At 39.3% G+C, this 72,089-nt stretch overlaps 1 long non-coding RNA gene across 1 annotated transcript; it reads left to right on the top strand.

Annotated features, from left to right (window-relative positions):
- The first annotated feature begins 25,823 nt into the window (after nucleotides 1-25,823).
- On the top strand, nucleotides 25,824-70,969 carry LOC106917004 (uncharacterized). The gene is made up of 5 exons (XR_015765567.1): nucleotides 25,824-26,489; nucleotides 26,616-26,690; nucleotides 27,183-27,352; nucleotides 68,232-69,409; nucleotides 70,176-70,969. It is a non-coding gene; the product is annotated as an uncharacterized LOC106917004 (long non-coding RNA).
- Nucleotides 70,970-72,089: the final 1,120 nt, after the last annotated feature.

Genomic DNA, 72,089 nt, shown 5'->3' with positions numbered 1-72,089 from the left:
AATAGGCAAAGCTAAAAACAAATGCGTTCAAAGGTAAAACGTTTCAACATATGGAAATAAATTTTCCCCGTTGTATGAGACCGTAAAAAATCCATTTCTCCGTGCCTTGATGTTTTATTTGACTCGAGTTGAAGGGAGCAGGAATACCTTAGCAAAACGCCGCAGCAAGAATTTCTGCCAATGTGCTCCTTTCTTTTACTGGATTGCTGTAAACACTTTTAAGCAGCCTTTCTATTGCCTCCTGTCACCGTTTTGTTCAAGCTCGCCTTGGAGTCCTTTCAGAATCATTTGTTGCAGTCTCTTTGTATATTTTCTCTCTTTTTTTGTTCTGCGATATTTGAACCTTGGCACTGTGTTTTTGCTGAAAGCTGCTGATTGTTCTTCGCACGGGGTCACGGAGGTAAATCACACAAGAAGCAGAATTACATTATAGCTTATTTGGAGGCCACAAGGTTTCACGGGAGCCATCCATCAAATGTTTGAGGGGCTTTTGGAGCCCACGAGGAGAGGTGATTCTGCAAACACTGCATAGCGCACCCCAGGTAAATTCCGCTGAGCAAATCAGGAATGGATCACAAACGCTCACCTCTCTGGAAACAGACATGGCCAGAAGGCAGGGAAAAGGTGGATCAAATAATCCAACCTGGTTTTGTTTTGGGGTTTTTTTTTCCGATAAGATGCAACTGCAGCTTTTCGGCATAGATAAACAATACTTAGAAAGCATTTTTATAACTCTGAAAGGTCCAAAATTAAGTATTGAAAGTACTTTTTCGTGGGTTTTTGAGCTTGTGGGCGAAAATGCTGATTTAAAAGGAAAGTTTCACTTTTTTTTTGTTTGTTTAGCTGATTATTATGAAAGCTACAGAAAATCAACCTTGCCTCTCTTTCAAAACCAGAACATTAAAGGAATAGTTTACATTTTTGAAGTTTTCGCAATTAAAAAAAAAAATATATATCTTTGTATAAAAGTAAACAGATCAGAGTTTGTTCACAACACAGCGGTGATAGACTGACAGTAAACTAGCTTAAATATAATTACGTAAAAAGTAGATGATATATTAGTAGACATAAGAACTACAAACTCACAAAAACCAAACAACTTCTTTGTTGCTGTTTTGCAACGATAGGCAATTAATAACTTGTCACATAACTTTGTATTTCTCTGAAAAAAACATTCAAATGTTGGAGTTTGTACAGCAGCTCACCTACATAATAAACTGATGGGATTTGCTTAACAAACTCTTTAAGGCTTTACAGATCCCTTTTCAATTTTTTTTCGTTTTTAAGTTTTTCCTTCCACTTAATTCTCCAATATGCTCATATCCCTCTACGTGCGATTCATGAAGTCAAAATTTAGCTTAAACTATCTAAATGAATGAAATTTTTTGATGACATTTTGATTTATTGAGATGATCTAATCTAAGCTTCAATCATCTTTAGGTGTATATTATTTTTTAACATAAAAATATGGAAAATAGAAGCATAATATTTGTGTTTGTATCATTAATCATTATGTTTTTGGTTATGTTTTACTTTTCTGTTAATGTTGATATCTAAGCACTGCAGTATCGCATTCTCTATTCTCCATCATCAGCACTTTTCACAAGCGCTTAATTGCAATCGCACAAACGTCTTGGCACACGCTGCCTTATAAGATTTGCATGGGCTGGCGACCTGCACGTACATTGCCTTTTAAAAGTTATGAAGACAGGCTTTTAGAGAGCCGTAACCCGAGCGGAAAGAGTGGAGCCTGGTGTTTGGGGGGGCTGCTTGTTAATTACGAGGTTTGTCCTCGACTGCACTCGCCTTTCCAGACGCTGTCTGAGCCATCCGCCCCACCAGGCCCAGTCATGAGTGGCCTAATGGCACCCCGTGATACATGACACAGGAGTCGGCGTGCGTTTCACACTTTGGGCTGCTTTATGCCTCCGGATGGTTCTACATCATGTCCGGGGTGCGAGGAGCCGAGTTTAGCACATTTACAACTATTATCCCGTTCATCTCAATAAAAGTTTCAATTACGAGACGTAGATGGGACCTGATAAATGGGCCGTGCTGGTGAAATACTGTACTCATACACAGGCAACGGGAGGGAAGGAAGATGCAGAGGGCGAAGAGGGGAAAGTGATTCACATGGAATCCGGACACGATGACTGCGAGTTAGAATTGTTCATTAGGCGGCGTGTTGCTGCTAGTCCTGAGACACATGTGGGCTAAAACCACTTGAAAAATTGAAGAAATATTATATATGTAAAGGTAGGATTTTGTGTTATGTGTGTCAGCTCAGGCAGATTCAAAATGAGCCACAAAACTCTCATCACCGATGTTGGAGAAAAAAAAAAGACATATCTATATATTTCTGATGAGTTTTTTTTTTTTAGCTCTATTGGTCTTTGTTTGATAGTTAATTGACAGGAAAGTGGGCAATGAGAGAAGGGGGAAGACATGCAACAAAGGTTGCCAAGGCCGGGAATTGAACCTGCGACAGCTGCGCTGAGTACTAAGGCTTCCATATGTGAGTTGTGCTTAACCCCTGCACCACCACAGCACACCCTCTGATGAGTTACTACTTAAATTTTGCATGAAAAGGTAAGAAAGTGGGGATAATGAACCATGATTTTGACTGTTTCTTTTTGTTTTTTGTTAATGCTATAACAACTGCCCAGGTCATATCATGTGTTTTTGGTGTCTTTTATTGTGATAAATCAGCAGGTGTGTAAATAAAGCCAGTAATGTTTGGCACCCGCTTGCACTCAGTCCATCTAAGCATTCCCACAGCATGACGGTGCCACCACCATGTTTCACAGTGGAGATGTTGCGCTCAGGGCGATGAGGAGTGTTTCGCAAATCCGACTCAAAGTAGATTTTTAATCTTACCTGGCGTTTCCTTCAACAGTGGTTAAATCAATTCAGGTTCTCTGAATAATTCTTTAAGTACAGTTTTCCTATACTTTACAAGAAAAAAACAACACTTTGTATAACTATATCACTTAAAATACAAGTAAAATACACTAAAATGCAAGTACTTGCAGAGGAGGGGTTAAGGGTGTTGAGCACCTGCCCCTTTTGCTCCTTGCCCCCAAGTGCCCTTTTGGTCAATTTTTATTTTATTTTTATTTTATTATTATTTCCTAAACCCTCTGACACATAATAACATGTGCTAAAATTTGTATTATTATTAGTATTATTATTTTGTATTTTTCAAGAAAAACAACATAATAAGCCCTCCAGTCACCTTGTTACCTTTGACCTTTTGTCCATGACGCACAACACAGTTGCTCTCGCGCAGTGAGATAAGGCGGCTAACTGCGGAGCTGAACGTAGCGAACGTTCCAGATTACTGAACAGGTTTAGGTGAATTAAAAATAAAGTTTTTGGTGAATAAAGTGGAGTAGACTTGCCACTTGTCAGATGACGGAAAACGTTGAAGTATCGTTTCTGCTTCAGCGGTTTAAGCAGAGAGGTAATGAAATACAACAGACACTGACAGGCCTCTGCGTCTGGCTTTCTCTGAAGAACTATGGAGCGGGAGGAGACAGCCAGGTGAGGAAAAACTGTTCTTATCTATCGGTTCAGTATTTTTATCATACAGACATTAGGCTGTTGTTGTGCTATTAGCTAGCTGCTAACGACTTTGCTAGCAAAGCAAGATAACTGAAAAGCTTCTTCCCTGTAATGACTGTATTCCCAGTCATTCTTCAGTATCGCTTATTCAATAAGGGCACGTCCAAAACCGATCATCTCCATAATGTATACATGTCCGATCTTCTAATTTCCTTTGCTGCATAATGTACATTGCATTTATTCTAGCATTAGGTAAATGTATCTTGAAGGACAATAGCACTTAAATAAAAGCCCAATAAGGATATTAATTTAGAATTAAAAATAACTCACTCATGATAGATATAACGTATGTAATAATCAATCAAGTTGTTCCTGTCCAGTAAAAGTGTCATTCATGAAGGGGGGGGGGGACTCAATCCAGACTTTAAGTAATATTGTTATGTTGTGCTATGGACTCAAAAACATATTGATTTAAACACAAGGGTAAATTATTGGTAGTGCGGTTTAATACAGTGTTCTGATCAGAATTCATTATGTTTTGCTTTTTTCAGTTCAAAGATGCCACGTAAAGAAAGACGTCAGAAACAAAAAAGAAAGGATCTGCTAGAAGCAGCCAAAAGTAGTGGAATGTTGACCAACTGGGTCAGAACGAGTACCACAGGTAAGAACAAAAAAAATAAAAAATAAAGGTTCTTACCATGATCAACATGCAGTTTTTGGTAGTGAACAATAATATTACAAGGCAGCTGTTATGTTTTTATTATGTTGAGATGTACTAAGTCTGGTTGTATATCTCACAATTTGTAATTTATCATTGTTTATTAGACTCTGAAAGCTGTGGCTTTGTTAATATTCTGCCCTAAAATGCAGTTAGATGTGTCCTTTTTTTTGTTTGAGCACCTGCATCTTTAATGGTCTCTACACGGCCCTGCTAAAATGGTTTAGAAAAAAGTTTTTAAAACCTTGGCAAAGCACATATCGAACATCCGCAGATAGGATTTGGTCCTCTTGCAGATGTCTCTTTTCCCCCAGAGACATGGAGGAGTGATATTTGATCTAAAAGAGGGATGTTAGCCAGGAGTAAACTTTAAAGAGCGTTGGCAAATGAGAATTTTGTGTCAACATGGTTTCCAAAGATAGAGCTTCAGATTCTGGTGTTAAACTTCAACAGCAAAAAAAGGAATCAAACGCAGAAGTTTATTCTGATATTATAATTTCCTCTGTCTCCTGTGATTTACAGACGCACATATTTAAAACTAGAATTTCTTGGACTGAAAAAAAAGAACGGCAATACATCGAGACTCAATTCGGAGGTCGAGACACTAATGCGGCTTTTTACTCAACATTCCTGCAGCATTGTGTCACACTTCCTGTTCGCAAATGAGTAAAATGTCATGAATGCCTTTGCCAAAAGACGGGCCAAAGAAAAGAGCAGGAATCGAGTCCTGACAGGATTATTGGAAGAAGACGTTCTATAAACTCTGTCAACTTTTTAATGGGACCAAACCGCCTTCCTACGAATCCCTCCCTTTCACAGCCTCTCCCTCTTTTGAGCAAGTGGCCGCGCACTTCCAGGTCAGCTTCCTGGCCCATGCAACATGCACCAAACTCTTCCACGAGGGAGACGACAACTCCGGCATTATGAAAAGACGGTGGCCCCTGCTTTCATAGTGATGCTAATGGATTTCTACAGCTCTCCAAGCACAGAGACGTCCCTGTGGTCTTAATTCAAACAGAGAACATCAACAAGTTAGGGCTGGCCTTTAAAGAAAGGGAGAAGATGAGGTAAAAAAAAAAAAAAGTAGCTTAAGGGAGGCTGGAGAGTTGAATCAGACTATATTTTAGGGTAAAACAGTTTTAAAACCTTAGCTTAAGTTTTATAGGCTGAAAAAACAACACTTTGGGGGCCTTTCCGCAAGTCTGTTTGGTTTATTGCAAACAAAACACAATGAAGAATATTCACACAGCTCTGTAAAAGTGATTATACTCCTAAGACGTTTTCAGATCTTGTTGGCCTCAGCTCTAAGTCTACGGAGAGCAACATGTTTTAAAAAGTTTTGCAGTATCTCTCGATTTGACTGGGCCATTCTACCATATGAATACACCTCAATCCAAACAACTCGATTTTTAGGCTCGGCTGTATGTTTGGAGTGGTTGTTGTGGTTGTCCTGGTTCAATGTTTGTGGATTCACCAGTTGATGAAGAATCTCTTTTGAATCTTATTTCCGGGAAATTTGCTTTTTTGTAGCTCTCTTTTCCACAGAACACGTCTAAAACATTCAAAAGAGGATGCAGCTCGGGAAGCTGGAAGACGCAGGATACGTTGATTCATGAGACATTTATAAAAAAATAAAAAAAAATTAAAAAAAATCCCCTTTTGCTTTATTAATTTTTATATTGATAATATGTATATTAGAAGATCAACTCCCTCTCAGTTCTCCTCATGCTTGATCATCAGGTGGTGGTGATTCAGTGGCACACGTGTCGAGTCAAAGTGGATTTTCCCGTCCTCGCTGCCGTCTGGCTTTCTGCGCAACTTTTGCTGCAAACAGCCTTTGATGTATGAAATTTATTTAAGATAAACTCAACCAGACATGCAATTTGCCCTTATATATGAGCAGCAGGGAAAATTCAGAGAAGACGCCTCATTGATGCTCGCGTCAACTGCTCACACACGAGCAGCAGCCGGATGCCTGCATGTTATATTTACACTGACTGCTGAAAATCGGAGCTGATGAGCACATTATCTAAATGTGAAAGATAGAACATGAGGTTTGTGTGTGCGTGCGTGCGTGTGTGTGTGTGCGTTGAGGGGGTTGCTTTCGCAGCCGTGCCCATGCGGTTTGCAGATAAAATTATTCGGCGCGAGTTGTTGATGTCTGCGATAATTGCGCGTTGCCGTGGCGACGGAGCCGCTGAGTATGTGGCCTTCTCTCCGAGTGGACATGGGAGAGATGGGAGACGGCGGAGGTGAGTTTAGAGCACAGGAGGACTCTGGGAATAAAACTTTGCACAGCTGTCTCTGTGATTGCACGTTATCGGGGTCGCTGCCTTCGGACAAACAACCGTGCAATGTGTGACTTTGAGATTGCACATTATTTCTTGCTCGCCTGGATGCGCTGTGCGTCACATGCTGATATGTGGGCTAATCCAGCGAAATACAACACAGAGTACGATTCACCCACATAATGAGGGTACAGTAGCGGGGAGGAGAGAACAGAAACAAGCGGCTGGCAGAGTCCGACTGTCTTCATTTGACATGGAGCTGAGTTGTATCCAGTTGAACTGGATTATATTAAATTTGACAGAATTCTGACGGTAAATTTGATACTAATTCAATTTGTGGCTTCATGGAAAATTCAAAAGAACAACAAGAAATCCATTTGAGACTTCTGGAAGTCTGACTCAACCTTGGGTACAATTTCCTGTAACGACAGTTCTGTGGGACAAAACCCAAGGAGTATATAATGGCTTTTTCAAAGATAGCCTAAATATCTGACCCAATCCATAAAGCTGAATGGGGGAATTATACAAAAGGAATGAATTCAAAGAAAGTTGTATTATTTTTAACATTTTGACATGAAATTGAAAATCCTTGATGAAATAAATTACCGTATTTTCCGCACTATAAGACGCACCTAAAAACCTTCAATTTCCTCAAAAGCCGACAGTGCGCCTTATAATCCGGTGCGCCTTATATATGGACCAATATTGAGCCACAACAGGTCCAGCAACAGACCTTACCACAGGGGCCCCGTTTCATTGGCTAATGCCCATTTTAGGTCACAGTGCAGCTACCACGTGCGTGACCGTCTCACAAACACAAGCTACAGTAGTAAACATATGCTAATGTACATTGTGGACCATCAAAACCATGAATGCCGACTTACCCAGCCTTGCAAGAACAATAGGCATCAGTGATCTTGTCCACAGCTATATTTATGCTGAGGGTGTGAGGATCTGCTGTTTTCCTCATCTATCGGTAGCTTTTAGCTGTGACGCGCACAATGTTGGAGGCATCCAGTGGCTCAAACACCTTGATGTCGTCCAAAAAAGATGACATGAACCTGTTGGTTCCCCTGTCCATTGTCGTGGCTGATATGTTGTGAAAATCCGGCAGAAATGCTACGCTAATTAACTCAGATCGAAATGAAAGACGTCATGTTTACACAGACATGCAGTAGGCTGCTTATGTAGTTGGTCCACTACAGTAAGCAGCCGCCAACTTCTTTTTCCCCCGTAGAAGAAGTAGTGCGCGGTGCATGCTGGGATAGTTGTCAGAACACTGGTTTGTTAATAAAGTTTGATAATACATTTAAAGGGGGGGAGGGGCAGGGGAAGAGAGACAGAGACTGCAGCGGCAGCGTGTCGGTTGGTCTGTGTTACCCAGAAAGCAGTTGGGCATAATATCGCAACACCAACACCGTGAGTGAAACAACGACTGGGCCAGCCTACTATATAAAGTACTCGGGGACCATTTCTTTATTAATGTGGATGTGTAATAATAGAGTATGAAGCGTCTATTCTATGCGCCTTATAATGCGGTGCGCCTAATGTATGAAAAAAGTCCTAAAATAGGCCATTCATTGAAGGTGCGCCTTATAATCCGGTGCGCCTTATAGTGCGGAAAATACGGTAAACTGTTTTCTGGTTTATGAGGTGGTAAAACATCTATTGTGGGTAGTATTTGGTTAGATGACTGGATAATTATGTTGTATGTCTGTTAAATCTCCTCATCACACTGTAATATTGAAAAAAAACCCACACAAATAGAATCAGAGCTCTTTTTTGATTGTAGGAAAAAACAAACTGTTAGGTCTGACATTGGCAGCAGATGTGAGCTCTTTGTACCTTCAAAGTGAAGATTATTTCCAAAGAGCCATTGTGATAGTTTGAATGTGAAACATGGAGAGCACAAAGGATTACCTTGAACACGAGACAACCCAGACACAGAGCGGCCCACGAGAGTATCGAGATCTGACCTGGAAATTAAGAATTATTGCCTGATAAACAAAACCCTTTAAAAAAAAACAACTCTGATATTAATACTTTTGCAAAAGAAAAAAAAAAGCAGGTGGGAAACTGAAGGTTTAAAAATAGCAGTGTAGTCAGAAACTGAATGTGATATTTTTTTCAGAATAGTACATTGTTACTTTCTTTGTATATCCAACATCACTATTTTGTTTTCTACTTACATTCTTATTTCCACCCACTTCCCTGCTGTTACACAGAATTTCCTTATTCTGCATACAAAAATGTTTATGTGCATGTATTACAAGTGAAAGTGTTTCCAATGTTTGTACTTTTATATATTTTCTTTTAATCTTAGATCTGATCTTACACGCGCAAGAAACCATAATAAGAGACAAGTGTAAATCCTTAGACTCCCAATTCCAAAGACAATGACACAGAAGACTCAGAAAGTTTCACAGCATAAAAATGCTATTTGGACAAATTACATTTAAAACCAATGGATACACTTTCATTGTTATAATTGACTGGTGGTGTAAACCTTCGAGTTGTTTCTCCCTTTTTTCGAACGCTTTTCTGAGTGGATAACAAGTAGTTGCCATTGACATCAAAATCCCTGATTCATCTATTTCACCCAAAGAAGTGAAAGACATTGTAGAGCACTGAATGGAACATGAGTTTTAAATAAAAGAAAAATAAAGCGATACAGAATGGGAAGGGCAGAGGAATACGCCTCCGAGAGCAGTTGTTAGTTCAGAAGGCATCAATGGACTCTTCTTTGACTCTGGCAGTAAATTAAGGGGAAAGGCCCATTTTCCTCGGTGGGAGCCTTAACAGGAAAGCTCTCATGCATGGAACTGCGAGTCCTGATGGGGTTTTCAGCCTCAAACTGTCAAAACACTGAACTGTGGCAGACCTGGAGGGGGGTAACCTTTATTGGTGCATTGTAAATTGAACCAGGAAGAAAGGTACAGTACACGTGGAGAACATCTCTTAGGGAAAAACGAGATTTTGTGTTGCTTTTGGATGCTTCCACTTAAACCGTGGCGACATTGTTTCAATAAAAATGTTTTAAGATGTGATATGACCGACTCCAAAAGTGAAATTTCACACAAAATTGTCTGGGTCTCTCACGGCGTCTGGTGGCTGTGGATTTTCCCCGTCAGCCGGAGAACTGGAGACTAAAACCGGCGAGGACTCATTTGGGTGGAATATCAATTCAATGCTCAAATGCATTTCTGAAAGTGGAGGCAATTAACGGGCTAATTATCAGCACCGTGGAGAACATTCTAATCACCAGAAAAAAAAAAAAAAAAAAGCTTAAGTGAAATAATGTCATCAACACAAGGCTGAGTGGTGAGCAGTGGAGGGAAAACGTTACCCTGCTGCAACCAGGACATGACCTTCTGTCTGAAACTTGAGGTGTTTTAGGTGGATTTTTATGTCTCCTTGTGACCCAAATAAAGAGCGACTTATTGATCTGTTCAGTCCTAAAAGTCACAAACAATGTGGACGATGTATAGCACAATTATAGCACAAAAGCTAATAAATAATGGTTTCTACTTTTGATCAAATCTGATCTTGGTGGTGATTACCATTTAGTTCATGGACTCGCAGCAACAGCACCCGGCGTCTCTCATTAACTGCGCCCATCTCTTTTGATCTTCCACCAGATGATACTGAGGCAAGGTGAAAAGTTTACTTGAGGGAGGAGACTGCATCTATTAAGGCTTTAATGAAAACACTTGACCATTTCTGGGGAGAAAACCAGCAGCAAACAGAGTAAAATAATATGTACCTGAAGGGAAAATGGAAAGTTTTACTTCCCTGTAGGATTAGTTCCGGTTCAAGGCTACGGAATATATACAGAGGCCTTATGCAAATTGGTCTCATGAGGACAAACAATGAATTATTGCATGTTTAAAGCCTGAAGCAATGCAGTTATGTATTCGTATATCTCGGCCGTTAAGTAGCTGCATTGGTATGGTCACACAGGGAGACATTTACCAAGCTCTTGGCACTATCCCATCCCATTCTGTTGTAAATTGAGTTAAGTTCGGAAGACTTGATCGTTTTTTTTTTTTTTTTTTTACCATAATAAACCCTGGAGAAGTGGTTAAACATGAGCCCCAGTTTCACTACAGGGTGTCATCCATGTTCATTTCGGTTTGCGATCATGAATAACTAGAAATCAGATGTCAGCATACATCTCCGTATTATCTCATTATAAACCCTGTGTGAGTGACTCACTGCAGTTTCTCCAGATTGCATTAACTGTTCAAACATAATGTAAACCGATTAATGTGTTGGACGATTGAGACTAATGTCAAATGTTGGAGCAGTTCCCCACTACGACAATCTTAAGGTATGTTTAATGAAAATTCTTGCTAAGTGCAGGCATAACTTCTCGTAAGTATTATAGCATGGCATCAGTTGTTGTGACAATGTATACTGTGGGCTGGTGAGATGGTAAAGCATTAAACACAACAGCAAAAAAAGAAAAAAAAAGACTAAAGAGATTCCAAGGTTGTGTAAAATACATGTTAATTGGCATACAGTGCTTTGCAAAAATATCAATCCTCCTTAAATGTTCCCACATTTTGTCATCTACATAGACGAGAGTAATCTGTATTCTTAGCATTTCATGCGGTACACCAGCATCAAGTAGACAGACAGAAATGTATGAAAAAAAGCGAAATCCACCTGAATTTTGCTCTTTTATAGTCTTCAACTGATGGTAGTGGAATATTGTTGAGTGCTGATCCCTAACAATGTCTTTTAGGTACTACAAATCTGGGCGTATGTAGTTGCTGCAATACCTTTAAATATTTTTTGACCCATGTACTATTTTATAATAAGCACACACTTTTATTGACTGCGAGGAACTGTGGTCATGACCACAGTTTGAACACACTTTTGTGCTACTTTAATCGGTGCAGTAGCACAAAAGTGGCTCCAGACTAGAGCCGTGAGGAACTCCTCATGTGATCTGTGTTCACTTAAACTGTAAAGAAGGAATAGCATGTAAACAATGTCCCATGTTAAGAAGGGACTGTGGTCAGATAAAACTTTCTGACCCACTCTTGTGCCTCTAAAAGCTCTCCATCTATCCCTCTGACCAAACATGGTGGAGGCGGAATCGTGCTCTGGGTGTCATTTCATTAGAATGGCCAAGATAGCTTTATAGAACTGATAGGAAAATGAGTGAAGCTCTATACCTGGATGAAAATCAGTTAGTCTACACAAGATCTGTGACAGGAGAGGTTCCTCTTGTGGCAGGATGACCCTAATTGTGCATCCAGGCTACAATGAAATCGTTTACATCAAATCTAATTGGAAATTTTTAGTAACACCTGAAAATTGATGACACTCTTATGACTGTCCTTGGTATAAGAAGAAAAGTCCTATAATCATGATGATCTTGCTACCTGGCTGCATCGGGAGACATACTAATCTTAAATTCTCTGATTAGCAGCATCACTGACACACTGGATTGATTTCTTCTTGCAATTTAATATTTCGAACCTTCCTTATCTATCAGTTTCGTATCACCAACAAACCGCAGCGGTATTGTACAACCCCTCCCATCCCAACCCCTTCATTCCCTCTTCTGACAGATTTAGGCTTCATCTTCTTACAATTCTTGCAGATAATTAAGCACTGGGGACACAATTATGTAGACAGGTACGTGAGTGCCTTTGAGTTAATTGACTGATTCAGAGAGGGGTAAGAGTACAGAATGATGTTATTTGCTTGGCTACCCATACTTGGTAGCGGAGAATGTCCGCGAGGGGAACATCATTTATCTTTTGACAGCACATGCGCTGACCTGTTGTGGTGCGGATAAGTAAACAAAAGTTAGAAACATTGAGGCAAACAGACATTAAACACCAGATTAAGAAAATAATCTTTATTAGGTTAAACCTTGGTCTGTGTTAAGTTGTTTCCATGTGACGAAGTTTTCCGAGACATCTTAAGCTTTTGTTTAAGATTGTTTTATCTACAGAAAAATTAAATCTCAAAAAGGACCCTAAATTTCATTTGACAGTATCTACATTTTTTAAAGTAATTTTTGCTAGAAACTAAGTGTAGGTCTTCATGGAATAACACAAGCTAGTCTTCCTTAGCACGGACAGCCCTCGGATCATTATTTACTGCATGTCACCGATTATTCTGTAATGCCCACGTGGACAGAGTCCTGATTATGTTTGGTTCTGAATATAGAATCGCATTTTAGTGGCATACCCTGTGATAAAGTACTTTCCCTTGTCGGGATCGATAGAATTATGCCAATAAATCTCGCAGATGAAATATGTCTGCTTTTCCTTGTGATTTTATTATAAATAAGCCCAGACTGAAGTCTGATGCTGCACTTTGTACATTTAAAGCATCGGCGAAGCTTGAACAGTGACAGAAATTATCCATCCACAAGAGATGAAAAAAAATACAAAAATAAATAAACAAATCAGATATTTTTGATAGCAGTAGTGTCTACATCTGGAAATAAAGAGACTTTTTTTTTTTCTATTCGTCTTGGTTAAACAGCAGCTGCATGCTAATTTAGCATGACATGCACTCCGTGTTGTCTCCTAATGCTTGATAATATTGATTGTGAATTTTTAATAAGCCCAGATAAGAACAGTGTAAACAAACACAGTTTTCGGCAGTGGAAATACAATTACAAGTCCATCATGGAGCCCTCTTCCTTGTTTGTTTCTATCTACAAATCCCCAAGTCATTAGAAGACTGCAGGGAGGTTGGGTGGATTGTGAGGGGAAGGGGGGGAAGATGCACTTTGTTTGACTAAAGTCGCTATCTGGGCTGCATATGAATAAGTCCCTTTCTATCCCGATCAGCATGCGACTTGGACGCCCCCAATGCTGTCTCATCAGCATTCAGACAAAGTGAGTCAGACACTTCCTCGTGAAGAAAACTGTCTGTACCACTTAATGTCATTAAGAAGCTCACATCTGACTCAGAGTGGATGTTTTGCACGATGAGGATATGGCGCTGTTGGATTTTGTTTATTCCAAAAATCTTATTACGTCTCCGTCTCCGCGCTTATCGATACTGACGTATTGGCCGTCCACTATTTGGGATTGCATGAACAGCTAATTGTCATATTGTTGGCATGTGGACATATTGTTTATCTTTTCAGCTGGAGCGCCAGCCACAGTCGCACACACACACGCAATACACACGTTGTAAGGTTGGCTTCCCACTGTGGCACATTCGGCGTTTATGAGGTAAAACCAGTAGCCTTTGCGCTTGTCTGATAATCGCATAAATTTATGCCTGTTACCACAATTTGGTAGTAATAAATCTGGCTTGCCATGATTTTTACAACCGTCTAGTCCAAAAATGGACAAATTTTTATATAAAATATGTACATTTTCACAATTTCTTGAATATGAAAGCATTTCTTATTTTTTTGTATTATTCGTATTATTATTAGTGGTGGAACCCAATTAAAAGTGTTTTAATCAAGTTAATTGCAGGGTATGTCATTAATTAATTGCAAGTAATCACACTTTAATCAAAACACGAATCCACAAAATAAACAACATTTTGATTTCAAAAATCCTCTTTGCTGCCAAATTGTTGAATAAATGCCCATGTGAGCTCAACAACAGGGATATTTATTGTTTTTAATCTTCCAGGTTATTCAACCATCTGATAGCCAGAATTAATTCAGCTCATGATGAAATTCTGATTGACGGGAAGTACAAATAAGATTCCCTGCTTGCTTTGAACTTAGAAACTTCACAGAGAAAAGGGGCCGGCGTTGGGGACATTTCCAATGTCTTCTTTTTTTTCATACCAGTTGTGTCAAGAACTTTGTCATTTTATTTCTTTACAGAAATCAAGGTCTTGGCTTTTCTTAGTATTTTTTTTGAGGCCAAGTAAACAATAAGAGAACAGCCTCAAAGAATGAATGATGTTTCTAATCGAAAGGAGAAGAATGACTTCTGAATTAAAAAAAAATGCGCTCATGGACATGAAGGGCAGCATGTTCAAGACGGCCCTTATGGATTTTCTGACTCCGGCCTTTTGTTCATGTCTATAAGTTGTGGAAACTTTTGCGACTTCCCTCGGTACTTACCGCCTGAGGCTCTGGAGCAATCTCGCTGAGAATACCTGTGCAGCCTTGACATTTTCAAACAGTGTCTAAAAACCCGACTTATTTTGAACCTTGCTTTCAACTATTAAGCAATAGTAGTGTGTCTAAAATGTCTTTGAATCTCCTTTAAATGCTTTATTTTTTTTGGAGTCTTCATCTTGCCTTCAGCTCCACCTTTCCTTTTTTTTTTTTCTTCTTTCATTCAAAGCTATATGTTCAGGGTGGGACATTGTTTTTAGAGTTGAAGCTCCAACAGAAACTTAACCACAAACTGTGTTTCCCACAAAACACAACATTTGGACAGTAATGATTTTTTTTATTCCACCTAAATAAAACAAAAAAGTTATTTTTATACATTTTGAATTCGTTATAATCATAATCATTATATTAAATATCTAACGCAAATTCCTAATGAATCCATTTTGTCATTTCCATCTGTGTTTCAAACCTTTTGTTGAGATTTATATTCTGCCATTTCAACATCTTTTCTGCTTTACTTCCATCTTAGTTGGTCACAATCTTTACACTCAGCCGACTCTTTTTTCCCACATTCCATGTTGATTTACCTTTTTATACGTTTTGCAAAGCCCTCCGTTGTTGCAACTTGCAGTTTTTTGTCTCACAATTAGAACTCTACGATTTCATATTTTTTTACTTTATAGTTAATCTATTACATTTGTTCCTGTCCATTTATCCATAAATCAGTTTTTTACCCATCGCAACATTTCACATCTACTAATCAGATTGCAGGTGGTGAGTGCACTGACTGCAGGTTGGGTTTTATTTTTGCCTTGAGGGTCAGCTCTGAATGAAACATTTGCAATTCAAACCGTTTCGCTTTGATTACCTAAATATGTCAAAAAACAAGATATGCGATCCGGCACTTTTGAGTTTTAAAGGGAAGCAACCAAAGGTGGTTGAACCTAATTTGAAGGCAGCACATGCGCTTTATATTTGTAACCTATATTAAACCCCTTCCAGGGCCACGCTTCAGCTTGCACATTGACTGAACTGAATGAAAACCGGAGAATAAAACGATGCACCATAATCTCATTTTACGACTCGCATTACACTGCGCGTTTACAAGATTTAGCACTGAATTTTATTTCTGTCATGTAAAGCCTGTTCACCGGGGTCCAGGGGCATGACTTGGGGGGCTGGCATAAAGCTGCTCTGCATGTGCCTGTGGTTTTTATTCAGCTTATTTCTAAAGCCTCACACAGACGGTGATTATTTGCAGACCAAATATGATTACTTGGGAGAATGTGAACTTCTATGTAGCTTGAGGAAGTGCTGAATCATCTGTAATTGGATGTTTTTACTCCCAAGATTTGTGCATAAATCTGCCTCAATGTACTCCCAGAATGAGGTCGAGAGAGAGAGAGAGAGAGAGAGAGAGAAAGCTTACATTTGTATGGCTTACTTTTATTAACTATGCTAGGAGGGAAAAGAGAGAAGTGCTACGTTATTTTCTACTTGTGTAATGGCTTTCCTAAATTTCAGCAAATGTTTGTCATTGACATTAATGTGCTGTTCTGCACCGGAGAGATTAACTTGGTTTTAACCCAATAAACCCCACAGGGTGACCTTACTCAGATATAGCCAGCACTATTTTCTGTTTTTTTTTTTTTTTTTTTCTTTTTTACTTCTCTGAAATGGTCTCTATTTATACATATATATCTAAATATAGAGAAATAGTCGGAAATGAGAGTTATGCCACCAAAATGAGGAAACAAAGTGAAAACTAAATGATTTATTGCGTTCACTTCATGTCGTATTTGCCTTTGTTGCCATTAGGGGCTTGCAAACTGGAGCCTGTTGTTAGTCATCTGAGATGTGGGGGAAAAAAAATGCAAAGTATTTGATGATTCTGTTCTTACAAGCACCTCCATTTGCCCCTAGATCCAGTTAACTAGACGCGAGACAGAGGGGTCCCATGCAACACACAGGGGACTGGATATGATGGAAAGTGTATGTTGCAGAAATCAATGTTTTTTTTTTGCAAAACATCAAGAAAACCAAATTAGGTCCCTTGACGCTCATTCTTTGCTGCCATTGATACCGCTTGGATCAGAATGCTTCCAAAGTCCTGGGGCAAATGCAAAACAACCTACTGGTGGAAAAAAAAAAGTGGATAGTTTGAGAAGCAACTATTATCAGCAAACTCACTCTTGGACTAAATGGTGAAAGATTTCCAGCCACCTTTGCACATCAAATTTAAGGGATGTGAACAACTAGAAGATTGACATGTTTAATCTCAACCAGGCCCTTTCCATCGGGGGTTCCATGTTCCAGATGCAAGAAGCCATGTTACTCCCAGGGGTACTCCTACTTAGAGACATGCTAAGCTACTCTGGAAAATGAAATCAACATTTAAAGTTAGTGTGCATGTGGATTGGATTATTTTTCTGCTACTTTCTATTTGGTGGCTTCTAGAACGCCCTCTATTTAACTTGCAATTAAAAAATGTTTCACTTATTAGCTGGTTTAGCATAAATGAATAGGCACATGGATTTGACAACTGTAAAAAAAAAAATGCAGTAGATTCGCCCCTTTTCCAGACCTGACCAAAAAGAAAAAAAGAAAAATAAACAAAAAAAACTTCCAAGTTTTGCGTTGACAGGTTTGCACAAACAGCTAAGTTCTTCAGACACCGCCAGCTTTTTGCTCTATTTGAACTGCATTACAGAAACGCTAAACCTTCAGTGCCGGTTGTCACGCCATGCCAACTCACCCTAGTGTGTGACAGGGCTTGCTCTGCTTTTAGCAACCTCCTTTTTTTTTTTTTTTTTTAACTTCCTGAGTTTTCCTTACACACACACTTGAGTCAACAATTTGCAGGCTCTGCAAATGTGTACGAGCACAGAAGGGATACCATTTTGTCCTTGTAATCGGTTAGGGTCTCGTATTTCCTGAAATAGAATTTATATGCACCATTGCCTGCTGTTTTAGGAGCATCCAGTAAACATGGATTCAGAGCTTGGGAAACGGACAACTGGGAGCTACTGGACCAGAAAATCCACCTTACTGAAAGCTATTATTTCCTGTTTCTACTACTGTCAGAACTTCTTTTTTCTAGAATCGACTGTTTTATCACTTATAAGAAGATTTTTTTTTTTTTTTTTTTTGATATTCCCATCATATTTCAGTGGGCATGCAACAGTTTTCTCTCTGGTTCCTCAGTGTTCTTTCTTCCATCTGCTTCTCCTTTCCATTTTATCATGACACGTTATGGGTCACTGCAGTACTGCTACACTGAGCTGCCAACAAGCATATCATTTTCCATTAAGATCCCGCTCAATGGTTGCAGTGGCATTATTGGAAGAGCGAGCAGACAGAGAGTAATGGACCTCAAGTGATAGCTCTGTCAAATAGATAGTGGAGGAAAGAGCCCATACAGCCCTAATAGACCCAAGTCTCCCCGACTGGAAATTTGCTCAATTGTAACGCTGGGTCAGTCAGTCTTGGCTTGGACATCCGTGACCCTAACCTAAAACACTGAAGTGACTACTTCTTCTTTTTATTGGCTCAGTTTTAATATTTTTCTTATATCACATGATCTATATATTTAAAGGGATACAAATAAGACTCCCGCATGAGAAATTAATTTAGCTATAATTCTCTTGTGAGTTTTGTGCCTGCAGAGGATTTACACCACACCGTTACCTCAAGCTTGTCCATAATATCCATCAGTGATTGATCCCATCCATCATCCCTTATGGGGGAAATCAGTTTTAATTTACATCTTGCTAGTCTTTTATTAGCCTGCCGTTGAGGCCACGGTAGTGTTTCATGGACTTGACACTGAAAGTGCAAAAATTAGCCCAGTGTTTCATTTTTGGCGAGAGTTCAGTTGACACATAATCTGAAAATTTGGAATGTATGAAAAAGTTTTTTTTAAAAAAATCACTGAGGGGCTTGAAGCCAAGTGATATCTTTAACCAGACAATGGGAAGAGGAACCACTCCCTATTATCGACGAGACAAGGGTCGAGAGTCATAAAGTGAAATACTGGACTTATTTTTACGGAAAAGAAAAATGAAGAGCATAAATATATTGGGGCTCTTTGCAGGAACAAAAAATACAACATAGCTGAACACATAGGCACGGGGGCGAGGAGTACTTTCTATGGAGAAAGAAAAACAAAGGAATCTGTCAATGTCTCCTTTAAGGAAAGAATCACAGCTTGCCACAGAACCAGGGGAATTTTCCACAGGAAAGAGGGAAAAAAATAATGGTAACCATCGCTCAAGATTTTTACATTAACTTAAAATGAAGCCCATGACTGACAGAGCTCTTGTTTTTTGACAAAGCCTGCATGTCAGTTATTCTTGCGTATTTCTTGCTGAGGTGGACTGCTGCGATTCCAGAAGCAATGAAATAGATTAAACATTTCAATTTGTTCTAATTACAGAAACACAGAATCAGAAATTAGATACTGATGGTCAACAGTCTTGTTGACCATCAGTATCAATTCAAAAATACCTTATTAATCTCCAAAGGGAAATTTAATATCGTTGTACATAATATTCAGGATTTTTTTTTTTTTTAATAAGTTGTAGATCCACAATTTCAGCACTCACCTCAGTCATCTCATGTTTTGAATGAACTGCAAACGTTCACTCATCCTACAAGTTGTGACCCAGTCCAGTATATGTGACAATGATTTTAGGTTACAGTTTGATCCATTATGCATTTGTCTGAGTGTGGCACATGGAGCGTGTAAAGAAAGTGAGGTATGATGTGGAAAGAGCGAGTGAGCACACATAGGACAAACGGGGCTGTAATTAACAGCGAGGATTTGAAGACATGCAGTCATACCCTAATTACCGAAAAACACCATTGATCAAACGGACACGCACACATGCTGCGTGGGTCTATATGTATAAAACACACACACAAACGCACATGCAGAGGGCACTCACTCTGCTTAGTGAAAAAGAAATGAGTCTGGGACAAATGGATCGACAGCATCTGCTTCTCAGTGTCAGGCGGCAGCCGGGTACTAATTACAAATGCCAGAAGACACAAAACCGTGGCAAAGGTCCTCTGCAAACTCCCCTCCTCTGTTCTTCTCTTTTTTTTCCTCTTCTTTTTTTTTTCCTTTCTGCCTTCATGCTTCAGGGGTAAACAAGCAGGAAAGTCCAGTAGCGAGAAGAAAACGTTCTATGTGAAGCAATTCTTGCCATCGCTTGTGTGTGTGCGTGTGTGTGCGCGTGCGTTGTGTTCATTGAATCATAGCCAATAGGCTTTTTATTACACAGTCAGTCTTCAACGTCTCTGATGGAAGCCATCGTGTTTGGAAGCATGTGGGGGAGGGATTTACCAAATCGTAAACAGAAACTTCACCGGCCATGTCGTTCGTACCGAGTCGGACTCCCTTCTGTGCTTCAGAACTGCCCTAATTATTTTTTGGCATAGATTTAACAAGGAGTCTGAAATATTATTTTTTATTACATATTGAATTCAAAGTATTGCACTTCTGCTGCAGATTTGGCAACTGCAAATCTATAATGCACATCTCTGGTGCCACCATTTAGCTTTATTAGATCGAGATCTGGTGAGTGTGGAAGGCATTGGAGTACAAAAGGACACATTGCTATGTTTTAGAACCTTGGTGGAATGTTTCATTTTCCACATAGAAGATGCCATTTTCCATTGGGGTCTTTGTGCTTGGAAATTTGCATGATCTTCTATATGCATGGTTCTCACGGGGTTATCTGGCTTCCTCCCATGGTCTAAAAATGTGGCTGTTGGGTTAATCAGTTGCTCTAAATTGCCCTTAGGTATTATCGTTTGTGGTCATGGTTATTCGTCTTTGTCAACCTGTCCAGGGTGACAGGTTGACAGTCCAGTAGCCATTGGACTTCTCGTCCAATGGCTACTGGAGATCGGTACCAGGACCCCCACACCCCTACACACACCCACAACCCTGCACAGATAAATAAGCATTGTCAATGGAGATTAAATAATTTATTTTTATTTTTTAAATTCTCCTTGCTGTAAAAGTTTCACTCTTTGAGACCTCGGAAACCTTGTGTTGTTTGAAGTCGCGCAGCGAAGCACCACTTCCAAATTTACTGATCTCACCTCAGAAAGCAGGTGCGTTCGTTTTGAATAATTGTTGTGTAAATTACATGTTCATTATTCCCGATATCCCAGGAGATAAGCAATCATCCACGATACCCTCTGTGTTCACTTGCTGTTTAATTTGATGCAAGCCATTTATCAACCAGCTGTTTCCAATGAGGCCTACGATTAAGTACCTGCGGTAATAAATGAGACTTTATCATTCATGAGAAGAATTGTGTGGCGAGGGGAAAACGCTGACTGCAAGGTAGATTAATTGTAGGTCAAAAGAAAAGTCAAGATCATGAAGAAATTATTGAGGTCAATCAAGCATGAAAGAGAAATTAGAGAGAGGTTGTGTATGTTTAAACAAAACTGAAATATATTCTCTTGACAAGCTCATTTTGACTATTGGACAATTTGTAGGTACAACTTGCATTTTGGAACAGTAAGAATCTATTTTTTGGTGATAAGAAAGCGTATTAGATTTAGAGCTTTGCAAAAGAGTTACTTGAACATTTTGGTCTATCATGTAAACACAATAAAATAAAATACATAGAAGTTGGAAGTTACATAACAAAGCAATTGACTGATGCTTTGTATGTTCAGTCAAAAATGACGGAATCAAATTGTTGCTGCTCTTCTTGTGACTTAAATGGAATCTGTGTACACAAGACCAGCAGATGTTTCTTAAACAGATACATGTGAGATGACCTTGTGAATAAGCTTCAAGAACACAGAGGAATGCCAAACGCCAGCTAAGTAAAATTATGCATGGATCTAAGAACCATTGGGAAATATTCTGACAGATTCAATGTACTGTGAATACATTAAGACCCAGCTTAAGTCTGATGAGGTGCAATAGGAATGCGAAAACACGCGACCAAGAAATCAGGTGTTAAAGGGACGACAGATTTCACTATGGTGTCAATAGAGATCTGCAACCAAACGCCTTAGGCAATCCAGTGTGGAGGGGAAACTGAGCTGTCAACTTATCACTGCCTGTTGGCAAGTTGAGCTGATAGCATGAAAGAATGCCAGATGGGAGTGGTGCACCCAATCACCACAAAGGACAGAGGGTCCTTTCCATGACTCTGTGCCCGCTCAGGCAGAGCTTTACTGGCATGCTAAGGTTAGGGATACTGTTAAATTGTACAAACCTGTGGCTGTGAATCAGTTATATTTACACTGAGCAACTGACAGGTGAATTTAGACCAATCAGAACATGGCTTAGGTGATTGCAGGAGCAAAACACCTCTGGGAGGATTTTGGTAAATCTCTACCCCACTGGGGTTTTTTGGTTTCACTTTGACATAGGCCAACTGGCATGTAGAGCGAATATGTGCTGACATTGGCTATAGAGAGTGAACATTTTTCTTGACAAGTATTTCCACTGATTCACTTAAGGTCCTTCACCATTAGTGTAATGTGAAACTAATTTGCTTTTGTTTTCCTGACAGACAGAAGGAGCCCAAGTTTGAGGTTTAAAAGCAGCGTGCCATGCCTCTCGATTGTAGATTGCCTTTTGAAACTATGCACCGTCTCAAAAGGCACCGTCTCCGTGTTCAAGACCGTAACTCAGTACATTGTCAGTTATGAGTGGTCAACTATAAGCTTTAGGTAGAATAATTTAAGAATTGTTACGTGTTAATGGCTCACATGCACTCAGGAGACCAGTCAAAATTAATGTTTATTACAAAAATAGTGAATGTCTTTGGTTCAGGGTGGAACTGGAAACCAGGAGCTACGCAAAGTCAGGGGTGAGAGGAGGAAGTGAACATGATGTATAACAGAGCTTACTGAGGATTATTGTCAGGGAGAGGTGCGTGGAATGTGGCCGATGGTCTTCCTGGTCTGAAACGGCCCTGGGCTGTATGAGCAGGGTTGTAGGTGTTCTTGGCTTCTGACCGTATCCTCCTTTTTACAGGTGTGACCGATCTGTTGAGTTGGAGCACAGAGTGTTTAAACCTGGCCGTTTCCATCTTTGGGGTTACCTTCGGTGTCCACTCTGCCTCCTGTGGGCCTCAGTTCCACTCATACACATTTGAGTTTGTCCTTTGCGCCTCAACATTTCCATATGCACTCAAACGCATCCAAGCATTACGCCACTGATTTTTACAATATTCATTTTCTGCAATATTCATTTGAATGCAGTATTTATTTCCACTTTGGCTTTATGTTTAGTTTTTATTCAAGTACGTTTTTTGTTAATAGAGACTGAGAATCCATTTTATTTTTGTTTTTGGTTGTTTAGTTTAGTTTATTAGTTCCACTGTTATGTGTTCTTTTGAAGATAAAGTGTATCTATCTATGGCAGGGAATCACATGCATTATTAGTCGTTTCCATTAAATCGGTGTCAAAAGGTCTTGAAACAATATTATTGTTTGTTGCGATAATTTTTTAGACAATTAATCGCTTGTCAAAATTTGTTATGACAGGGCTAATCCCACCTGACATGATAAACTAAATACAACTTACTCAAAAAAAAACAAAAAAAAAAAAAAAAAAAAAAAGAAAGAAAAGTTCGGATTGCTTAATCCACATGTTCAGATTCAGGATGCCTGGAACTTTATGGCTGGCTACATTCTGGAAGAAACATGAACATTAGAGGAAAACTGAACAGGAACGACTGAAAACAATGGGGTATAACAGTTCCTGTTGCATGGAGAAACTGGGTCTTGGAGGGGGAAGGTAAACAGTTCTGGTCACAATCTAGTAGGGTGTTTGTTGGGGAATGTAGACCTAGTACCGGAGGACTTGTGAGAGGATGGGATGAGAGTTGGCAAGAGGTTGCAGAGTTGCAGTGAAGATTAAAAGTGGACAATGGCTTCCAGGAAAAAAAAAAAAAAAAAAGTTGTAGCATCAAAATTTAGACTCCATTCCTCTAAAGACAGGCAAAGACACACCCAGGGTGACAGAACATTAGGTGAAAAAAGATCATCCAGCAGCTCCTTAAATCCTCCAAAGTTAATGAGTTGATTGAAGCCAGGTGTGGAAGTTGCAATCAGGTAGCCACACCAAAGAGTCTCACAAGAACACACATATCCCAAACAGGATTCTGACATCATATATTTTTTTCCCATTTATGTCTAGTGACTTAAATGTCACATTGATAGGTTTGTGTTGGTTGTAACTAACCTGCTTGCTTGATGTAACAGAACAAATAATCCCTTGTCGAGGGGATGGGAAAATTAATTCTGATCAGTCCAGATTTTTTCAAAAAAATAAGCTAATTTTTTGATGGAACTATCATTTGTATTTCGCTGACACACATTTTTTTAAGTTAACCATGTGCATAAAAAGAACAGCTTGTAATACATTCATCTCTGAAATGCATATTACCAGAGTAATTCAACCAAAATCTGTTCAGCCATTGTTTTAGTTAACCTGGGAGAAGGAGCTATATGTTCTTGCCATCAGTGGGATGAGTCAAAGCGAAACCCCAATTTCATCTTCTCGGTTTTATTTCCACGCTGAAGTTCTAATAAGTCAAACTGATGGACTCATTTTCATTGCGGTAATAGAAAAATAAAAAGATCTTTTACGGCTTCTCTGAACTTTACAACCTTCTTTCATATCTTCCTGGAGTGAAATATCAGTGGACTGTGCTGTGTCTCATTGAGGTGAGCTGCATGGTGAAGTGGAAACAACTTGATCGAGGGGTGACTTTTGCCATTAAAAAAAAAAAAAAAAAGCTGCAGTCTTGATAACGTTCTAAAAAACAGGCAGTTTGGAAGAGTGATGATTAAAATTTGAACAGAGATGCAAAAGGCAGAGCAGTAGTGGGAGAAAAATAATTGGAGCAGGGAGCAATGGGTCATATGCAGTGACTAATTCACCCGACAACCAAAATTTTTCACCTACGTTTAGACTGATGTTGATTATAAATGTAGTTCAAAGATGCATAAATCCTTAAGAAGGTTCTTGATGAGAAACCTTGATTAACTGGTTTGAAAAAAAAAATCAAGGGACTTCAGGTTATAGTAGCATTTAAATAAAGATTTCTATTTTTCCCTCCACATAACATGAACAAAACGATATTACTCAAGACATTTACATTAAGATATTAAACCCTGCAAAGAAAAACTAAACATTCTTACCCATTTTTTAACCCTAACCCCTTTTGGAAGATAGGCAAGTGAAAGGCACTTTTTGTTTAAGAATTTTCTTTGATTTGTCTTTTTATATCTGGAAAAACCTGGCAATGTAATGTCTGAATTATATTAGACTGTTAACAGGCCTTGACATGCCACAATAGTAGTAAGATTGTTACCTGTTGTTTTTGTTTATCTCAAACTTTACTCCCATAGTGTGAATATGGGAGCACTATTTGGTATGCGGATCCACTTATATGTATATTTTTGATTCCTACTCATAATGTGCATATTTCTTCTGTATTAGACTGAAACTAGCAAAGCTTAGGAAAGATTAACTCAATTCTTGTATTTAACATACATTTTGCTGACTTTAAAAAATAACACACATGATTGCAGTTATGACAGTTGTGTCCTTTGTACTCCAATGTCGTTGTAGTCGGAGTTGAAAGTCGTCTTAAAAATGTTCAACATTTCTTTAAAATTGTTTATTTTGACCACAGATGCTATTTGATCACTGACATTACCATTGCTGCAGGCAAACCTGGACATTTTATGTCCATGTATCCTGCAATTACTGACATGAAAGGGCTTTGGACGCCCCATGCATCGCTGTTCAAAGGTGAGCCATTCACAGTTTGACATCAGGAGGTTATTACAGATCCAAACCGGAGCACAGCAGCCAACAGCTATGAATTTAAAGAAGGTAATATGAGATAAATGATGATTAATCCAGGAAACATTACTGCAAAAATCATATATAAATCAATACAATAATCTTAAAATCCCAGACATTTCTCTTGTTCTTAAAAAACAAACTGCCAGAAAAAAATGAAATGTTTAGTACTTTTCATTAAATAGCTGAAAACAACCTCGGGTCATAAACTGGAGTATAAAGAATCCATGTAATTTGAATTTATATACCTGTATAATAAATCTCAGAGTTGCTTCTAATTCCAACATTAAACTCCTATTGAAAACACAAAAGCTGACTTAAGCCAGGCTAATGTGAGTAGGGAAAAGAGGCCTTGCCTCTGTGAGTATCCATAATTCATTTTGCAGTTTTACTACACATAGCAGTGCACATTGTATTATGGAGTAAGCAGCGTGCTCATGAATGATTGACAAGCTACCAGCTTCAGCATGGCCAAACACAAGGATAGCATGGCGTTGCATAAGCACGGAGAACACAACTTTGCTCTTTATCCCGAGGCAATGTGAATGCCTTCGGTTTGGTTGAGAAAGAAATAAAATAGTTGACACCGCTACACAATTTATCCTTTAGAGATTCCTGTTGTGATTTGTAGGTGTTTGTATTTTGGTTGTTGTTTAGTTTTTTGTATTTTTTTTTTTTTTTTTTTTTTAGATTTTGTCACTGATGGAGTTCCATACAATTCATTCCTTTGTGTTGAAATTCTCCAGCATTCTGCTTTCGTGTATTGTTTTAGATTCGTATTCAAACATTAGTCTTGTTCTCTTGTGCTTGGTTTTATCTCCTCTTAATTTAATTTAATTTTGTAACTAGTCAGAATATCTTGTTCCTGCACTGCATCTCCTGATTAGTGACACCTGTTTCTCATCCACCAGGAAGTGAGTGTTTCTTGTTCCTCACTGGATGATGTGCCGTGCATTTGAGATTCCAAATTATTATTTTATGGTTTTCATTGATGTGAGTACATAACCTTTTTTGTGTGCATCATTACATTTTTTTTACTGCCTTTTCATTGCTGACTGTTGAAACTTCACATTGGACTTCAAGCATCATGGATTACAAGCCTTCCCACTCTTCTTCCAGACTTGAACTTAAAATGAAATACAAACTGAGGACTTTGGACCACGGAGCAACAGTCCAATTTTCACTTTGGCCCTGGTAAGACATTATATTTGAGGCAGAAACATATTTCAAATGCTTTTGTGGCTTTAGGAACGCCTTAGAACTAATGGCCATATCTTGACTGGAATTTTTCACACCAGTTAGGGAGACTTAATGATGCAATGCGCAATTTACAAACCAGTGTTGTCTATGCGACACCACCAATATGAGAACTCTTGGTCACACTAAAATTATTTTGAAAATATTGTTTTCTTAATAATTCCTTACTGTAGCTTGATGTTAACCCTCTACATAACTAAATTTTTTGAGATGGTTAGATGGACATTAGCATTCATTTTTATTAACAGCTTCTCCGTGTCGTTCCCACACTGCTTGAAGTTTGACGTGAACGTGTGCTCGCCTTACACTACTTGTGCTGATGGAAGCGATTTAACAATCCTTTCCACACTCTTTTTCCAAGCTGCTCGTTTCAACCCCACAGCCCCCCCTCAGGTAGGTCCTTAATACCTTCACTGTCTCTCGTTACAGATGATTTTATGCCGTTATGTTCTGCCGGTGGGAGGGTTTCTGTGGAGCAATTCTTCTCAAAGGATTCCCGCTCGTTCACATGATGTGTTTCAACACAGTGTTTGAGATGGGAATTGCCCTGCGATGTGATGTACGGCGGTCATAGAGCAGCTGGTGAAGCCTCACTATGTGTGAGTACAGTACATGGTGAATGTTGGAAGTTTTTCTCTTTTTTTTCCCCTGTAGATAATAATTTGAGTCTGCTTTTGATTGAAATTTGAGTCAAAGTGGTAACTCTACATAATGCTTTTTCGTTTTCGAGTGAGCAGAACTAAGCTTGAACAGTAACTGGATAATTAAGGCAGGGGGAAAGAAAAAAAAGAAAAAATCAAATTGTGTTCCTCATAAATGGATCTTTTGGCACGTGAGGCTACAGGCCGCTGTGTTTGGTGGGTGGGCCAGCATTGTTCATTCATGATAAATGAGCATTACGCCTGAGCAGCTCTGAACCGAATGAACATGCGTAGAAAATGGTTTGCTGGCTCCAATAGTTGTGTTCTGCCAGGGAAACAAATAAGACTAAAGAGGCGACGCACTAGTTGGAGCATATCGTGATTTGTTTTGATGCTAAAAGCCATTTTTGTGAGGCTCCCATTTGTTCACCGTGAAGATGCTCTTGTTGCATCAACAGTTACTCCTTAAAGTTTTCCTTTAAAAAAAAAAACAGCACTTTTTAAACAACTGGCTTTTCCCTCCTCCTTCCTTCTCCCCCTCTCACTGTGTTATGCAGCTAAGCATGCATTCAGTGAAATGAAGTCATATATGAATATATATTTTTGAGATGTAATAGATTCCTTGCATGCATCTCTTGATAATGTACAATAATAGCAAACAGGTTGTGTGTTCTTATTTATATTTCATTAGGTTTTGTCACTTTAATGGATTTTATGTCACTACAGTGTATGGCAAAAATATGTATGCCATTTGAAAAAAAAATGGCATACAAAATTTGGCATACAAATTTTAATCTATTCAAATCCATTCAAGTTTGTGACAAAAGTATATGTGGAGGTTTTCTGCTTCTTTAAGGAATTACGTCATGTTGGCATGGACTCATCTGATAGATTTACAGCTAATGGAAGAACTTTATGCATCCTTACAATCTGTAATGGGAATTTTCTAAAACAGCTTTTTTTTTAAATTAATACAAAGACTGACAAAACGAACAACTTAAAACTATAAAAAAGTCTTGCAGCAGGTTTTGTTATCACTACCCATATAGTATACAAGCAGTGGTTTAAACTGATCCAAGTTCACAGGCCTTGTCCTGCTGAAGGCTTTGTTGTTACACAGCAAAAAAATAAATAAAAGAAGCATGAAAGTGGGTCAAACTTGCCAAGGCAAAACCAATTTCACTGTAAGATTCAACAAAGAGCAAACAATTGATTTCAAATTCAGTTATCTTCTTTTTTTTTTTTTCTTTTTTTTTTTTCCTGTTGCGTGGATCTCGAGCCGTGACAGGACATGCTAAGTTAAGAGATCACAAGATGATTCAACAAAGCAACGGGACAATCCTGAGCTGTAACCACTGGACATAGAAATTCTTCTACAGAAGCCATTTTAACCCAAAGCAATTCAGTTTAACCCCTGAGGAAGATGCTTTTTTTTTTCAGCTTTTCTGTCAAACAAATCGTTATATGCATTTCCCATTTAAAAACAAATGTGTTAACATTGTAAGTCAGTTACTGGATTTGTGAATTTAAAAATGGGTGATGATGCAGAATAATAATAATTTAAGCAAACATTTCACCTACAGATGAATATTATACTAATAAAAACACAGTTACATACAATCTGAAATTTCATTATGTTTTTTCCCCCTCTGTTGAATTATATTTTTGAGTGTTCATAGTCAGAAACATACACTGTAAAAGGAAAACTGAGTGGAAAGCAAGATGCCAACACTGGGAGATTGAAAACATGTACATTTCCTTTGAAAAGCAACAGATGTCCGTTAAATGTACACTTAAACTTTCAAAAATCTGATTTCAAATTAATTCATTTATTAGTGAAAAGCAGCAGTCTAAAGCAACCAGTAATTGCTCCCCTTGGGGTTTTAATAATTACTGATGATTAATCAACTTTTTTTGGACTTTTTATTTAAGCTGGATTCAATTAGCAAGCCAAACCCCTCCAGGCCAGATGACTGCCATTCCTTTATAATCAATAAATCACTTAATAGGAGTCAAACTCAAACCAGGGTGGCCTAGTCAAACTCAAGAATTGAATCTGAAACTGATTTAGGTGCTGCTGTATGACCGTAACGGGCATTTGAGAAGAAGATAACCAAATCAGAAATCCTCCAATCCGGCTGTAATGATAAAACGCCACCACCACAGTAGGCACAAAATTACCCGCAGCGCATTATGAATCTCATTCGCAGTTCTGATAAATGCTTGATGGTGGCAGTTACTGCAAATGTTGGCCAAACCGTTTATTAGGTTTAGGGAGCAATATGACCGGTCTGGTTTCCAAAGCTGTTTTTAATACACAAGATGAGCGTTTGAAAAATGAATTTTGTATTCATTATTTTTCGAGATTTTCTTTGAGGGTCTAGCAGCCCTAATTTAACTGGAAATGGGGAGAGAGAAAGGAAAAGCATGTCACAAATTTCAGGACAATGGCATACAGCGAAACGGTCTTTCCGCACTGTTGCAAAAGCTGCTAATAATCAAAGCTAGCCGATGAGTTTGATACGCTGGTTGGCTAAACGTTAAAGAAAACACTCTGCTACAAATGACATGTTCCATCTGTAATCTTGCTGTGCTGTTTTAAGGTTTCATTCTGTCCATCTGGCCGTCCAAGCCTGGCCCTTTCTCTGATTACTTCAGGTACACGTTTGTCACATTGTTCAGAGTTTATCTTTTGTTGTTGATGTAGCTCGATCAGGTTTTTTCCACATAGAGGTTTCAAAGTGCAGACACCTTCATAGTACTTGCATTGTAATGCTGAACGGCTTTTTATCCCCCCCCCCCCCATTTTGATGAACAGTCTTTACAATGGGGGGAAACAAAAGGCTTCCCTGAAGCTATACAACCTTATAGTTTCTTCGAATATATAATATTTTCTTTTGAGATGTACTTTCTTTGTGCGAGACAGCGAAGGCATGGAGTCGTGCTGAGATGTCTCGCTATAGCGTCTCTTCTACAATGCAGAGATCATGTTTGAGATCACTGATATTTTCACGGATTGATGGCACTACATTTCTTTTTTTTTTTTTTTCTTTCACCTATACGCATTCCTATTAGTTGTTATCCAAGAAATGGAAGGGATTAAATAAATTTGCGGTTGCTAAAACTGAACAAACACTGAAAAAGCAGAAATCTTACCAAGTATTTTTGCTGCAACACAAAACTATCTTACAAGTACATTTTCATGTAAATAATATATCCACAAATAAAAAATTTAACACTCCTTACAGTTGGTAGACATGCCTCACAACAATACGGCAGCTTGTGAAATGGAGGAACTGTCACACCCCAATCCAACACTTGTAATCAAATGCATGAGATTTTCAACCAAGCTTAAGGTTTAGCAGGCATCTTTGGTGCTTTGTTCTGCAGGACGGGAGCAGTGACAAATCTGGGGGTACAGCAAGAATCAATAAAGTCATTTACAATGGCGGAACCATCATTGTTCCACGCTCAAGGATGTTTGAGTCAATAAGGTCCAGGAGGTTGGTGACCAAACTCAATCATCCCTTCCGTGATACTTCAAACGGGCACTGGAGCTCATCATTCAGCAGGATTCATTTCCTGGTGCGATGCGCCCCATTTCTTTAGTCGGTCTGAAAGCCAGTCAGACTCGGACGAAGGAGATTGGTGCAGAGCGCGTCAGAAGAGTAGCAGAGTGTGTGGATTTAACAAGCGGGAGTTTGAGTGTCTTCAACACCTCTCATAATCAGTTGCTGGAGAAGCAAGAGGTTGACGATATCACACCTACATGGCGTCTTTTTCTTATACTCAACACTGGAATATTGAAATAAAGATTTTTTTTTCCTTTTATGATACTCAAATTCAGATTCTCTAAAGGGTTAATATTAGATAAAGATACTGAGATAAAGTACTAAGAAATTCCCGTAAGCTAGCCACACTTGAGTTTCACCTCTGCTCCATATTCTCTTTTTTTGTGCATGGGTTTATGACCATTGGGGACCTAAAGCCATAGAAATGGCTTTGTGTGTCATTGAATTAGTTTAGCCTGGGACAAATGTGGTGGTCTATGAAATCTTTTAACCTATTTTATGTCAACAGACAAGTTTGCAGTGATGTTTGGTCAGTAAAGCTGACCGCAGTTGTTATGATTTAATAAGAGGCGTTGCTTTTCTTTACATTGTGTCCAGTTGATTTGGATAGGCTTTTTTTTTTTTTTTTTTTGACATTTCAAAATCAGGGTATTTGTGCTTCTAATTTGCAAGAGTTTAATAGAATGGAGGAAAAAATTCTTAACCCTCCAGCTTGGACCTAACTAAGACCACTTTACCACTGCCGCACATATTAATTTTTCTGAGTTGAAAAGGCTTCCCTGCCTTGCCTGGGGCCCATGTTGGTCTTCTTGGGCCATCCACCCACTACTAGAAAGCAGCAGGGCTGTGACCTGTTGAATAGACAGTTTAGCTGACAGTAGTTCAAAGGTGAGAGGGCAACAAGCTGGAGCTGCAACCGGTTGCTCTGGGCTATGTGTCGAGGGAGACGTAGGGGAGGAAAGCTGGAAAAGGACACCAAAGGGCCACATTATAGGAGCGGCTCATCATTGTGTAATGCGTTTCAGTGCTCCATTGTTGTTCCTTAAAAAAAAAAAAAAAATAGAAGTACTGGACTTTCTACACTTTCATTTGAAACCCAGAAGAAACTCTGTCCTGTAACTTTATGTTGATGAAGCAGGTTTAGAGGTTACAACCAGACCTTTGACTTTTAATAATTAGTCAGATACGTTACCAGTTAATGGTTTGCTTTTGACTTGCCTCATGGCAGCAGCTATGTAGAGAAACTCGATGTAAAAAGTGGCCGAGTAATGCAGACTGTGCCACTAACGAGGTGTGTGTAGGAGGAAATTGGAGCACTGGCCTTTGTGCTGTCAGATTTTTCTGTCTTTTAAGTGTCTAGTTCCCACTGTATGTGCTTCCTTCATTCACACAGTCGTCTTCTGTGTTTTTGCTCTGGTCAAGTCGTCTGTCAGGCAGGCACAGAGGTCCCCGAGCTCGTCCAGAGTAAACACCAGCCATGTGTCTCCGGTTCATTACTTTGTCATAGGGAAGCATGGGCCTCCAACACGAGCCATTAAACCTAAGACCAGTTGAACCTTCTCGGGTTATGGTCTTTTTTTAACAATGTTATTTATTTTGGAAAAGGAACAGTTTCACAACTCTGGACTCTAGTAAATGCTTTTAGTGTTTGGAAATCTTTTTAAAATTATGGAGACCACTTCCAAATGGTGCCTGCTTCAAAAAATCAGTTTCAGTAGTGGCCACTCCTATTTTGTTTTTTTAAAGATATACTTTGAAACGGTGATTGGGCAAGTGTGTTTTCCTTTATTTGTTGCCTTCTTGATGTGTCTCTGATGCGTTTCAGGAGTAATTACAGTTGCCTGGGCCATCCGAGGAAGATTTACCACAATTAAATGTATTCTCGATTTATAGTTAATGGCTCCCTCTGTGGTTTTAAAATGGCTTTACCTTCGCCAGACCGATGGATGTTAATGACTTTTGTTTCCTGATCTTGAATCATGTTTAGATTAGGGAATGGATGGTGTGTTAATTTTTAAGATGTCTCCACCCTATGTAGTCTCAGGTTTTATTTAGGTAATTTCCTGATTCTATTGGTCTGGGCAATCAGGCCTTTGACTGACTTATGAGGTTGAACTCACCTTTAACTGATTAAACACATTTAATCAGTCAATGGGTGTGCTACTTTTTCACAGTTTGAAATAAATTTATTGCTTCTTGTTTTTACTTTAGCCATCTAAGTCTGCTAAAATTTCTTGAGACATTTTCGTGGGGAGGAAAAAAAAGCAAGGTGTTGGTCCGACTAAAGAATTAATATTTTAGGTTAAATTTACAACTTGTTTAACACACTTAATGACATGTAAACATAAAAAAAAAAACATTGATGTAGTCTTTGCTAATCTGCCCACTCATTGGGATTGATCGCCTTCGCTGGCGCTGAAGTGACACCAGATAAATTTCATCCATACAGAAGAAAGGAGAGATTATTTGTTTACTGCATTGCACCACGTAATTTCCCCACATCCTAAATGACCACCAAGGTATGACAAATGTTTTTTTTTTTTTGTTTTTTTTTAATATATATAATTTGCTTAATTTGTGTTAATATGTGTTTGTACAAAGCCACTCGATTGGCTCCATCGCCCCGAACAACAAACCCCTTTACTCATTTGCCGGTTTGTCACGCATGCCAACAGGCCCCGAATCGATTGCGTCTTTTAATTGAAAATAGATGGAGATGTTTGTATGCAGATTTGCTGGACCTCTGGCCCTGTTCGTCCTGCTGGTGAAGATTGCAGGTGTGTTCCCCGGCAAACGCGAACGCGTGTCAGCGTTGCCAATCCGCCGAGCGCGTTTCTGAGGGGAAAAGGGCGTCGATGCCAGGAGCAACCCGGAGCACGACGTCATTAGTCAAATGTGGAATGTTTAATCACGCTTTCAGCTTGATTATTGATTTGCGATTAGTACTCAACTATTTAAAGAGAAGGCTTGAATGGAATCTGGGAATTTGGACGACAGCGTCCGTTCATCACCCATGAACAACCTTGAGTTATTTATTTATTTATTTAAAATTCAAATGTGAACTTTATTCAGATTTATTTTACATACAGTAATAAATCTCAGGCATTTCTTTGATTTTCATGACTTTTTTCATCCAGTAAAAACCCAAAATTCAGTTTTAGAAAGTTACAGGAGTAATTAAGAGAGGATTTTTAATACAGAAATGTGTTGGGATGACTACTGACATGAATGTTATTTTAGGAGAGAGTCATCCACAAACTGTATTGATGGAAAGTTATGTGGAAGGAAAAAATGTGGTAGAAAAACACTCACAAGCAACTGGAATGATTTCAGTTTTGAGAGGATTGTGAAGAAAGTTTTTTATTTCAAAATGATGATCATGTCTTTGGTTAGAGAGGCATCAGACTAAACTACTAAAAGCAATACAGTTACTGGATTGAACCTTATAGAAACCTAGAGTAATACGGCATCAAACATTTTTAATTAATGTTTAAAATTGCATGGCGTCTGTGAAGTTTTCACTCTATGCTTGGAGTAGAAACGGTTATCTAAACAAAGTCTTTTTGAAATGATCCTTGCAGTTTTTTTTTTTTTCTTTCACACGTATGTCACGGAGAAATGTTCAAACTCATTTTCGTCTTTCCGTCTCTATACAGAAAGTTGAAGACACGAAGAGATTAAATTCAAGATCTGCCAGGAATCGATCCCTGGCTGCCGCGCGCCGTCTAAGTCGGCTGTCGTCTTGCATACCGCTGCGCAGCACGTCCGCCTGTCACCGCTGCACCGAGGCAGTAATTATTGTGTTTGACATTTTGCATTTCTCCGTGACACCTTCAGTTTCCTCATTAATGTTTAAGCTTTAATGGGGAATTCAGCACAATGTTAAACACCATCAGCATCCCGGCGAGGCTAAACCAGCTGGGCCTTTTTTTTTTTTATGTGAAAACGGCACAGGTCTGCTTAATTGCTCTCTCAACAGGTGTCAAGCTAAATGCGTGTTTTTAGGATGTGCCTGAACAAGTCGGGGTGTCTTTACCTGTTAAAGCTCCAAATTGGAACTTGCCACATGATGAGTCTTGCGACGTCAGAGACAACAACATCTTCTTCTTCAAAGTAAGTCAAGGTGACACGGTTCTCTTGTCAAAGATTGTTTTTTTCTCCCCCTTTAAAAAAAAAACATGGCATAAAGTAAATTAGTACTTACGGAGAAAAGGGACTTTTCAGTGACAAATATAAACCGTCCACCGTTCTCAACTCTGTTCCATCTATTAGTCTTTAGCTACACTTCACTGAGGTCGGTTTGCCTGCTTAATCTCGCTCGCGTTTTTTTTTCTTTTTTTGAATTTATTAATATGAAAGCACATTTATTATTTCACAATGTAACCTTGAGATGAGTAAGAGGACTATTCAGACACAAGATGGATTACCGAAGGTTTATTTCGCTCAAAGCGTCCATCAGCATCGTAGGCCTGTGGAGAACAATGACGAGTTTGGTCGTCATTGAATCTTGTGGATAAGTACAACATTTAAAAAAAAAATATTCAGTTATAGCTAGTAAAGAGCTACTTGACCCTTTGCGGTGTAATTGTGGATCAAAATGTCTGTGACTGGATCATAGATTTACTTTTTTTTTTTTTTTAAGTTAGATTGCAAGTTGTCTTCAAATAATTTCATTTTTTTGGTCGGCATTCCCGTTACAGAGCACAAAGTTTCATCAGCTTTATCCCCTCCAGAGAAAACGCGATGTTCATGGATGAGTCAATTGAGAGACAAGGGCACAGAGATTGAAATTGCACTTGAGGCCACGCGTGCCATCTGATGCGGTTCCTAACGAACGCACTGGCCAGGCAGGAGTTCTGCTTTCGGTAACCTGGGGTCTCTGCTGCCACGGCATTTTGAGGCGCTGACCAGGGAGAAAAATGATGCGCTCTGTAATTTCACTGATATTTAGCAAGGTCATGAGTCGAGTCAGCTAAACGGGCATTTGTCAGGATGACTATCTGTCGTTTGGGCTGACGTGATGAAGCGGTTTCTTGACCGTGAATCCGTCACTTTGTCGCTGCGGTGTTTGTGCCTCGCACACGACAGCTATCACAGCTGTCCCACATCACTGGATGTCTCAGCCTTGAAGCGTTTCACATAAATGTCATTTCAGAGTCTTTTTTTTTTGTCTTTTTATTTGAAACATTGTTTCAATTATTTAAAGTTTGCAGGTGTTCTTTTCTCCATAAAGCGTCTGCAGTGTGTATAAAACCAGACGTCTTGGCATAAACTGACCTAGGATTGGCTGGAGTTTCAAGATTCAAGTGAGATCAGAAACAGGAACATCTTCTATATGGTGTGATATTAGTGCCAAAATTGAGATTGTCGAGTGGGATTTGCTAAAGCAACCTGGGTTTCCATTAGTCACAACTCAGACTTAAGGCCAACATTTATTGAAGCTGATAATTTTTGAAAAATTATACATTTTGCTTCTCCTTAGCTGTTATCCAGGATTATCAAAACTAACCTAAATAAAAACTTGCGTGCGCTTTACGTACTGGATCTGTATAACAGGAGTTTTAATTTGAGTTTTAAACCGAGTCCACATTTTCACGATATTGCACTTGCATGCTTTCTAAATATTACATATGCAGCATGCAGCCTAATTACAAATACTCTACATAACTGAAATACTCTTTGTGGGGAAAAAAAAATAAACATGATGTAAGAAATAAAATTATTGCATGCTGAGAAAATGCTATGCCCCAGATCTTGGCAATTGCTACAGGAGAAATGCATTTTTCCCATTTATCATCTCGCTCCCGCTTTATGTAATTCTAACAAGCTGCTTTTTTTCACTATGAAAGTTCTCAAATAAGTCCATAAATGCTTTTTATTCAGCTTCGTTTTCAGTATAGTTGATTTATTTTTTGTTTAAGAAGTCTTGGTCCAAATGACTTTGTAGTGTGGGACTTTTTTTCACACCTGCGATTAAGGACCCACACATGGAAGCAGAAAAAATAAAATAAAATAAAAAATGCTGCATCGACATCTCCTCTGACTTCAATTGCTGCAACGCACGCATTAACATCTTCGAAATGTCCAATGACCGCTTGTCTCCAAAGACAAATGTCCAGCCTCGATTCTTCTATTTTGTTTTTTGTTTGCGCAATCGATAACAATTTAGAGGTGCTGTCACTGAGAGCAATAAAAATCAATGACAGAAGTACATTTTAGATGTTGAACCTCCTGTTAGAACCGAGAGCCGGAGTTGCATGCAGTACTTTGCATCCCCTTGGTGCTCCTCATCTTTTTTGTATGAGGATTGCTCAAATTAAAACGGAAATATATTTTATTTCTGTCTAACTTGATTGAAAGGAGTTCAATCTCCTCATGGGCTGAGTGTTTTCAGCTTGTCAAAATAGATTTTCGATCACTTAAAGCCTGATTCATAACTCTTATAAAGATAAAGAAGGCTGCTTCTGTTCTGTTTTACTCCAAAGGAGGATTCTTCTTAAAAATCAAGGAAATCATGGCTAACTCTGAACATCTTCATGAGTCTGCTTTACAAGGCTTTATCAAAGTCTCTTTAAGACAGATAGGAAAATGAAATCCTTCCTGATTTCCCATAAATCTAAAATCTCATGCTTTTATTTAATAACGAACATTTTTAGTCTGGATTGCAACTTTTCTCTACTTTTTGCCATAGCAATGTAACGTTTTTCAAGGCATGCAGCTACAGCTATGATGCAAACACAAATTTCTTTTGATGTGCTTTTGATATGCACAAAGCTTTCATATTTAAAGGTAACAGTTAATTGTGCTATAAAATGACTGTCCCTGCAAAATAGATGATGCCATTTAACAATGACTTTTTGACATTAACAATATTTTTTTTGTGATATTGCATATAAATGAGATGCATTTCGAATGCTTCGCAATGATTTTTGCTTTCTGCCGTCACACAAAAACCCCACAGAGGTTACACCAAGCAGAGATGGTCATCTGGGAACAAGATGATAATTGATGACAATGAGTTGCACGACGGAGGCAAAAAAAAAAAAAAAAAAATCAGTCACAGTGTGACAGCGGACCAGCTGCGCGTCGGCTTCCCGATATAAAAAGAGCCGTTTATTTCCACCAGCGGGACTGAATGAGCGAGATAGGCACAGAGACGGGAGGCGTGGCTGGAGAAGCACGATGGCAAATCCACTAGTCTGCTTTCTGCCCCGCTTCCCCATCTGGGCTTTACACGCTGCAGCTGGCGGAGTTGATCAAAGCACGTTTTTGTCATACAGCATGTTTTAGCAAGTGAATGCTAACAAAGGGATTATGAGCCAATCGATCTGTAACTCAACAGTGGTGTATTGTGCACTTTTATGGCAGTGATATGGGTTTGCTACTAAGACATTTTTGGTCTTTGGTCTAAATTTAATTGGGAACATTTATCAATGTCCTCCATTTAGTTTGACTTGGAGATATTGTACTGAAGGAACAGAAAATCATAGGAATGTAGTTTATTTTATGGAGACCTATATAATTCTAAATTGATTCCAAAAAATAAATGCAAGCCAAATGTTTTTTTTCTTCTTCTTTTTGAAGGCTTTGCTTTTATCTATTATTCAGCATTTCTGAGTGCAAACATTTACCTTTGTAGTAGGAACTTCAGCCAATTACGTCTGCAACCTAAAGTGCAGAAAATTCAGCTACCCAGTGGGGTGCCTGATTATGCCAGTCACTTTTTTTTTTTTTTTTTTGCTAAATGTCAAAATCCACAAAATGAATATTCATGAAATGAACCAAAATATGAACGACACCCAACTTTAAATTGATCCCTCTTCTAAGAACTCCTCAATGGTGATGTATTGAGGTCAAACGCAATAAAATCCAATGGAATGAAAGTTTTAAAAATATACTGAAGAGACATGGAAGTTTTCGGTTCTCTGTAAACCACTTTTAGTCCCAAACAAAAGGCCCTACACTCGCCAGCAAAAACACTCCAGCTCCTTGAATTTCCATCATGTGGGACCGGTTACCCAAAGACCTGAAAAAAGAACCCTTTTCATTCACTGGACTCATTTGGGAGAGATGGAACAATGTTGTTAATGCACCGGTGTAGAATTGGAGCAATTAAAGAGACCAGATATGTGAGGGATTCATTTATAAAGTATTTGTTTAGTTCGCTTGAATCCAACTTTGGTTCATTTGCCTAGAAAGTCCGGTTCGTTTGGGGAGGCACAATCGAACTCTGTGGACCAGAAAAGCAAATTCAAGGGGGAAAGTTTTTTTCGAAGCTTCCCCCCCCACCCCCCAAGGCCTTTGGCTCGTTTGAGAAGGTCCGGTGTGAAAGTGGACCACAACTTTTGCGATTCTGGTCTCCAATTGAACTGACTCCATCGGACAACCTGGTAGTTGTTTTCACACCAGGTTGTGTGAAAACTTCAAGTTTTCTGCTTGAAGTTTTCTGCACTTCAAGCAGAAAACTTGTTTTTATTAGATTTCATATAGACTAATTCAATCACTAGAATAACTGGTACATTGTTGCTTTACTCGGCATTCTACGTAGAGGTAGGTTATGTGGTTTGTAGATGACATTTCTACACATCGCACGCTCTACAACAAAACGCAAAAAAAACGTGTTATCCAATCAGAAGCCCACTCCCGTTCGACACGTGTTGACATGTGACTTGCTCACCTCTGATTAACAGTAGCCTTTAAGTGGAACCATCTAAAAGCTCAGCATTCAGTGACCGCAGCTTTTATATTTAATTCCTCCACAAGGGTGGGCTCCATGGGAACGTTAATGCAATCAGCTGTGTGCTTCCACTGCACACAAGAACCTTTTGCCACAAGATAATCCCCCTCGTGTGTGTGTATTTTTTTTCTTTCTTTCTTGCTGTCAGTGGAGTGATGGCAATTACAGGCCTAAGGGTGCCAGGCAGGTGGCCTTTGAGTTTTAAATCAGTCAGGCAGTCTTCAGAGGCCATTTAACCCAACTTACCTGACTTCTTCCATTCTTCCTACCATGGAAGTACTTTATGGAAAGTGGGTGGGGGAAGAAAAAAAAAAAAAACTGCCCACTATTTTGCATAGCCATAGATATTCTGCATCTACTGCAAATCTGTCTGGCATAAAATCGAACACCAGCAGATTCTTCTGTACAGCTCTGATGCGCAAATGTATATTATGCAAAATGTATCTTTGTACTGGCTGAGGTGCTGCTTTTTTTTTTTTTCTTTCTTTTTTTTTCCTCCCATTTCAGGAAATCAAATTAAACTCAGAGAAATCCTGACAAGGGAAGCTAAAGCAGAAACATATTTCCTTTAATTGCATGGCTGTGTTCAAACCCTCGAAAGTTGCGCAGGTTTCAGCACAGTCCGAAAGGCGTGGAAAAGGTGCTGTTTATGTGATATAGTACAACACATAAACAAAATTGATTGGGATTTCTGCACACCTGAAACAAAATAGATGTTTTGGAAAATAAGAATCCAGGAAAAGCAATCCCTCCTTACGCATACAATAACTCTACAATGTAAATACTGAATAAATGCAGTTTATATGTGGAGGAAATGAATGTAAAAATGATCTAATTAATATATCAGAAAATGTGTGTGCTGCTTAATCTTAATGATTAATGGAAGTAAAATCTTTTACTTTTTAGGGGGAGATTCTGAGGCCAGTTAAACTGCTTTCATCTGGAAAAAGTGTATTTTTTTTTTATTTCTTCATAAAACTAACCCAAAAAGGAGGAGGGGGAAAAAAAAAATAAGAACACAGACTCAGAAAGCAATATGCGTCTGTGTTGTTGTTTTCCCGACTGCAAACTAGCACCTGCTACCTTTCACCCTGACTTTTCAGCGTGAACCTTGTGTGTACCGAGTTTTCTGGGCGAGGATCTACATAACCTCTCCTGAGTGTGTGGATGGAAATGCGCACCACCTGGCCCGTCTCTTATTTTACATTTATATGCAATGTCTTAACAGTATCTGCAGCAGGAAAAAAAAAATATATATATATATATATGAATTAATTGCCCTAAAGATGTTTTTTGACTTGTACAAGACCAAATATTGGATGTTTTTCACCAATGTATCCTATAAGTCCATGCAGTCAAAGATGGCTTTAGTGCTGGCAATTATTTTCTACATTTCAGTTAATCATGAGTTCAGTGTAGGAGGCAAAGCTATTAAATATTCAGTTTTTTTTTTTTTTTTTTTTTTTTTTTAAACGTATCATATAGTAACTTGTCAAATCCATAGGGGTGAATATCCACAAATCAATTAGTCGGTTGTTACTGGTTCAATACTGCGGCGCCTGTGTTTCACATAAGCAGCGATTCCAAGTAATTGTCTGTAAATCCATGGGCTACTCCCCTGCACAGAACTGCTACTTCCAAATGCGCGATCAATTTTTCTTTTCACGGCCGACGTTGTGCGACCTGGAAACGAACACGAGCCGTTAAGAGCAGCAGGCCTTAAGCTGAAGCCGGTGAAGCCCAGAACAAACGTGGCCTGACAAGCACTCACCGCTGCTCGGGATGATTAAATGCTGAGTGTGCATACCATAACCTGAAAGCAACTCAGAGAAGTGTGCTATGTACTTTTTAATAACCACCAAACTACTTTTAAGTTAAGCTTTCTGAAATTGAATCGGAATAATTCATGTTTATAGTTCAGCACTTAAAATTCCAAGATAAATTCACACGTCCCCACATTATGAAGTACTCCACACACACTGTTCATGTTTCTTTTATAATTAAGTCCTACAATGATTGCTAGTAAAGCTTGATTTGGTATCATTGTGTAGCTTTTTCAACTTGATTTGTCATGTTTACCTTGATACTGAAGTCATGAAGTGTTTCTAATTAATCCCAAATAAATTTAAGCCAACATTCATTCCAAAGCATCAGAGGGATATACTTATCAAAAAGCGACTAAAGAACAAAGGAGTCACCAGGTATGTAGGTATTCACTACATAATTCAGTTTAGACGTTCAAGTGTAGAGAACATGGAATAGGACAGCTCTCAAAATGATGAAAAGGTGGTAAGAAAACTGCTTAAGGATAAGTTTTTTTTAATTTTACTATTTTTTTAATTTTTATCAAAGTTACATTTATCAGTGGCTTTTGACAATTCTATTTCGTTGTCAAGCATGCAAAAATAATTTTGATTTCGAACTGCAGAGTGGTATTTTAAGTTTGACATATTTTATTTGACTTTAACATCAGAAGACAACTTAGTTAAGTTCAGAATCTCTTGTTTTTAACATTTGCAACAGATTTTTAAAATGTACAAAACGTGCTATATTAATTTTATTTTTGCATATATAATGAATGCTTGCCCCACATGTTTTTAGCTCCTTTGATGTCATAGTCGTTCAACTCACTTCGACATCGTTGTGTAAAATGTTTCTTAAAACTTGCTTGAAAATATGTTAATCAAAAACAATCATCTCATCATTACTTCTCATGTCTAATCTTTGTCTGAGAAATGCTCTGTAGACACTTTAAGTGGTTTGTGTCTCCCCATTTAACTGGCCAGTCAAGCACAATGGTACCAGCCTCATTAAAGCAGGTATTGGTACATTTGGCAGCGTGGACTGGAGCCAAGTCCTGCGGGAAAACGAAATCTGCATTTCCATAAAGCTTCTTAGCGGACGTTCCACCGTGCTTCAGAATAACTCTAGAGAAAACAATTCCTTAAACACATGTAGGCCAATCTAATGAGCCGTACACGGCTTTGACCCCAGCTGTATGTTCATTTGCATGCCTTCCCTTTAGGGAGACGTACACTGATTCGCTACCATCTGACCTTCAGCAGCGGCAAATCACTCTGACATGTTACTGAGGTATTGCTGGGTAAACATCACTTGTTCTGAACTTCCCGGGTGCAGGTCTTCTCAGTACATGGCATTACAATGACATGGCGCTCTGTTCCCATTAACCCCTGTCTGCAAACACGGCTGTGTGGCGGCGGATGAGGGGAGGCTGCTTCGCATTTGCATCGCAGGTTGGGCGACTAGGACTTTGAGCCAGATTGAGCATGATGAATGTTAATCAATGATACAGTACGTCCCGCACTGGCCTAATGCGCCCGCCTGTCGGGTCTTGCTCTTTTCTCCAAACGCGGTTTGGCTTCTTCCGTTCATCCTGCATTCAGGTGCGTCGGCATGCATTGTTAAGTTTGCATGCACGGAACTCGTTTGTGTAGCTGTGAGAAGCTTTGCAGGAAGATGTATTTAATAAAAGGAAAACAAATGCGTCAATATGGTTTCGTGTATTGAGCCGCTTGCTCGGCTACTTTACAAAAAGGCAAGAAAAGTTAAGTGGTCAGGATTCGTTTGAAATATTTTCTTCTGTAATTCTGTTATAAGATGGGATTTATTGACCCAAAGTTAATTGGAGCTAATGGATTATGATCCAAAATAAAATCTGATCCTGGAAGATTGAATACTCATAAATCTGTGTTAATTTAATCGCACCTTTTATACATGTACTTCTATTCACTAAATGCCAAAATACTAACCTTTAAGTCTTTTGGAGAAATTGTCATTAAGATGATTATGTTACGGCCTTATAGGCATTTGACATTCAAATGGATTTTTATACATTATTTAATAGAATATCTACTAAAAAAAATCTACACTTTTATTTAAAGTGGACTTCAAACGTGCTCCTTCATTGTGTGTTATGAAAAGAAAAAAATCCCCCTAAATTTCAGGAGGAGAATTGTTAACGTCCTCAAATGCAATACCTTGCAAGAACACGGCCTTGCTTAAAGTTAATGTAATCTATTGTGTCAATTTCAGCTAAACAAAGTAGAGAATCATCTTTCAAGCCAGCGTGTCGGTGGAAACGGACACACTGATGAAACGGTGTGAAATGTGTAGCTTCGTTGTGGTCCCTCTAGTTTCCTCTCCACCCCCCTGTGTTCGTCATGCAGGCCGATGTGACATGACTAAATGAGATTTGACATGTTTGAACAGGGCATAAGAGACGAGCTGTGAAACTGGCCCGATGGTCGCCGGCGCCTGGGTCAAATAATGAGGGGTTATTCAATTGCCTCTCATTAGCGGCAACTACAGCTGCCAGTGGTCGGAGGTTTTGCAGACAGAGTATAATAGTTACAATTGATTTAAATACATTTTCTAGCCTTAGAAGTCCACAGACTTAAATTTTTAAATGGAAACTTTCTAAAACTTTCTCCTTGCCAACACAATACTTTGGGGATCATCGATATGGGATCTACCTTTACATGTGACGCAAAGTTAGGGACCCGAAGGAATTGCAGTATCCGAAGATAGAAGAGCTTGGTGCTGGAGTCGCCATTGGCAGATGGAACATGTAGGTTTCTCCTCTGCACACAGCTGGGGAGCCGGAGCAAGGCCTGGCCATCTTGGAAAGAACTCAAACAACAGCCAGCAGAGGTGACTGGCAGCTCCAAGGGAGTTTTCTTTTCCTGCCTAGCAGCATAAACATTTTATAAGTTTTACTTTTTTTTTTCTCCTTTTCACATAACCCTGACCACTTCTGAGAAATTATGTTGGGAGACAGCAGGTCCCAGAGCTTTAAATGGTACAAAGTCAACTGACATTCAGTCTTGGATCAGAAGTCAAATGCATCACTAGCATTTTATGTCAGTGCAAATTAATGCCTCTCTCTGGGTTTGCCTCTCACAAAGACATTTTAGGAAACAACTGACCAAAAGAGAGCGGTTCTACAAGCCAGAACAACACAGGTGTGCGCGCCATGCATGAGTAAACGAACAAGCCACTCAAATAACAGATTTGATCTTTGTCTTTGTGACTAAACCGACCTAAACCAGTAAACTTAATGCAGTTCTGCAGACTTAAAATTTGATTTAACAGGATATTGAGTTATGAATTGCAGTTTGAAAATGATTGCCGGGTTTCCGAAGTGAAGTGTATGTCAAGAAAAGGACGTTTATGAGCGTTGTTAAGCAAAAGGTCCAAAATTATTGCTGTACATTTGTTGCCATTAGACTGCTTTACAGGCAGCTGATGGTTGTGTATCTGCAAAACAGACTAAATAGTTGATCTCCAAGGATGACACAATGTCTTTGAATGCAGTTTAAATAGTCCAAACATTTAAGTTAAATATCCCCAGTTGTTGCCTTGGCACTTAATCAATATCCCTGCTTGTCTCTTCACAATACAACTCCATGCCTCTGGATGTTTCGCCCACTCCAGCCGTGAAGGCAATCAATTCACGCACATTGACTAAGTGCAATGGATAATACGAGAATCTGACAAATCAAACTTTAATCTTGTGTCCTGGCAAGAAGCAGATGCGTGAAGCTCTGTTAGTAGACAAACGGGGAAAATGAGGCTGTTTTGAGTCCCTTCATTATTTAATTGAGGATCATAAGAAAAAGTCTTTAGATTAAATCATAAACCACTATGTACTGAGAGACTGAACCAAGAGGTAAAATTGGAGGGAATTTCTAGGAATCATTTGAACATTCGGTTAATTGTGTGCTGCATGTAATAACTCGTCTTTAAACATCTCGCTGTGTAAATTCTGTTGCGATTGTAATGAGCCAAAACTCTGTTTGAAATACAAATGAAAAGTTTATGCATTTCCGTTTTATCTTGGCATTTTCTTTTTTAAAGGGAGGTTTACTTTGCAACCTTTTTTTAGTAAAATGTACTAATGATTTTTCTTTCACTCATAATTTTGTCCCATTGCAACAGTGCAAAGTGACCAACAAGGTGAAGTGATTCCACCAGTCACGCCACATAACGAAGCTTATTAGAGTCCAGTAAAACAAGCTGAGGCACAGCACAACATTGATTCATGTCTTTTCATCTATGAAGCGGAAGTAAAAGGTTATTAAGTCATAAAACAGTTTTCAATTGATTCCCCCCCCCAAGAGCGGACACGGGTCATCGGAAAGCAAACGCGCCCAAGCTGAGATTTTATTTAGCTTGCTGTTAGCTTCAGCACATGCCGGATTGTAATCCTATCTGCGGAAGAGTAATTTGATGCGATCTTGTCAAGAGAACCCCCCCCCCCCCAAGATTGCTTGTACACACACTCGAGTCCGGACAGTATAGAAAATCCCCTGCGGGTTTCTTTGCTTCAACACAAGCACTTTGTTTCTGCTCGTGTTTTTTTTTTTTTTTTTTTTTTTTTTTTATCTGGTTCAGGGAACGACTGAGGCCGATGGAGATGGAAATCTCCCCTCTTTGTTTGACATTTCCATCTATATAAAGGCAGGTACAGGGAGCCCTTGGCAGGAGCGGGAATGATGCTGTATTGATGTTTTCTCCAAGTGGTTAAATGTTGCTATAAGTTTAGATGTCACTTCACAAACGGAATAAGAAATTCTGTTAAGATGAGCCAGCCCTGGCAGCTTGGGCGACTGAAAGAGAATACATACATAGGAAATAAGGAAAATGTGCTTGTGAGCATGCCGAGAGCATTATTGCATTACCTTGAGCTGTGTCTGGACCCTGTGCATCGCGATGCGAGTGGAAAAAAACAATACATCAACAAAACACTTCCCCTATTCACTATGCCTTGGAAAAGTATTCGTACCTCTTAAACTTCCTTGCCCATTCTCTCTATAAAAGCTCAAAGGAAGGAGAGGTTTGAGTGGCGCATTTCGAGTCCTGGTTCTGACACTCAGTTGAATTTTGATTTGGACTTTGACTGTTCCATTGATGTTTTCCTCAAGTACTACCCTGTAGGTATGGTTTAGAGTGCATACTGAGGAAATCAAAAACAAACATCTGATGAGTCAATCACTGCAAATATTGGTTTTCACGTAATGTTGCAGAAGTTCAGCATTGGACAAAATAGCTTCATGCCAACATCTAAGAAAAATCCTGTTCATCAGGTTAGCAAGCCTTGTTGCAATAACCAAAGAAACAAATATGAATATGTTTAATTTCAATGAAGTATTTAAATACTCTGAGAGTAGGAAGAAACGTTTTCTATGGCGACGCTATTAGGTTGTTTTAGCGATGCCAGTTGTGTGGAGTTTAAACTGAGCTTGACCAGAGTTTGAACTCACTAGGGAAACTTTGGCAGAGACGTGGCCTGAAGTGGAGAGCATCATTACCTCATGCTAAAATGGGCAGACTCTGCACTTTTGACATAAAGGCGATGGGGAAGGGCTTCACTGCGCCTAGCTCTATGACAAAGACAAAAGGATGTACTTAATCATCTGTGCCTGAGTAAGACCACAGATGAATTTTACTCAGGTTTTATTCACATCAAGTTGCGTTTCTTTCTTTCTGGTTTCTTGGAAGTCCCTATGAGGCTTCACATGCGTTTTTTAAAATTCTTCATCCAAGTGAAGGATTTTATTGAACAGTGAGTCAAAGTGGAGACTTGTCTTACATTTGACGATGGGATTAAGGCAATTGTATTTCGGTGCTTAAGAGTAGTGTATGCCATGCTTTTCAGTTTCTATATGTAAAATATTTAGACTTTTTTTAAAATCCTTTTGTATCCCATTTCACAATTACCTGCTATTGATAGTCTTGTACACGAGAGCCCTTGTAAAACCCATTGAACGGAAGCTAATTATAGAGTAAACTTATCCCTAAATATTACCCAACTTTTCAACATGGTGAGAGACGACTTGTAAACTAAAAAGTAAAAAAAGAACCCTACATCTTCGCGCAGTGGTGTGCGTTTTCTTTTCATCTCAGTCTTTGGGTTCGCTCGAGTCTTCCTCTTCCCTTTGAAAATACATTATGGAACTTGGTGCTGTGGCAGCTGCCCAGGACACAATCAAAGGGAAAATGCACATCAACCCTCATGTGTACCGTGCTCTCTTATTATAAGCATGAGAATCTGCTCTTAGAGATACACACTTCTGTCGGGGCTTGTGATTATGTGTCAGCGGGAGCGGGGCAGTCAGGAGGAGGAGCGTGGCTGTTATCTTCACGGCTCAACAAGAACTAGATGGAGGAGAGGGAACATCTTAAAAACTCTCGCCAGGACTCTCGGCGATAAGAAAAGGACGCTGTATTTGGCGGGCATTGTGTAATGGGAAATTGCAGCAGGATTGTCACAAAAAAGAGAGTACAAACTCCCCTGCAATTTACTTGCCTGATGAGGAATCATTGTAAACTATCTGTTAAACACACAAAGTGACCACAGCCGTGTAGGCTAATGTATTCGGCACGTCTGATGTTTCTAGTCCTAAACATGCCCTTGCGCTCCTTCAGCGTTGCTGCGTGTGCGTGTTTACTGTGTTCTTGCTTAGAGATCGAATATATGATTCAACACATGCATTCATAATGGAAGGGGGAAAAAAATATAAAAAATCGAATTTTTCTTAACCGAGGCTTGACTTGATGACATTGCCACGGCTTGTTGGCTTTACATTGCATAACGGGAAATCTGCTTTTTTTGATGAGCAGAGGAAAAAATATGTTGTCCACACTTCACACTTTGGTACATTTATTGATTGGTGCGTCGGGGCAAGTATCCAATGATGTCTTGGTAAATAAAGTGTGCTAGCTTGACGCAAAACCCCAGCAGTGGAATATGCACACCCCGACAGCACTGTGAAAAAGTATTTGCTCTCCTACAGATTTCTTCCATTTAGATAGAAAATTGCTGATGTTGCCCAGCTTGACGTCTTGCTACTTTGGTGAGTTTAAGTGGACGCACATTGTCCTTCAGGATTTATAGTTTTAACTTCCTGCAAGTAAAGTTTAAGATGTTTCTTTTGTAATCTTACGAATGAATCATTGATGCAATCTTAGAGTAGCAAAGTTTATCAAGTTTGAAAGTGAAAATTAGTTTGGAAAATCTTTTTTTTAAAACCTACTGCATGACTTTTTGCCTTCGACGACGTTTGCCCTCTAATTTAAAGGGCTTCGTTAGTTTAGAACACCATCGCATCAGGTTGATAAATTGTACTCGAAACAGTCACACAGATGGGGGCCACTATGGTCACTAATGGGGCTGTTTAAATTCATATTTTTGTTTTGACCACGACTCCAATGCACACTTGTGAGAAACGCATCTGGTTATGAAATGAATAAATAGCCGCCTTGCTGTTAACGCCACATTTGCCACACCTGTTACAGGCGTGGGAACACATTTTGACTCCCAATCCTGCTAAGCGTCTATTTCGGCTCGAAAGCGTCTCTATTTGAGTTGAATCCCAGCACCCATCTTCACAGTGTGAGTTTTGAGCTTAGTCCCACATTCCGCCAGTCAGCTGGGTATCGCTCCCCGTCGATGTAAACATTTGAACGCTCGGCTGCTCCCACTTCTTGGCTAGAGTGCTCCGAAGACTCCAAGCTGACAACGCTGTGAATAAACAAACAGGAAGCCTCTGCCACGCCGTAGCATGCCCAGTCGGAGAAACGCCGCGCTGGATTTACGTCGCGCTTCCAGGTCTTGGCGTCGCTGACGGCTCAATTCAAACAAGAAGCGCACCTCAGCATGTAGTGTCACACAGCTGATGTTGGCACAATGCATCTTTCCATGTCAGTTCAGAGTGTTTTCCTCTGAAAGGTGGCTTTAGTTGCATCATTGTTGTTCTTTAACATCCTGATTAGATTTGGATGTTAAATTTGACAGAGCAACTCACGCAATATTTTGACCAAACACTGAGGAGAAATTATGAAATTATTGCTGTTAATGATCAATTTCTGCCATTTAAGATCAGAAAAGAAAAACTGTGCAAACTGCTTAAATTATAAATGCAATGTGCATACGCTCCAGTTATTTTTAGGAATTGGGTTTACCTAGATGCTAATGGAAAATGAAATTATCAGACAGAAAATGAAATGGGAGCAGTCCTCTGTGAGAAGTGAGTACATTTTTTTTAATCCTTTTCAGAAATTGATTTCTGTCTTTTTGCGTCACTGATTTTTTTGTTTAGTTTTTTTTTTGTGCATTTGTTGGGACTCTGAGTACAGTCAGTAATTTGTTTGGGTATATGTTCCAACTGACTTATTGTGCAATATTCAAAATGTTGTTTTCAAGCCACTCAAACTCTGCTAGCCTTAAAAAGCCTCCCTTCGCTAATGCTACACTCCTATTTAACAGAAATAAATATTAGTCGATGCTGCAGCCCAGCATTGTGGTTAAGATGTTTGTGAATAATGAAAAGAGCAGATATTGATCCATTTAATTAAGCAAAATGTGAACACAACCAGCTATTGTGACAAAAATACACATTAAATCATCAGCCAAGGAAAATTAGTTTTTAGTCAGTTGCTGTTTTATGAATATTTGCCTGGTGAAATTTGGGATTAATTAAAAATAAATTAACGCTGTAGACTTGTATGTTTTCATACCCTTTCGTTTTTATTTTACCCATTTGTAAAAACTGTCATGACTTCATGACAGTATAACATAAATTAGATTTAAAAAAAAAAAAAAAAGAATAAAGTCCACGGCTGAGAAATGACCAGTCAGGACCAAACTTATTCAGCATTTTAATTCAAATATAAATAAATATTTCTCAACTCTGTGTATGGGTTTTCAATTTAAACAATTTTTTTTTACAGGTAAAATGTGATGTAAACAGGACTCTGTTTTTTACTGTACAACTTTGAATTTCAGAGGATCTTCGATGCATCACATCTTTCGATTTGCAGTTATGCATCATAAATACTGTTTAGTTCTCATAGCCATAACTCAAAATGCCTGAATTTCATCCTCACTTTTAAGAGCCATATAGACAAAAAAAAAAATGCAGTAATAAGCTTTTGGTGAGTCCAAAGTAAACATCAATGAACCCTTCATCACATTCGCCCACCATCAGTGCAGACCAGCAGACCAGAAGCTTTCAGCACACACATCTGCACATCCGTGTCAACAGTCCCCTGTAAAAAGCCTATCCACATGCTACTGTTTGCTCAAAAGATTGAATCATTACCGTTAGGCTTCAGACGGTTCAACCCTCAATAAGACGCAGTGGCATAATATCACACTGTTCCAAAAAAAAAATACAAATAAAGAAACCCCTAACTGATACACTTGTGGTGAGGTGAAATAGAAGAACCACCACCAACATGTCACGCCGACTGAGCTGAACACATTTAAAACGGGGGGCTGCAATCATGTGCTATTGAGTTTCTGTTGTGCATCTAATTACAAATTACATTCCAGGCAAGGTGACGATTTTGGCCCAAACTGCAGCTGAATCGGACTGTCGGCGGGTCGACGTCTCCATTTGCTCTGTTCTCTGGCAGCTGGTCTTCCATGCAAAAGTCTCATTCTCTGATTTGACGGAAAGTGCGGTGAAAGTGCACTTTGTACAGGAATTATCCCGAGAGTCAGTCACACATGGAAATAAATGTGTGTGTGGGGGGGGGGAACGTCTCAGTTCGTTGTTAATGAAGAATAAAGCAGCTCCAGAACCCCTGTTGATTGGCATTTTATGTTTACAGTTATTTGGGATGTTATTTTTATAAGTCTTGTATTTTTTTTTTTTCCAAATTAGAATAACAAACCTTAAGCATATTAATTGTTCGTTGCAACATACATCTCTGTTGCCGCCCTGTATTCCTTTAGGAACACCAAGGACCCGTTAAATCATCTGTCTTTCTGTTGGGGAAACTAATATTTTTTGCAAATATTTTGGATCACTTGGGTCATTTTATTCACAGCCACAACTTTACAAGGTGCTCTGAAGAAGAGTACGATGCCATAAATTGTCTCGTTATTGTCAAGTTTTAATCAGTTTCGTAACAGGAAGCCTTTTACGAGGCCGTAAATGAAAATCAAACTGTTGATAAACTCTGCAGTGTTACAAAAAAACCCCAATAAAAATCAATAACTGCCCCAAGCCTGTCCACATTTTCCATGACATTGGATTGCTTCCTTTCACCGAGATGCGTATATTTAAGGATTTCTGCATTTTTGTTTATGAATTGCTATTGGTTTCTGTCTAGGAAATTACAAAACATCAACATGTTCTGCAGAATGCTGTCACTTTTTCCTTCATGTGATCCGTCTTCACACCAGTAGCCACGGGAAACGACAGCATCCCATACTGTGCTGCTCCGCAAGTCGAACTGTGCGCGTCCTAATCGCCGTTTCGGCTAAATGATGCTTTAATTGTAGCAACGGTGGCTGCAGCAGAACTAAGCTCCTTAGGAGAGCTATTTGGATTGCGTCTGTTTTTGCGGCCCTATTATATGAAGAGAGGCGATCAATGAGGTGGCCTAATGGTGAAGCTGGTGTAGTGGGAGCCCCTGGTATATGAATATTACAGAAATGTAGCTCAGAGTCTGAGGCGCTCTGTAGCAAAGCCCTTCAACGAACTGCGTGGCAGCCGTAGTTCTCCTTCAAAACCAAAACCACCCAGGATCATTTTCTAAAGTTTATTGAATAAAATATTCTGTCGCGGTAAAAACACATGGATCGTAAATAGCTATATCATGTAAGTGGAGTCGACGGTGATGGTGTTAAAACTAATAAAAACATAAAGGAAAAATCTTTCTTTTTTAACTTTTTGTTCTTTCAGATTGCAACAAATGGCATGTTGCATGCAAAAACCAATTTGCTTGCAGGTGATGGCTGTGAATGGCTAATCGTAATAATGCTATGAAATGAATTGTAGCCGTTTTGTCATACATGCTGAGTTGTCAAAAAATAATCTGCAGGGCAGCTGCTGCCATTTACCAGACAGTAGCCCACCTAGCATTTAGTAAAGATTTTATATAACTTAAATATCCGTCCTAGATTCTCCTCACAAGCAGCCCTGTTTACAAAAACAACCCTTAAAACTGTTGCCCATTATGTGATGGCTGGACCCCCCTCTACTAAGAGTCCAAGACAACTGACCCAGTTCTTTTTTTCTTTTTTTTTCCCCAGTCAGCGGTTGTGAGTGTCATTATCCACAAATAGAAAAATCATTGAACAGTGATGAACCTTCCCAGGTGTGGCGGCCCCAACACAATTACTCCACAACCAGATGCTTCAACCAGGGAGTCAAAATAGAACCCGGAGCAGCATTTTAAAGCACTGAAGGCCTCAGTTAAGGTCGACACGATTCAACAATACAGAATAGAGAGAGGCAATGCATTCCAAAAACCCTTCAAAGCCCCGTCTCACATTGATAAAAACGGCTTGATAACTCACAAGAATTTTGGCAAAACATTCTGTGGATTGATGAGACTAAAGTGCATCGTTGTGCTTTCTGTTACGTCCAGCACAAAATGACCACAGGCAAGCTGCCAAACTTTATTGTCGCGGTGTGATTGTCTGATACCGCTCCGCTACTTCTCCATCAAGGCCTTAATTGACGGAGCCTTGAACTCGGCTCTGACCCGAAAGTCCTGACGGAGATTCTTCAGCCGCGTTTGTGACCTTAAGTTCAAACACCTCTCGGTTACGAAGCAGAAAAAAAAAACGGCTACCGAGCGAAGTAAGAAGTCGAATATTCCGAGATTCTGTTTTCTCTCTTCAAAGCGACGCTGTTCAAGCAAGCCGATTGTTGCTGCTCTGTGTGTGTGGGTTGTTGTTTTTTTTTTCCCACTATAATGAGAAGGTGTTGACTGCTCTCTGAGAGCATTTGCTGAGCCAATGGAGGCCCAAGTTTTGAGTGCAGCCACATTACCCTGTTTTCCTTTCGAGACGCCTACATACATCAGGATGATCCATCTCCAGAGTCATTAACAAAATCACTTTAGTGCGGTTCTGACAAGCCTCAGTGATTGCGGCTAATGAACTTACCACATCGCAGATAAATCAAGGCTAAGCAAAAGAGGAAGTTCACACGAGGCTTAACAAAAAAAAAGAAATTGGCAAACCACAAAGCCCGTCTTTTAAAAATCAAATCGGTAAAGAAACCCACTTTCGCAGAAAAATATTTCCATTTGCAAAATCATGCTTGGATTCTCTTTACAAAAAGCAAAAAAGTCGACTCCATCTATTGTAATTTGCTCACTCAATTTAATGATATTTCTTGCTCGGTTTCTTAGAAACCATACGTTTCTGTGGAATGGCTCTAAGATGCGTCCCTCCAGCGTCTCCAGCCTAATTTACATCTGTCACGGATCTGACAGCGGAGAAAAATGCTTCTGAACATTGGGATGGTTGTGAGCGCCGCGTGTTGGTTTAATAAACTCTCACCGCGAACGCCCTCGGCAAACATACGCAAGCCTTTTTTTTTTTTTTTTTTTTGTGCATAAGTCGAGCGGGTCACGCAACGTCTTTCTGATGTGATTTATCTCATCCTGGAATCCTGCTCGCCATTAGCATTCCGCGTCGTCAGCGTCTCTGTTGTGCGCCCGATTGCGGCGGCAGGTATCCTTAAAGTACAGCGTCGGTGTGGAACGGCCGAAGCGTTTTTCGCCCGACGAAGACAGCCGGTTGGAGAAGATCGCCCCGACTGTCTCCTTAATACCTCCACAGATATTTGATTCATAAGCTCATGCAAATTTTATGCCGTGCTTCCTTTCCTCCCTCATCTATATTTCAAATCAGCCCTCCCCTGCTGGCTGGGTGAAGCGTGTATAAGTTTGTTCATGATAAATGATTTGTGTGGCATTTAGATGATTTTTTTATTTCTTTTTTTGTAGCAACGTGTGACTGGGCTGCTTCACCGCAGCTTTGATTTCCATCCACTTTTTTTTCATTTTTTTTTTTTATTTGAAGACGGCAAATGAGTCACCGTGTGCCGGAGATACTGTAGAGAAATGTGCGGTAAGGACCTGGAAAGATGTGAGGGTTGCAAGGTGAAAAGCAGGGCCACAACTGAAGATGGCTCATTAAAACAAAGTTGAGGAAGCGAAACAGAATGGAAATCATTATCCGGCGAGAGCGTGGAGTCTCGGTAGAAGCTCGAAAACAGCCCTGAAAGCATGCAGTTGTTTTAAATAACGGCAGTCCAACATCAATGGCGAGATCAATCAATATGTTTGGTTTGAAATTTACTCGTGAGCGTTGTAGAGCGATGGAACACCAAGAGACCAAACGTCATGGCTTGGATGCTGCCGTTTTGTGACTGGATCACAAACCTAAACAGAGGTGTGTGTAGTTGCATATGGTGTGAATTGAGAAAGTTGATATTGGTGGAGAAAAAGATTTTCTACTCGGGGAAACTAAATTCAAGACGATAACCACAAACACACCAGTAAGGGAACACCTTTTTGGTTCTGGACCAACAAGGATAACATAACGGAGTAGGAAACTGGTGGAGTGACATCAGACACACTCTATAAGGTGGAATAAAAGAGTAACTCTGTAATGTGGTCCAATTGTCTTGGTGCATATCTACAAATTCAGGATTCTAGAAATTGCTCAACCCCTTGGGAGACTGATTTGGGGAAATTCTCAACTAATTTGCAACTAAATATTAGTTCAGGGATGTGTAAGAAATCAAAAATGTCCAGTGTTTTTGTCTGAAGTTGGATTGTTGTTTTCATGTTTTTATTTGGAAAAGGACACGTTTTCCCAATAGATGTGGTTGTACTGATGCAAAAACTAAGGATTTTGCTACACTGACTTTTTTTTTTTTGTTTTTTTTTACAAATCTACTTGCTGATTTAGAACAAATTTGCTGAAAGACCTCCTGAGAACATGATGGGGAAAGTTTTGACTTTGGAAATATTACATTTCAGGCTGCTTTCGTCCTGTGAATAGCTAATTTCATCCTTACTAGTTTTTTTTTTTTATCCCTTTTTGTTCTTTTTAGCTGTGACTTTCTGCAGACTAGCAGTTCTGTTTCTTCTTTACTCAGTCAGCTATTAAATATGGAGGAATTGATGGCGTTTCTCTCTTCGTTCCATCGTAACCCTTTCATGTATTCGCATTCCTGCGCAAAAAATAAGTCTTGCAAAACTGAACTGACTGCTGCATTTCAAAACAACTCCTTAATGAGCAAATTTTCTCATTCTGATCTAAACACAACCAAAGAAAACTTCTCGTAGAGCTGACTTTTGATGTATTCTTGGTGCAGTCTGGACTTTTTCATGCTGTAGTGTTGGATTTCAGAAAATCAGAGCAGAAAAACTTCACACCACGTCTTAATATTCTTCCCTATATATCAACACACCAGTTACTTACCAACATGGTTCATGTAGTGAACATGAAATAAGAAGAAATTAAAATCAAAATGTGCCCAATTTCCACATATTTTAACTCATGTTAGGCATGTTTTTAGAAAATCCAGCAAAATTATTTCTGGTTCCACTTTATGATTCTACATAATTGAAGATGGACATTTCAATTCTGCTGAATAACAACAAAATGTGCATCCTTTTGTTTCGCCAATTAAATACAGCACACCTCTGGTTTATCAAATTTGTGTCCAAAATAAACAAAAATTATGGCGACACGTGATCCCTTTTCCTTTTTACCTAACAAAGCCGGAGCCCGCAGCGTACGCTGGCAGCCGAGAGATCCATCTCCCTGCTTGCATTTCAAACAGAATTTGTCCGGCGCACAAAGGCCCGGTCCAAAAAATCGCAGCCTAATGAGACACAAAGGATTTTAGCACAGCTAGCGAGAACACATCAGACTTGTAAAGCAGACGCTTTGAAGATCTTTCCCTTCTCTTCCGCCTCCGCTCCAAGCCTGGCTGTCCCCGCCGCCACCTTCCCCACAGCAAGGCCGCACGTTCTGCAATATGCTGATTTGGTGGAGGAACAGCAGGGAACGGAATCGATTTCTAACAGATATTGCCAGGAATAGAACCGTTTGTCACCTCTGACCTTTCTATGAATGACATGGAGAAATAAAAAAAAAAGATGAAATCGATCTGAAAATCAATGAGTCGGTTAAAAAAAAGCTATTGTGAAACTTTCTTACTTAAATCTTGTAACAATTTAAAGTACACCCGATAAGGGTTTATATTTTTAGAAGGCCTTTACATAAAACAAAAAAAAAATAAACTAGATAACATGACTATATCCTGGTTATTATACCACAATAAAATATACAGTTAAGTACGAGTAGGTAAAATTGGTGTTTAAAAAAAAGTAATAAGTTGGGATAATGCATCATGTTAGTACATACAGAAGACAAAAAGAAACATGCCTTAAGCTACGTTGAGGTTAAACAGTGTGATAACCTCTTGTCACCAAATTGGTTGCATAATATTCTGAAAAATCAACATGAAATACCTAAAATCAAGACTTACAGTTGAAAAAAATATATATATATATTTTAAATATAGCTAAAAACGTTACAAAAGTCCATCTCATTGAAGTTGCATTAAACAAAAATGTCTTGTGATCTTTAACTTGGCTTATTACTCCAGCACATGAGCTGATTTCCCATCTTTTGTTCAAGTTAATTGAATTACGACTGGACAACTCATATGCTACTTTAACCTCATGTTACCGAGGATTAGCTATGCTTTGCTGAATCAAATGGGTCTAAATATAAAACGGACGATGTGAACTCCCAGACAGATGGCTAACGGTCCGTGTACTTGCTTACTTTGCTCACACAAAGATAGCTTGAACTGTTTGTCTTTTTTAGAAACACATAGAAACAAAAGCAATGGGGGAAAAAAAAAAAGTAAGTTGGGCCTTTGCTAATTATCAAGGTAACGCTATTTTAAAACTCCAGTTGTGTGGCTAAGAGCAAATTCAGTAGCATACATGTATATATAGCAGCTATTAAAAAGCTATAAAAAATGTCAAACGAGCTACGCTAGAGAAGTTTATTTTCAAAGGTTTTCAAAAGTTAGGCGAGTATAAACACAGAATTTGTGTTCTTTAAGTAATATGTGTTTAAGCATTCATCTCATTAGGAAAACAATCACTTCAGTCACTGAATTTCGCTGCACAAACACAATCTATTGGCGGGGCATGAGTTGTAGGAATAACTGACTTTCTGCTGGTTCTTGTTGAGCATTTGTTTTGATATGGTTGTCAGTATGTAGCTTTTTATATGTTGCCGTTTCTGGCATTTTTCCAGTATTTTATTAGGTCATTCCTATCCCAATTGGTCGTTTCTGTTGTAATTTCTGGGAGAAATACTGACTATGCCAGACAACTACAACGTACACTTGAAATTAAGTCCAATTGGTTATCGTCGGCCCCCTGCCACTCATTCTCGTACTCTTGATTCCCTCGCTTTGGCTTTAATCAATATTTCCTGTGTGTGTAGCCACAGGCCTTATTGTGGACATAATGAGCATGGGTGAAAATGGAAGGAGGGCAAATCTTTCAGCAAAGAGAGCCAACTGGAAACCGGTGGTGCGACAATGAAGGAACAGGGGGGGGGGTAGTGTCTATGGGGGGAGGGGGGGTAAATAAAAAAATCGACAGCTCCACAAGTTGTTCCCGAGAGAGAAAGGCTTCCCTCACTTCAAAAACACAGCTGCAGTCTTTGTTTCGAGCTCTCGTTTCACAAGTCTCATGGAAATTTCACAGCTGAGGCATTCATTTCTGCGCGCCTGGAAGAGAGAAAGCAATCGGCAGCGAGGGAGTCGACAAGGAGAAGAAGAAGAGACAGCAGGGTAGCGAAGACGAGTGCAGAAAGTCCAAGCGGCGCGTCATTATTCATGCATGGCAAGATGCTGACCCATTTGTTCCAAGGATTTTCAGGCGCCCTGATCATGTTTTTGCATCAGTAATTGATTTTTGTTCTTTGAGGAGGAAGTCCAGGCTGCGTGTTTGACTTGATTTAGAGGATTAAATACCTCAAGACGACAAAAATCCCGTTCTTCCCCATCGTCTTGTTCTGATATCTCTGGGATTAAGCAGTTAGTATGACTTGGTCCCGTTCTCCCGCCCGCAAATATTACACAAAGTTTCTCCAAATTCATCTCCGGCTGAGATCGTCAGCAGGGCTAAATTCTGTGTTATTACCTAACAAAGTACATCATCGGTCCTCCTACCTTTCCTGCTCTGAAGCCGGCTAAACTCAGAATCCCTAATTGGTTCCCTAGCCTGGTTTCACCTCAAAAGGCTTAGCATCATTACTGCTAAAAAGAGGAGCGAGAAGGAAGAAGAAGGAGCAAGATTCCTTACAATTATTTGTCCCCTGGTTAGCAGGGCCCGCAAAAAAAAAGTAAAAAAAAGAACTAAGGGGGAAATTCAGATAGGAGAGGAATATCTATAAGACCCTATGTTTTCTTTTTTTTTTTTTTTTTTTTTGTCATGCAAATGTTCCAGTGTCACTTCAGTGGTTGCGAAGGGAGAGCCTCGCAGCGACGGGTGTAGCTGGGGCGGCGAAGAAAAACGGCGTCGCATTTTCGTGCTGGAATAAAGATTTCCTTTCATGCCGCAACAACGGGAAAGTTAGTGAGACAAACTGAGACACCGGGCCTGTTTAGAGTCGTCTACCTGCTCACCAAACACATCGCCTGTTGCGGTGCTTGAACTTTGAACTTTTTTTTGTTGTTGTTTTTTCCATGTTACACAAACTTTTTGCTTCATTGTGATTGAATGTGACAGAAATGCTTTTCTGCAGTAGAGACAAGTAAGCTGGTGACACAACCGCCTTTTAATCATAAAACCAGCGCTGCAGTACAGTAGAAGGCTCTCCTCTCAATCTCTACATTAGCCAAACTTGTAGAAACATACACTGTTGTAAATTCTTGACTAAATTTTTATAAATATGCACACCATACTTTGTAAAAACATTTACTTGCATCATAAAGTTTTTTTTTTTTTGTCCCATAATTACAGGTACTGCTTTTTTCTTTTTTTTTTCCCCTCAATTTGTCATGACAGATCTGCTAAATGTTCTCCTTTCTCAAGCTTCCAATTAGTATTCGCACGAGCAAGCGTAAAACTCGTACATCCTTAGCCGGCGCGATGATGCTTCAAGTGTGTTCTCCGCTCCATTTCACCTGACAGATCATCCGCCGTTCCTGTTGTTTACCTGTGATGCATGTGGTCATTTAGGTTAGTTTCATTTCCAAACAGTGCGCTACGAATCAGCAATTCATACAAATTACGGCGCTTTTGCTTTCCATTTGTGAGCTCATTGCAGGTTTAGCTGAATATAATTAAACATAAAGCAGCCGGCTAGATCTGTACTTTCTATTCTACCTAATCTATATTTTAGCAAAGGGCGGCAACTCGCATGGGTGTTGACAGAGCTTTAAACGTTTTCACCAAGCTCAAGAATATACAAAAAGTTGTAAGCAACACTGAGTTCTGTTTGAGTCTGAACAATTATACCGTCTCCTGACCTCAATTTATGGGGGAAAAAATTGTAAGAATTTTAGAAAATATGTGACAAGTACCACCAGCTTTTCTACTCAGTTCATTGTTCTCGTCAAGTATTTTCGAGGTTTGCAAAAATAACAAGCAATGGCTGGTGAGGGCGCCCATCGACGATAGCGAGAAGGCCTTGAGAAAAGAAGACGATGTGGAGGTGCAAAAGAAAAAAAAAGACTTGGCTGAATTCAAAGATTATCGAGACAAAACGACACTTGAAGAAACAGGTGTGGAAACAAATCAGAGGCAACTTTGAGTATTTTGGTTTCTTTCTATCGCCATCTCAGGAGAATGATGATGTGGAGCCAATTTTTGTTTAAGTTATTTTTGATATACAGCGTTTTCATGACAACAGAAGGTGAAATGGTAACTTATTTGTGCTATAAATGGCACCGTGTGCCTGGAAAACATGTAATACACCCCATTTAAATGATTTCTGGGGATTAGTTGTCAGACAGTTGCAAACCATGTGTTGAGTGGACAAGGCTGAGCAGCGACTCCGCTCCCCAACAGCAGGTGTGTGCATGTTTTAGATTGGTCCCTGCTGTAACGCGGCTGAGTAACGACTGCAGAACTTCATGACGTACTGCAGAGATGCATCGGAGTCCTTGTACTGAGTCATTCCTTTGATTCAGGTGTGTTAAACCAGGGGAACGTCTAACTTATGCAGGACGCTGGCTTTTAAAGACTGGAGCTGGTCATCCCTGAAATAGGCCGACTCGAAAAGGACAAAAGTAAATCCTGCTTCATTCAAGCTACGCATTTGTAGAATGGGGACACATTTATAAGCAAGTCTGGAGCAGTGAAAACTGGAATGCAACCAAAATGTAAGGGGGTGCACAAGCTTTTCCAATGAAATAAAAAAAATATGATGGAAAAGGAAAACAAAACTGCACATTTTTGCCATGGTTTTGATGGGTTTTGTAGGTTTCTGATGGGATAATTTACAACTTGTGTGCCATTTAACGTTCATTCTGATTTAATCAGGGAGAACACATGTTTTCTCTTACAAAAGCATATGTGATAAAAATGTCTGAAGTGGTGCAATTAGTCATTTTACTTTTCAAAGGTGATGGCATTCGATGGACGTGAAGGAAAATGAAAAACACCCTTCTGCAAGCAGAATGTCGGGCATCTGATTAAAACGGCGTTCCCCCGAGGACACAATCAGTCCCTTCAATGAGACTGACAGATGCAGCGTACTGCATCAAACATCATGTGCGATCCGGAGTGTAGAGTTGAATGAACGCCAAATGGGAGCGACAGCTAATGCCCACAATGGACGGAAGCGACCAAAACGAAGACCGGAGGCTTCATGTGTAGTTTTTCCAAACCCCGATTTGTAATGTGCTTCAAGGAATAATCGGGTCCTCTTTAACTCGTGTTGACATGTACTTATCAAAGTTATCACGAACGTCAAACAAGTTCATTTCCATGACCGAGGACGTGGAATTTTAATTCACAGCAAATCAGGGATTTGTTTCTGTTCTAATTTACCTTAAAAGGCAATTCATATCAAATAAATGTAGATGTGGGGGGGAATGAGCAAGCCTACTTTTCAGGTCATTATTATTTTATGTATTATTGAAAATGGTGGTAAGATGTGTAGCGGTCTGTAAAAATAAGAAGTTTTTCTTTTGTCGCTAGAACTAAATAGTTTAAGTGACCAAGGAGGAAAATGGGAACATAAGTGAAATCACCACTGTGTTGAAATCTCAAAACACAGTAGAAGGAAATCAAATACTCCAGAAATCAATGTGATTTTTTTTTTTTTAGGCAATAGCCTTTCAGCTGGAGGCTGTCATCAGCACACTTAATGAACAATGGCATTAAAAACACCTGAAGAAAATAGGCCAATCAGCTGACAACTGATGTTAACCTTCTCAGACAATTACTTATTTGACAGAGCTAAGGAAAATGAGAAAAGAATACAAACCAATTACAATAGAAGCAAATAAAAAATACTTAAACACATTTGCGTTGCTACTCTTGGAGACTTCTGTTAGAGGCAGAAACTTGATTTGTACTTTTATTTGACAATAACTTAATTATAACATATGCAAGCGTTTTTGGACTTGATCATCTAATAGATTTTAGTAGCACCACTCTGCTGCCTTCTTATGCAAACAAGAAGGCTCAAAGGAGGAGAGTACCGTAGTTAAGAAATATAAAATATCTACTTCATGAAGTTAGTAAGACCATTAGAAATCCTCCCTGCCTCTGCTAAGGAAATTAATTTAACATACATAGCTCTGTATATTAAGCACCAAATATGGCCTTCCAGTGTTTTTGCTGGGGGTAATTTCCACACAGCGAGACATCTTCAGCAGCACTTTCGGAGTGTTTCTCATTAGTAGAAGGCAGACATAAGATGTCTCGGGGTGCCACGGATAACCAGGACAAATGCTCAAGACTCCACACCGACAATTACGGGTTATTTGGAGATTTGGTCAGGGATCACTTCCAGGGTGGACTATCCACTCTGCAGGATGTCACACTGCATTGTTCGGAGCAGCTGTCACACTGTGATGGCACACCATTATATTCGTGTTCAAGATCTCTTTAAGTGTGGCGAAGAGTTCTATGTACACTCCAGCGGAGAAAAAAAAAAAAAAAAAAAAACGAAGAGTTTTTATTAAATCGGTTTTGAGCCCTAAGAGGATTTTTTTCCCCCTCCACCCCCCACTATGATAGAGAAAACGGGGTCTAAACTCTTATGTGGGAAGTCAGCACCTCTGCTGCTTTAAAGTCCTTAAACATTGTAGCAAAATCGTATTTTGAACGGGTTCAACTTCACACAACTTCTGGTTTTAGAGTTATTGAGTAAAAATTACAACTACATCAATCTGCATTTATCAAATTTGCAAACTTAAGTCTCGCATCCAGCTGTAATTGACCTTGTGTTCAAACCCCTTAAACATTCTGAATTTCATTCGTCATCCACAGCTTGACAGGAAAACACCACACACACGCACACACACTCACAGCAGCCAACTAACCATTGCTGTTTAACAAAGTGGAAAAAACCCCACATGATTGCCTGCTCATGAAATATACATATTCCAATTTGCAGAGATTTACCTGCATTTGAATGTTCAGCTTGTCAGGAGCTAAGCTTCAAAGAGGAAAAATAAGAAGCAGCTTATTGAAAAACTTCATCTAAAATTAAACAGTTTGGATCAAATCTGGCTTTTATTTTATTTTATTTTAGTTTTTTGTTCGGCATTCACATTGTAATGACTTGCTGATGGCAAATGTGGCAGGATTGTGGACATGCAAAAGCAAGGCGTTGGACATTTGTTGGGACGACTGCATCTCCCATCATTCATAGTAACACTGAGGATTCTGCTGAAATTATGAAATAACTCAATATTTACTTGATTAAATTAGAAGTCTACCTAGCCAATTTAGCTTTAAGTAGCATGTTGGTAGTTTAAGTACAGGGTTTAGCGTGTAAATGTTTTGATCACTTTAAGGTTGCTTAGTAATGCAAATGTGTATCTGATATTTACATTTTTTTAATGAATATATCATGTATTTGGACCACTCTGTCTTCCCCTGACCTGAGTCGAAAGACAATATTTGTGTCTTGATGGCAACGGATATTTACCAAGACTGTTTCAGTCTCTGCAGGCCCTGCGTGAAGCCATTTTCACAACATGGAGCAATTTTCCCTCCAGCACACTAGAAGCACTTGCATAATCAATGTCTAAGCAAATCTCTGAATTGATCAACAAAAGCAACAGGGCTACTTACTGAGTTAAACCTCCAACTAGATGCTGCTGCAGCAGAAAAAAATCATGGTTCTACAAAGTGTTAATTCACTCAAGACGAATAGAAAATAGATTTGGACACCATATTACACTTTATAATTTTACACCATTGTGGGCTTGTGCATACCATATAATAAAATGTGAATCACTGTGGAAATATTAAATGGACTTGGACACTTTTACCAAACAATTTCTGCAAAACAATATTAATAAACTTTGAAGTTTAGGCCATAAACTTGCAAGAGAGCACACCAAAACAATTCACTGAGTTTTTTATTTTTCCATTTTTTTCCCCCGCTTTCATTCGGCCCAGTTATGAGTCGCTCCAGAAGTCGAGTAATTTGCCGGCGAAACCGTTCCAAGAAAGCATCACGACTGAAAGTGCGCCACAAAACGCATAATTGGCATTATGAATGTGCCGCGAATGAATCGCCCCGCCGCCAAGAGAAAAGATGGCCCTCGCTCTCTGAGGCTCAAGCAGTAATTTATGGTGTTAATCCAGTGTGTCACTGTGAAATTTGTGTTCTGCCCTGTAATCACAGGCGCTGACAAATCTCATCTAAAAGGGTGTTTATCTTATCACCTTAATCAACAGATATATGATGTGTTCATCCGCGCGGCCTCGTAACTCCCATGCATTCATTTTTGCCCTCCGTGTTCATAAAAAGAAAAAAAAAAAAAAACACACATAAAGCACTTTTAATCTCCCACTGTCCAGAACGTGGTTTCCTGGTGCGCGGCGCCGGATTCAACCGGGTAACGGTGATCCACTACGATTAAAACACAAGATCGCCTTCCCATCGGAGTATCCTTTTTCGTTCCCCCCCCCTCCCTCCTTCCTTCGCCGCCCGTCATTCTCATCTCATCTCCTCTATGCCCGGGCAGTCACATATTCTTTGAAGGAGAGATTTAATTGGATCTCCTCAGAAGGTGCTGTCGGATTAACCAAGCAGAAAAACAGAGTTTGGCTGGTCATGCTTTCCATCTGGGTCCTCAGATTGCTTCCGACAGACAGTGATCCCAATAATCCTGCCGAAACATGATAAAGGGGGCAGAGATATTGGATCAAAAGCATATATGCATTTTGATCGGGCTTTGAAGGCTCCCCGCTGCAAGGCGATGACGAGATAAGCTCGCCGTAACTATATGTGGCCTTGACATTAAACATTAAATTGAAGGGGACGGGATGGTTAGGAAATTTTTCCATTGTCCATTTGTATTACAGTACCTGTTTCAGTCAGTCTGGGGGGAAAAAAATAAATAAAAATAGAAATCTGCTTTAAGACTTTCATCATTTATCCGTCTCTCCAAACCGTTGCCGTTTGCTACATCTTCACATCGCTAATGCTTAACTGTGGAGATAATTGAAAGTTTTTTGGGGGTTTTCTTGACTGAAAAGGAAAAAAATGAAAATAGAGAACAAGCTCTAAGCAATCTTAAAGCCACTAACTATATAAGCTCCACTTTGGCAGGTTCAGTTGAAACACAGCCACTACAGCAACAGCTTGTTTGCAATTTAGGATTGTTGGACTGACAACGGCATTCTCCCATCTGAGCCGAGCCGCAAGACTATAATTAGAGGGAATTACGATAAACTTAATGGAAAAACTCACACTTTCTTGCCTTCCTGTGGAAGATTCATTAGGAAAACGTTCAACACAAATTTCAAAATGCGGCAAACGGAAACCGTTATCAACCCCAAAAGTAAAGTTTCACTTTCATTTCTATTGGAATAGTTTAACTAGTGTGACAGTTTTTTTCCCCCACTGAAATGTTTTTGTCAGGATTCAGAGTTGCTTTGGTTTTTGCTTTCTCTTGGTTTCACATGTTTGGTCTTTTTTTTGTTATTTGGACTCATTCTCATCTATTCTTTTTCTGTTGATCTTGCTTGTGTTTTGATGAGGCTTTCCTTAGCTGTTGAATAGCTTATGTGTTGGGCTTTTGTGTTAGTTTCCTGTGTTTGTCTATTCCTACATTATATTTTCTATCTGTACTTCTCTGGGCAAATAAGTCATTTTTTTTTTTTTATCCCCTTCGATAAAAATTAAAAAAAACCCATCCCCGTTGGTTTCCTGCACTTTGGTCCGTAAAACAAACCATGATAGATCTCAAGTTTTTTTTTTTTGTTTGTTTTTTTTTCCCCAAAAAATAAAATATGAAGCTCGCCAACATCCATTGGGCACCGTAGACTTTGAATTTCAGGACGTACTTTTATAATGGCTTAAGCGAACCAAATTGAATCTCATTCAGCCCCAATGGCTAAAGGTATTTTTTCCCAAACGTGTTCACTTCAGGAGAACGCTCTACAGTCTCCTCACATGCCTCCTGTCACAAAGAACTAAAGCCCTTCTGGACCAACAGCTTTCCTGTCACACCTTAACAATCTCACCTTGCACTTCAGTCATGGACCTTGAGGACAGCTTCAACAACACCTTCAGCTACATCATGAAACACTTAGACTTCTCCCGCTTGTCTGTCAGTCTCTCTCTGTTTCTTTCGTTGGAGTTTCTGTGGGAGACATAAAGCTTAAAAGGACCAGTGTTTCTATCACTCTCAAGGCTGAAGTTTTGTTCCAGACTTAGACAATTTGGGCTTTTTCCATTTTCCTTCTCATTATGCACATTGAGTATTTCAACAGATGTTAGAAGGATGCAAGTCCCGACAACTCTGCAGTTGTGGAACAAGACGAATGGAGTAGATGCAGAGAGCTGGCAAAATTACGTCATAGGGCTTTGTGTGAAAAGAAAACGTCGTCTGAATCGAACACAACGCGATAAAAGGCACACAACAATTTCTCGGATGGTGGTTGATCGCTGGAAATGGAGACTGGACAAAAGTAACAAAATCTCCAGTGAAGCTTGTGTGATAATGAACAAGATGTTTAATCAAAACAACAACAAAAAAAGACTTCAAGTGAGGAGATGACAAAACATGCCTCTATTAGGACATTTTGCAACCAACCACTTTGCACACTCGGCAGATGTCATCTCTTTCTTGGTGGGGAACATGACTAAGAACATCGCTCTTGAGAAATTCCTCATTTATTGTCGTTTTATACGTTTTCTTGAATCTGTAGTGAAGCAAAGATTTTCTCCACAGCTCTCTGTTGAGGCAGCACCATCAGTTAGTGAGTCAAAGAAGCTGAATGGACTGATAGACCGGGTTTCACGGGGATTCCTCTGAGGCGTCGGAAGCTGATAGGAGGAATTCTCCTCAAGCAACTCGACAGCGGACCACAATGCACTCCCTCTGCACAACATTATCACACACTTAGCACTGCATGACAGACCAGAAGTAAATACATCAGTTTACCACGCGGTAACATTGCAAATGGAAAAAATAAAAATAAAAAATGAACAACTTCCAAAGCTGACTGACTGAGGTAGAGGCTGGCTCGGACTGGCTGTGGGAAATTAACTGGCTAAATAAAGAGAACAGAGCTGGCAGGAGGAGCAAGGCCTCGGTTTGAAAGTATGCTAATTAGCCTCGACTGAAGTCGAGCAAAAATTGGACAGAAATGTACCGATCACCACTAATGACTTTTGTGCCTGTAAAAACTCCACAGTCACTGCCCCTTGAACATCTATTCAATGATTATGATACAGGATCACACAAAATTCAAACCTGGCCTGACCTCTTAGTATTCATGATAAAGTGGAGATGAACAATCACTCAAAATTACAGAATTAAAAAGTTTAACAAACATCCAACTTACCTTTGATTTTGCTCTAATGATTGAGAACACCACTTATTTTCTTCAATGCTATTTGAATGCTATTGTGCTAACGCTAGGCTAGGCAGTCTAAGGGTTTGTTACAGCAAAGTACTCAAGTGAGAACTAGAGAACAAGAAAAATGAAGAAATTAGCCAAAAATATATCAATTTTTATTAGGGGAAATGTCCGTTTGTTGGTTTTGTTACCACAATCTCGGCACGTACTTGGGTTATGCAGAACAATAATGACTGGAGGCACGAAAGATTACGTACCATTGGCTCAAAATCTGCAAAATGAATTTATCGCAGTAGATCAGTCAAAGTTTGGACTTGTATTATATTGAGAGGCTGTGGCATGACTTAAAACAGGCTTCCAAACCTCCCAGTGTGGCTAAATGAAAGTAATCATCCAAAGAAAAGTGGACAAAATTCCTGTAGTTGTCAAAATCTGGGCTGGACTTTAGAAAGGGTTTATGGGGCAGTAACCCAGGGCGCCAGGTTTTGGGAGCGCCTGAAATATTATTTTTTTAAATGAATTGTATGTCTGTTTGGGACCAACGTGGAGCAGTTTTGTGTGGGACATTTCAAACTTGCTGATGTTTAGCTCTACCTAATAAAGTACCTTTATCTTTGTTTTGTTTTTTTTCCTCTGTTTTTCTGGACAGGGCACCCGAAACTGCTGGCCCTCATCCTTCTAAATCCGGCCCTGGTCAATGGCGGCACCGGGATACCAAACCGAGTTCCCACACTCGTCCTCAATGCCCCTAATGACAAACCAGTACAGTACACACTGAAAGTCTAAAACGGGTCACGCAATATGGATTCACTGGGTGGTTTTTATTTATACTTGCTGGGTCTCCATAGAGACCAGAGTTAAATCCGTTATCAACCTGACTTCATTTTGACCACATTCATTAGCTAAAGAAATGTCTCCCGTTCATCCCATTAAATTTGATGACAGCGCATCCAGGAGGAGCATATGCTTTACTTCAGAGGATACTCACCTCTTATTTAAGTCATTAAATTTTCCTAGAGGTGATTAATTACTACCTCAAGGTTAAACTGCCATCAGGGAGAACAACTTTAACTGTATGCCTACCACTGTGTATTTGAATTAAAGGTCTTGGATGAAGTTATCAGGAAAAACTTGAAGGTCAAAGCAGTTAAATATGGTAATGTTTATCAGAAATGAAAGGATTTTATTCTATGTACCTCTTGTCGTACGTCCTCCTATTAATGAGATTTAAACTGTGTTCAATTTCATATTCAGCATCTGTTTTTTTCTACTTAATGGCTTTACTTTTGGAGAAGTTAAATTAGTTTGTTCCAGCGCTTTTGTCACCAAATGAACTTCCTGCTTGCAAAATTAAAACAATATAAAAACGACACCATTACTGGGAAACCAAAACAATTCGGAGGCTCTTTTTGGAAAATGCATTTGTCACTCTGTCAAAGAAGAAGAAGAAGAAAAAAAAAAATCTGGTATGTAATTTAGCAACCAGGAGGAAGGAAGTAAAAGGATGCAGAGGTTGGGTTTTTTGTGCATGTTTCATTCTGAATACTCTTATCAGATGAGCACACGGAGCACCGGCAGGTTAAAACTATTCCAGGAACATTCCAACGTGTCTCACATGTTCCTGGAAAGCTTCCGTTTCGACTTGGAAGTTCTGCAGAAACTTGGCATAGATGTGATTGGCTGGTCAAAAAGCAAGGACTCCAGTTTTAGTCATACCCTTGTGCAATATGGCATACGTCTTTTCTCAGTTTCTCGACACTAATGTCATCTCTGCAGAGACTTTGACGGGGACAGTAGATAAATCAACTGAAGGGCCAAATCTCTCAGGTACTTTGTTATACTTTTCGTAGATGATTTTTTTTTTTTCCTCCAGAAATCCTTTCCAGTTTTCTCCACTGTACATGCTTTTTTTTTCTTTTTTCTTTAACCTTCCACATACTTTGTCAAACATCATTCCAGCTCTGAAAATTAAGATCCCTCTAAGGCTTCACTTATGCATAAACTTGCCCATGGACAATTTAAGCCAATTCAGTCACCAGTGATACAGTAATAAATTATCGCCAATTAAGCCGTAGACTTCGCAGTAGATTTTATGACTGCTTGCGATAAAAACTAAGATAAGATGGAGCTTATTAAAACAGGGAGGAGAAAGGTTGGTCTAGTGCGATTATTCATATATATATATATATATATATGTGTCAGTATTTTCATCATGATTTTCATACATAAAACATAGCAACGTATTTCAAATGGCCATTTTAAAGTGTGCAAATTTGCAGATTTAAGCTGGAATTTAATACCTTCATGCTCAAGACTTGCTCATTATCCAATTGAAGTTTGAGGTTGTAATGTGAAAAAAAAAAACAAAAAAAAAACATGTAGATGATATTAAGTCATGGTTGGACAAACGGGAAGTAAAGCAGCCCAAACGAGGACAAGACACCAGATCACAAACTGAAAGAAAAAAGCAACTTAAATAACTTCTTCTTCTTTTTGTCTTGGTTTTTTGTTTTTTGTGCTTCAAATAAATGTTGAAGCCACCTGGGGTTGATTGTGTGGCTATTGATTTATTTTTCTGTTTTTCTGCTTTCAGGGCTACAAGCTCCATTTGAAAAGAAGGATTTTTGTTATTGTTGGACGCACGGTGCCCCTTAGGATGTCCTTAAGAGAGGAACAGCACAAGGTAGGGCAATAAACAACAACGCTGTTATTGTGCCATTTAGCATTATGACCGATCATCAATCAACCAACATGGTCTCCGAACTCTTCCAGAAGTAGTCGAGTGTCTTTTTTGCACTGATTACCGTACTCGGCTCTGGATAAGAGTCTAAGTCAGGTTATTTGCTCAATCACACCATGGCCTAATGCTAATTATTTTGTAATTGCACTGGTAAAATAAATAACAATTAAATTGCGCTATCACAGATCGTGCATATTAATTTCTCCTTTTGCACCTAGGCATGCGTGTGCATTTGCTAAAGGTTCTATTAGGTGCTTAAAGGTTGTTTGATATAAATAATGCATGGCAAAGATCTCACTGCCCCCCCAGGATGATATGGTAATTTTAATCAGGGGAAAAGTATGTGTTGCATGAAAAATGTTTTCACTCCCCCTTCCCTCCCACCACCCTCCTTCTCCTAGTCTGTACTTGTTGTATGTGCTGGTTATTAAAGTGATCATGATTCCAAATGAGACTATAGATTACAAATATCGTAGACAAATGTCTGCTGACGGTGATACCTCACCCCACTGCTGTGATTAAGCAGTCCCCTTCTGGCAGGGATTACAAACTGCCTGCATTATTGTAATTCCAACAATCACATATGGTTTATGGCCTGGTTCTCTAAACAGTGGGCAAGGGAAAATAAAGCAAAAAAAAAAAAAAAACGGCATGCGTGGCTGTTTCTGGTTAACACCAGCAGTAAGAGGGGAGATGTTTTTGATTAATCTAAGCCGCCTCGGCAAACCTTAAACATGTCATGTGGATTAAGGTGATCAGAGGGAAGTGAGTTGTGTTTTTACCAGCCTCTTGGCCAGCAGATTTACATATATGTCCTCATGTGGACAAGGCTGACTGAGGTCTTATTTATTACAGTGGTGTACCACCCCAAAGGGAGTGAAGAAAGAAGCAATACTATACTTTACTCTCTACTGCTGCATTAGTCTTTGAATGAATCATTTCGATTAGGGATGCCCTCATCTGTTGTTTTGCATTGGATGAAAAATATTGGTAATGAATATGTAATCTCTACAAATTCAGGTACTTGGCATTCAAACGTGAAACAATGTAAAGCTGGAGCATAACTTTGATCACCAGAACATCCTCACTACATGTGATCATGATGCATCCAGGAACAAGTCTCCTCATTGGTCGTTTTGTCCCGAACCCTTAAAAAGTCTGAACTACATGCATCTAAAATTAGGGCCTTAAAATGTCTTATAATTATTTTAAAATGTAAGTTGGTCTTAAATATGTTACTCACAGGACTTAAATATTGTCCTGGAGGGACTATTTAACAAATGTCGTGTATTTATTTATTTATTTATTTATTTATTCGTCATGGAAACAGTTTGAATTACTTAAAAGTACCAGCATTACATTGTGGAACTTGAGACAGTTCAGGCTAGTGCTGACTAGCTGCTAATATGCCCTTACTAGATAGCTACTTTTTTTTTTTTTTTTTACGTCTATCATGACTAAGTGCAAATTTCTGACCTGTTGCCTGGACGATGTTCATCTTTGTCATTGGCTCACTTCTGGATGGATGTTCAACACAGTCGTGGTTCTCCGTTATCCTTTTCCCATAATGTGTCAAATATGCACCAATTAGTGGGGTGCATATGTTGCCATGGTTTCAGTAAAACCAGAAGCATTTAAAGCAGAGTTTGACACTATTGTAGTAAGGGTTAAACATCTTGTCCTGGTGCACAGATTCTCAAGCTGTTTCTTAGACTGTGTATAAGCTGCTGCCTTAAGATCCAAGATGGCACCTTGAATGGCTGTGTT

Source organism: Poecilia mexicana, unplaced genomic scaffold (assembly GCF_051168715.1).
Source record: "Poecilia mexicana isolate PSO_F unplaced genomic scaffold, ASM5116871v1 scaffold_2, whole genome shotgun sequence".
Taxonomy (NCBI): Eukaryota; Metazoa; Chordata; class Actinopteri; order Cyprinodontiformes; family Poeciliidae; genus Poecilia; species Poecilia mexicana.
The sequence above is the reverse complement of the archived record's forward strand: the minus strand, read 5'-3'. Positions and strand labels throughout refer to the sequence as shown.